We start from the raw sequence: 61403 nt of genomic DNA, 5'->3' as shown, positions 1-61403 counted from the left end.
GCCTACCCCTGTAGTAGATGATGCATTGAATGTGTTTTGAACCTTTATGAGCACTATTTAAAAATCAACACAGAGAGCCAGAACTATTGGTATAATTTTCAATACGTAGTTCAGGTTAGAAGGAATAAAGCCTCTGCTCCTTTGTTTCACCATCTCTTTCATGATGATATATGGCGATAATGAACAGCAACTATATTGTAAGGACAATATAGTTTAAAAGCTGACTAGGTTCCAGTACTCAGATTGACATTAACTTCTAGAAATTAGCAAATGTTGAACATTTTACACTGATACACTACTGCAACTACTTAGCTCTTTTAGTGTATCGAGAAACCCAGAATTTAGTAAATGAAAGCAAAGTGAGGAAAATAATATACAAGTATCCTATATCACAGTGGCAGAATCTAAGAATTTTAGAACCAGATGGGGACTGTCCCTGATCTCGTCTTTCCAGGGCGTGAAAAGGAGCCGCAAAGAACTGGTCCTTACTGCGCCCTGGAAAGAGTGCTGTAGCCGCCCTGGCTTTATGGTGCTCCTTTGGTGCTGTGTCATCTAAACGCAGCGCCATAGGAGTGCTGTGATGCCGTTTGGTGCAGCATGCAGCATCATGCTGCCATGGGGCGGAGTCAGGGCATGCGTTGTGTGGACGCCATGCCCAAACTCTGCCCCCAGGTTGGCCTTAATGGCTGGTCTCCATAGGCCCTCAGTCTCTCCCAGCACACTTATGGAAAGTGCCAGAAGCTGATCCTTTTGCCTGGCTACTTCCTCCATTCCCCCACCAACAGCTGCAATCTATCTCCAACATGCACTTGGGCTTCTTCCAGCTGCTCTTGAGCACAGAGAGGGTGCAGTCCCCACCCCAACATCAGGTTGCTCCTTCTAACCATCTGTGCTTAAAAATAGCTGAAGCATGGCCAAGTACACACTTGAGAGATGGCCCTGCACTCAGCAGCTTTCTAGCTCTTAGTGGGAAAATAAGGTAAATAGCCAGCTAAAACTAGTGAAAGGCCAGTGAGATGGAACTGTGTTCAGCAGGAGCACCTCCTGACTTTTGTGTATCAGGATTAGCTCTTGTAGAAGGAGAAACAAAAAATACATATGCAGGTGTGACCACCAACCACCCCATTACATATATATATATATATACACACACACACCATCAACAGAATGCTGACCTTAATGTCCAATCTTAAACATGCCTCCTATTGGTGCCCATGGGAATTCCACTTTGAAAAAAATGTGCATATGATTGCATCCATAAGCATGTAAAGGACTATACTGAAGTCTTTAAAGTTAGAAGGGAAAAAGTCGAGAAAAAGGGAAAACACTTCACCATTTATTACAGTTACTTTCTTCAGGATCATTTTACTCATCTTCTCTTGCAGCACACCCTACACATGAGAAACAGAAGGGTATAGAAAAACCCCACTGAATGTGGAATACATTTCATCTGAGTCTGTGTAGGCCAGCTTGCCCCCAGTAACTACAATGCTTACTTCTGCTCCAGCTTTGAGGTGAACAACAAGATGGAAAGCACCAGTTCCACCACAAGTCCGTTTTCCTGATCTCTGTTTGTGATATTCAAGCAGCTCTCTTCTATAGCCAGCTGTATGGAGCTGAGCAATACTTGAATTGGATACAGACAGTACAGCTTCTACATATTCATCCCTCTCAGAAGCTAGAACAGCTGTGATCAGATAACGGCCTTCATAAGGTGATGTGAAGATACCTGCACAAAATACACAACGTTACTTAAAAGTCCACTGTTGGTATAAGATCAATTCCTACTAGATCCCCCCCCCCCACACACACACACAATCATGCAAGTATTTGTGCAAAGAGATGGAATTAATCTGAAAAGTTTACATTGGCTTTTGATTTGAAAAGAAATGATGTTCTTCACATATTAGTCCTCTTACACCACAGATTAACTCATTCTCCCTTAGCTCCTGCACATGCTTATTATACATTTTTTATCCACTGAACTGACTGTGATTTCATTTCAGCTCCCAAATGTATACAAAGGAGTGCAATGTATACAAAGGAATGCAATTCTGTCTTCTGCTAGGGAGTTCCTCATCCTTCAATTTTGTCACTTTCATGGAAGCCTCTGGGAGTGAAGTAAGGACACTTCTCTCAGTGCTTGAACAATTTTAAGAAGATCAAGCAAGATAGGGCAACACCACCCTATGATGTCTGAGAGATCTGAAAATGTAATAAAGCAAGTCCATCAACGCACCAACTTGGGCCGAAAGGACAACCAAAAGGAGGCAAAGCAATTAATTTTTTTTTCATTTATGCAAGCTAGTAGGCCAGCCCAAAATGTGGAATTAAGATCTTGACTGTCATAGGAAGGATGAGGAATGTGTTTACCATTGGCCTGCAGCTCCTGCCACAGACTACCTAGGGATGCAGCCCAACAAGATGCAGAGAAATGCCCATTTCCTACTCCTATAGCTTATAGGCTATTTTATCTTTGAATTCTAGCTTAGATCAAGGCATTTCTGCACATGGATTGTTATTATTAAGCAAACAGAGGGGTGAAGATGACTATTCCATCTTGACTAAACTAAACCAGTCAAAGATTTGTAGGATGCCTTGATCATCATCTGTGAACCTGAGCTGGCACTACATATTCTTATTACAAAAATTGTCTATTAATATCACTAACCACAGCACAGGCAACTATGCAAAGTGCATGATTAAAATGGAATTGGAGGAAGTGGACAACTCTTCCTTCCAGGAATAGGGGCTATTTGCCAAATTATCCAAATATATTCCTAACTGTGACAAAAGTCTCTAGAGCACAGTTCATTGCTGCGTACATACTGGACAGGTTCATCTTAAGCACCAGTTCACATGTCCATTAGCTTGTGGCAGATGTGTTGTAGTAGGATGAGATAACTGTAAGAATACTGATGTCAGAAACTGAGATCAAAACAGATAGGTTTTTGATCCTCTGACCATAAGTTAGTTTCCAAAGTTAACAAATAACTAACTTTTAAGTCACAGCAACTTTCAGCCTGAAAATGAATAGTCATTTACATTGTTTAAATGCCATGTTTACACCTTTACACTGTTTAAAACAGCCAAAACAATTTACAGCAGTGGGTTAAAGACAATGTGCCTTAATTTATTTGTCTGCAACTACTAACTCATACCACAAGGTTGTATTAATAAGAGCACCTTGAACATTTTCTTTTGAAATTAGAAAGAGAAAGATGCAGTGACCACATGGAAAGAAAAGCAGGCTTCCTGTTCCATGAACACTACCATCCTCCTTTACATCTGGTTTCTGGAGACAGAAAAACTGACAAATTACATGGAGTTGTTTCTCCTGTTTCTCCTCCTCCTCCTTACAACAACTATGACAATATAAAAGTGGGTCCCAGGATGTAAAGGTGAATTCCAGAGCTGACAATACTGAGCATTGTTCTCTTAATTTATATAGCACTAAATAATTATCTGGTAAAATATACTGACCAGGAATTCTCTTGTCCTTTATGCACAATTTTCCTACCTGTGTCAGGGTTATAATAGTTTCCATCATTTACAAGCACTTTGTTAAAATGTACCACACCAACATCATTAGGAAAAGGCTTCTGAGTGAGACCAGCTGAGAATGAAACTGGTGAAGTGACAGCTGCTCCTGAAATACACAAGTCATCATAATTCAAATAAAAGTGCTCTATACACACACAAAAACGCCTCTTACTTTTTAAATGAACACTTTAGGTGGGAATAAGCACACTCTTGCAATCAGTTGTTTGCAGCAATATTACCAATGTTACACTGAACAAAAGTTATCATCTATTTGCACTTGTCATCTATGAAATGGATTGGAGTATTTTTCCTGTTTTACTGAGTAGTATGTAAAGTGGAAATGACTGAGTCAGATACAATAAGTATAATAATAATAATAATAATAATAATAATAATAATAAAATTTATTTATAAACTGCCCTGTGGTGAACCAATCTGGGTGGTTTACAACATTAAAATGACATACAGCATAAAAACAATATATTTCCCTCCCCCCTTAAAAAGTTATTAAACTGCATATCTAATTTAAAACCACAATAACTAGTTAAAACAACAATAAATTAAACAAAATAATACCAACCAATAAACCACTGCAATAAGAGACAGCTCAGCCAGATCAGTGAATCAGGGTGGATTGCCAGTTGCTTGAGACATTTCTGGCAAACTGATACATGATTAAGAATTTGCAATGTACGTCTAGATCAGAGATTTGCAACAAACAAAAGCAAAACCCAGTGGCAGGCAAGTCATTGGGGTGAATGTATGTTTTTAGATGAAGGACTGCTGAAAAGTTAAATTGATTTACCCAAAGCTACCTGTCACTGCAAAGGAATTTGAACATAACTTCTCAGATCTTAGAGTAAAGGCTAATAAAAATATTACAGCCACCGACAGATGTTGCTTTAAAGCACACCACGTGATGGTGGGGGGGTTCACTTTTCAGACCATTTGTTGAGAACATCTTATTTTTGAGGTATCATTGTCTTTGTTCTATTGCAAAAGTATATGAAAGGGAAAAAACAATGGACTAAGTCCAGACTAAATTAGTTGCATTTTGTTACCATTTCAATTATTGTAAACTGTCATAACTCAAGACCCATTTATTGTTTCAATGGAACTAAGTGGGACTAGCTCAGCCTTGATCAAACCTATAACGTTTATATAATATGTAACTTTGTGCTCCATATAAGTGACACTAAAAGAGGACATCAAGGCACGAATGGAGATGGCCTCCATTAGTTTACAAGGGCGGGTTACAAACCGCCAAAAAATACGTATTGAATACGTATTAGGGTTAGGAAGGGGCGGTGCTTCCGCACCCCCCTAACCCTAATACGTAGTCAATGCGTACAAGATGGCGGCGCCCTTTCTACATGGGCGCCGCCATCTTTGCGTATCGGACGCACAGCGTCCAGACGCGTCGCGCCGCTGCTGACGTAGCGAGCGCGCCCCTGGCGCCTCGCTACGTCGCAAACGCGACGCAAAAAGAAGCTCCATTTTGGAGCTTCTTTTTTCGGTCCGCGCGGGAGTCGGGCCGTCTGAAGGCTCCGGCTCCCCCGCGGACCTTCTGGCGGCGGCGGCAGAGCGCCGCAAAGCGGCGGTCTGTACCCCGCCAAGAACTTCAATTAAAGCTCTTGGTCTTGGACTGTATCATTCCAGCACAGCCAAACCAAAAGTGCTTGGCCAGTCTGCAGATTATAACTACTTGGTGGAAGTCACTCCAAAGTGTTCAATTTCATAACCATCTCCCTACCCTGTTAGTTTCTTATCCATACATCAGTTGATTACAGAGCCAGCTGAACATTTTTGTCCTATGTGCAATTTCTCATTTAGGTCTAGGTCAGGAAGGCAAAGTCGTACATGGGGTGCTTCCCTGCATGCAGATGTGCATTTAGTTATACATTCAGTTATGCGACATGGTCACTCAGAACATGGTTGCATAACACAATCAATGCATTGCTCCACATGCAGATATTTATGCTATGCAATCCTGAAGTAGGATTTTGACCTCAGTTTTTCACTGCATCTCTTTATTTCTGGATATCTGTGCTGGCATATAACAAAGACCTTGCCATATATAAGTGCATAAGCACCAAGTGAACAGTTGTTCCACTCCAGCTCAAGATCATATGTGGGTAGTTTTGTTTCCTGACTTTCTGCTGAAGCACTGGATGAACAGCCCAGCCTAGAGTAATTCTGAGGAGTGGTGCACCTAAATCTAGCTTTTCTTCCAAAGCCACCTGTCACAGAGGAGAATCCTTCACCAAATGATCAATCAATCAATTGGTTAGTTTATTTGTCTACCACTTTCCTATATACCAAACTAATCAAGCAGTCACAATAAAGCACAACAAAAGAAGATAACTTAATATCCATATTAAAGTGGGAGAAAGGATTGCTGCTTTTCTAAAAGTAGCTAATACTCCTCTGAATGTTTTCTGATTATTTATTGTTGTGTGCTTTTAAGTCGCTTCCAGTTTATAGCGACTCTAAGGCAAACCTATCACACTGTTTGCATGGCAAAAGGATTTGCCTTTGCTTTGCCTTTGCCTTCCTCTGAGGCTGAGAGGCTGAGGCTGATTTGCCCAAGGTCACCCAATGGGTTTCTATGGCCAAATGGGGCCACTGGTCTCCAAAACTGTACTCCAACGATCAAATCACTGCATTGTGCTGGCTCTTTATCTTGTCGTAACACCAGTTTTTTTACATTCAAAATCTGTCTTTCACTTAACTAAACCAATTCATCTTAAACAACTTCCTTTCGCTCTTTAATCTAATCTAATCTAATTTAATTTAATAAAATAAAACATTAACCATTATTATATATTTGATATTCTTACAGATGTATTCTTATGTTTTAACTATACAACTGCACAATAAAATTCAGTCTACGGGAGTCTACAGGAGGTTAAGGCATTGTCATTTTTAGTTGCAGGCTGTTCCCCCCCCCCCCCCCCCCATTTTTTCCTACTGTATTTCTTGCATGAGAAAACTCATGGAAGGAAAAAGATGAGGAGCTGCACAATGCTTTTCCACCATGAAGGGTAGAAGTCTTCTTTATGGAACTTCTCTAAGAATTAGTAAATTTCAGTAGAAGTCTAAGGAGGCTGTCCTGGTCCTAAACCAGTGTTTGTCATCACTAATGACATGGATGAGGGAAAATAAGTTGAAACTTAATCCAGACAGATCAGGTAATAGGGATCCAGCCTGTGTTAGATGGGGTCACACTCCCCCTGAAGACACAGGTTCACAGTTTGGGTACTCCTGGGGCTCAGCTTTGAACCTTGAGGCCCAGGTCTCTGCTGTGACCAGGAGTGCTTTTGCACATTTAAAACTTGTGTGCCAACTGCACCCATTCCTTGAGATGCCGGATCTTGGTTCAGTGGTACATGCTTTGGTTACATCCCATTTGGACTGCTGTAATGCCCTCTACTTGGAGCTGCCTTTGAAGAATGTTTGGAAACTTCAGCTGGTCCAAAGAGCTGCAGCCCGGATGCTAATGGGAGCAAGTTATAGAGGTCATACAATGCCCTTGTTCAAACAGTGCCTCTGGCTGCCAGTTTGTTTCCGAACACAATTCAAAGTGCTAGTTATGACTTATAAAGCCCTATTTGGCTCAGGTCCAGGCTATTTGGCAGACCGTATCTCCCTATATAAGCCAGCCTGGGCTTTGAGATCCTAAGGGGAGGCCCTTCTCTCCATTCTGCCACCATCACAAGCATGGTTTGTGGGAACACAAGAGAGGGACTTTTCCATGGCTGCCCCTAAACTTTGGAACTCCCTGCCCAGGGAGATCAGCACGGTTCCCTCCTTGATGGCCTTCTGCCAACAAGTGAAGACCTTCCTCTTCAGACAGGCTTTCTAAACAGAAAGCTTTTAAAGAATGGCCTGAGGTGCTATCCTGTTTTAATATACTTTAAACATTTTTTGTCTTTTTAAAGTATTTGATATTTTAGCATGTAATTTGTTTTAATTATTGTAGTAATTTAATTCTATTTTAATGGACTATTTTTGTACATTTTAATTGTACTGGTTTTAATGTTGTAAGCTGCCCTGATGATGATGATGATGATGATGATGATGATAATAATAATAATAATAATAATAATGTCAACGACAACAACAACAACAATAACAGAACTTCTCTCTATTGATTTCTTATTAATTCTTATTAAATTAGGTAAGATAGCTTCACAATTTTGCAGCCTGATAATGAATCTGTTATTACAATCATAATTTTATTTGATCCCTTTACTGGATGATGAATTTACAAGCAACCTTTTATGAGCAATCTGAAATTAATCTAAGCATTAGTGGCGCTGTGTGCTCTCTGCATATTTTACACTAGCAGTCACCTGTGGAGAAAGAGGTCTGGAATATGTCAACAATTAATTACTTTTAACAGTTTCTGATGTAACTAACAGCTCTGTATTTTATTTAGGTAGTTCCCTATACACTTACCCTTGTATGGGGATAATAAACTGAAACAGATGTAGCTCTCTCTGGATGCCATGATACAAAATCTGGTCAGATCTGTACCCACTGAAGATATGGGTGGGTAATAGCTGCTGTTTCCTCCTGGCTGAAGAAGTACAGCCAAATGATATCTAGTTACCATGTGTCCTCCTTTGGCAATCCAATGGTAATGGGGATGCAGTATGCTGCTGGAAAACTCCCTTCCACATGAGGCAAAAATGGCAGAGGAATTGTTTGGGCATCTCTGCCTGTGCAACGCAGGATCCCAGTCTTAGCACAATTTCTAGGTATAACAGATACAGTATCTGCAATAGCATTTATAGTGCAAACTGCTTCAATAAATACCAGCAAGCATCTTATGGGAACTGAGAACATAGCACAGAACAACAACTATATTACCTTTTGCTGCTGTAGTTGGAGATTGTGGTTTTGGCTTTACTTTTGGATAACCTACAAAATGAATGTGTATAAAGAAGATAACAACATTACAGTCTGCTAGTGCTTCATCACCTCCAACACCCCGACCAAATGTGATTCATTCCAGCACCAATACCCACTGCTGCAGCCCTCAGATAATTTTGGAGTGGTCCTTTTAAAGCCAGTGGCATCATTCAAGTCTAAGTGGTTTGAATACTGATATCTAAAATCAAGAATTTAGAGAGCTATGCTTGGAGTGTTCTCATTTGTCTCTTTTTAAAGTGGTATAATAGAGAAGAAAGGAAGGGATTGGTTTGTGGCATCTGCACAGTGTCAGAGGCAATCTGTAATCTTGTAGATAAGAACTGCTGCTATCTTCAGACCTCTGCTAAAAAGTCCAAAGAAAATATTGGAGAGTGAGCTGTTAGAAGACACTTGTAATCTGGTGGCATGGGCACTGGACTCTCCAGAGCTGGAGATTTTTCTTAGGAAGCCAAATAGTAACACCAGATATCACAATCAGTGAAAGCTATTTATATTCAGTGTTAACCACTACAAAGTCATCCCATTACTTATCGCACCATATTGAGAATGGCTATATACATAATTTCATTAGTGGTAAGAAAACCTCAATCTGACATATTATCAGAATTCAAACCATCAAGAAGTTTTCAATATCAGGGCAGAACTCCTGTAGTGTAATGCAGTTTGGGCAATATGCAGAATTTGTTTCTCTTATAGATTTATAACCAGTTACGGGGAGAGAACGCTAACCATAGAGTTCATGCAATGTTAGTTCAAGAGCAACAGAATTGCAACAGAAGTTGCACTTGTACTCTGTATTGCACTTGGTGCCACTTCTGGCAAGTCACTACAACAATTATTAAGAACAAACCCACATGGATAAATGCTGGCAAAATGCACCAAAACACGGCCATTGATAAATAAGAGGGAGATATCCGCTCTCTTGGGCCTGCTGAAGTATGCATTAAGAATAATATTTAACCTCTCTTTTTTTAAAAAAACACCATATGAAGCAATCTATCTTTATCCCCTTCTATCAGGCCCATGTAGAAATAAGGGCTTTATGTAGTCATGGAGTGTGGAAAATCAGTTGTAACAGAATACAGTTGGGAAGATTGCTCGAGATGGGAATGTCTGGCTATCTGAAATCTTGAACTGGAGCACTTCTACTAGAACAAGGATGGGCAAATTGCATCACTAGGACCACATACAGTAGTCCCACCTCCTGTCAACTTTTTTATGGCCTTTAACCATCCTCCCCTGACTGCCTTCTTTCTTTATAGAAAAAGGGAATTACCCGCACTTGGAGCAGTTCAGGAGTGGCAATTTATTTCTAAAATAGATCACAAGGCATCCCCTGCACTCATTAATATCTATTCTTTTTTCAAAGCAATAAGGTTTTTTGGGGCTGAGGTTGTACTTTTATCAATCTATGCAGCCCCAGAGAATCCTGGAGCAGAAAACTGACTTGCCACAATTGTCCAACCATGTACTAGAAGGTGAGGATATATTTCAACTTTATGTTGCAACAAATCCAAAACCATAATGACAAATGTATTATTACATCTCTTTTTCAAATCCTGTACTACAGTTTTAGTCACAGGCTGCTGTGACCTGCTCTGCATCTGTTCTCAATGTAGTTGGTATCCAGACACAACATGCTGGTTTGGACCAAGTGCCACTTTTCTTTTACACATAAAATAAGATCACCAGATTCCTAAATGTTAAAAGTTAGATGCTAATTTTGTCAACAACTGGAAAGAGATCCCTTAGATGAAACTTTGACTTTGCTCACCTGGTGCTCCAGCATACCCTTCAGAAACAGGCATGCTTCTGTGGCCATCTTTGCCATTTATGGTTTTGGGCCGCCCTCTTCCTGACATTACAATAGTGCCAGGAGGACCTGCCTCTCCAGTCACCATAAATATCCCACTTTTCCCAGGTAAGGAAGGTAAGTCTGATTTTGATCCTGGTAACGGTTGCCATCTGGAATCTGGTGGCTGAACAGGCACTCCGTGTAAAGGTGGCTGCAAAGGTATTCTTATTTCTGGAATCTGAAGTGGAGTTCTTGGGTGTGATGGTTGCATAGGCTCTCCTGGATGTGGCTGTAGTGGAGTCATTGGTTGTGAGGATACTGGGGGTATCTCTGGCTGAGATGGCCGTAATGGTTTTCTTGGATCTGATGGTGGCAGGGGAATTTTTATTGTTGGTTTCCTCGGTGCTAATACTGATGGCTTTTCAGCTAAAAGCAAAGGAAAGAAAATTTTCTAGTTATCAGCATTTACCAATTTAACATGGAAGAATATACTTACAAAACAACTCAAAACTAAACAGCAAAGCGGAAGTGAAAATCTAATCATGTGCTTCTGTTTTCAAAACAGACAGATCATACCAAGCAACCCATTACAACTGCAAAACGTGCCTAACTCCTCAAAATACCACAGATCATTATTCGGTGGAGAAACCTTTGTTAGAACAGTATTTAAAAATATCTTTTGGTGCTAAGTACCATATAAAAAGTTCACTTAGTAAATTGTTAATAATTAACAAGTCTCACTGATTCAATCTACTACATATGGCTAACAATATGTCTTCTACATAACCCTAACTTTGGATCCAACCCTTTTAATTTAGTTATTTAAACATTTCAGTACTACTAAAATATTTTTGAGTCAGAAAGATCAAGTAAAATTCTAAATATGAAGGCAACACAGAGAACCATTCCATTTCCACAGAAGCTCTGGGAATTGCTTACTCCTGAAATATTAACAATAGTAAGCAAAACAGGTGCACACACAAATTAAAAATAAGCTCCAATATGAATGAATTAATATACAATTTTGTCATCCAGTTTTTGGCTGAGTTGCTGAATGCCACAAAAAAGTGCATAGGCCATAGTGTCTCATATGTATTTTAGGAGCAAAACCTATTCAAAGTGTGTTAACACTGAATGTGGCTTCTAACATGGCATTTTGCACACAAACACTCAAGCAAACATACTGAATTAATTTCTAAATAATGCTTTCCCCTCTAAAGGCAAATACAGTCAGCCCTCCATTTTTGCAGGGCTCCACCTCACGAAAATAGAGACTCGCCGATATTCAAGCCCCATAGGCTTGAATGGTCCGCATGCTTGTGAGGATGCACAGGGTGCACGCCATAGGAACACACCCCACTGAAATTAACGGAGGTCGCCCCTCCGTGAATATTCAAGACCACAGATCTCAAGTTTGTGAGAACGGTGGGGCGACTGTAAGTGTGGGTGTCATCCTTTCTCCATTTACATGTATTTTTTTAAAAGACAGATAAGTACAAATTTACATACATGTGCCTCCTTGCTCCGCATTTGTGTGTGTGTGTGTGTGTATGCCATGCCTTCAAGACAACTGTTGACTTATGGCAGTGCCATGGATTTCATACAATTTCCTTGGGCAAATACTCAGAGTTTGTTTTGCCAGGTTCTTCCTCTGAAACATAGCCTATAGGGCTGGGTATTCATTGGCAGTCTCCCATCCAAGTACTAACTAGGGCTGACCCTGCTTAGCTTCCAAGATCATATGGGATCTTGTGCCTTTAGGTTATTTAGCCCCCACCTATTTACTTCTCTTTACTTATGTTTTTACTAAAGTGTAATACAGCTTAAAACAATCAGTCATGCTAATCTTCTTTGCAGTATATCCCAATATCAATATATGTTTGACCAAAGCAATCTATTTTCACTTGTCATTCTGAATTCCTTGGGTACAAAACCTGTCTTGTGTCATTAGTGAATGGCCATTGAACAGTAATTGATGTTTTTCTCTCCAAAATATATGGAAGTGATGACTGAAGAATGAAGGAGTTTCCATGCAATGTTCCAAGAAAAGCAGCAATCAAAACATGCATGTGACATTCACAACTGATGTAAGACCTTACATATTTCATATCGGAGTATTTGTAAGTGAGAACAAAAGGTCACATTTTGCATCCCTCAGTGTATCTGCCAAAAAAGGAAAGTGAAGGTTGGTTGGGCTTGAAAAAACATCCCCCCAAAGCCTATGCTAAGAAGGAAGTATGTGCTAATGGTAGGTAGGAAGCTGAGTGAATAAGGAAGAGCAAACCAGGAAGCTAAAGGAGCTGATTTTTTTTTTTAATATATGGCCAAACCTTACATTTTCCATTGATTTAGTGCTTGGAACAATTATTGAAGAAAGTAAAGGAAGAAAGTGAAAAGAAGGTTAACAGTTGAACATTAACAAAACAAAACAAACATAATGACCACAGATAATTTACAGAACTTTCAAGTACTGTAGATGATGAAGACATAAAGTAGACTATGAAGACATTAAAATAGTTCAAGATTTTCCACCTTGGCTCAGACATTAATCAGAATGCCATCAAGAAAGCAGAAGGCTAGGACTTGGAAGGGCAGTTATGAAGGAACTAGACAAGATCCTGAAGTGTAAAGGTTTATAAAAGGTAAAGGTTTCCCCTTTGACAAGGCTATCAAGTCATGTCTGACTTGTGGCCCTTGGGCCTCAAACTGCTGACCTGCTGATCTTGTGATCGTCAAAGTCAGCGTCTTAACAGCTGAGCCACCACATTGTCCCTGCCATCTTATTTCAATTTCTATGTATGAATGTGACAGCTGGACAGTGAAGAAAGCTGACAGGAAGAAAATAAACTCATTTGAAATGTGGTGCTAGTGAAGAGTTCTATGGATATCATGGGCTGCTAAAAAGACAAATAAATGGGTCCTTGAGCAAATCAAGCCTGAACTTTCACTAGAAATCAAGATGACTACACTGAGGCTGTGTTACTTTCATTCACTAGAAAAAATGGTAATATCTGGTAAGGTAGAAGGCAGTAGGAAAAAGGAAGAGTGCATTCCAGATGGATAGACATAATTAAGGAAGCCACAAGTCTGAGTCTGCAATACCTGAGTAGAGCTGCTGATGAAAGAGTGACTTGGACTTGGGTCGCCATAAGTCAAAATCAACTTGACAACAGTTAATAAGAAGAAATGCTGAATATCCTAAGAGCCTTTATACCTACTAAAGTTTTGTCTAAACAGAGTTTCCATAGCTTTGAATGAAATGATCAGTCAGGGGCACACTTTGTATAAGCAGAATGGCAAAGCAGGTTGCTTGATTACCTCCTTAAAAGAATGATAGGATGGTATCGCTCTCCAGATGTTGATCAAATGCAATTCTCAGCACCTTTTACCATGGCTATATTAGCTACGCTCTTAAAAGTTTGTTTCATTTTATTTATATCACATTTTTATGCCAATATCAAGCCCCAGGCAACTCATAGCACAGATTAAAATGAAGAACTAAAAAACACACACCCTGCAACTGTCCCAGTCTGTCAGGGACAGCCCCAATTAATCCTCTGTCATCCCATTTTTTTCAACTGATTTTCAAATGTCCCACTTTCCCGTTTCTCCTTGGCTTACTTCAATTCCTGCAAACTGAATTCAAAGCCTCAAAGTAATTTGCACCCATTTAATTCCGCAGGGGAGAGAGGAGAGGAAGGGAAGTTGTCTTTCTGAAGACACTCAGGCAAAAACAAAGTGCTGCACCTCTTCTAGATTTTGGAGATTACTTCATGTGCCCTTCAAATCATGATTAGATCCAGGAAAAAAAGAGGTTTTGTAATACTTATCACATGCCACCATCTCCAGCCTGTACCTGCTGGGGCCCCAACCACAATTAGAGTGTCCCTTTCCATTGACAGAGGAAACCCATCAATGAGTTCTCAATAGTGCAAGTCCACAGGTAAGAAATGTTGCTGCTGGGGCAATCATATTATTGATAAGCATGTGGTGTCAGAGTCTCCCCTGCCTCCCTCACTATTCCCAAGCAACCTGATTAGTCCCTCCCCATTTCTTCTCTTTTTTAAAAAAGCAAAAACAAATTAAATTCTATGATTCTATGAATCTAATTACATTGCAGTAGCAGAGCTCTAGAACTGCACAAAAAATGAAAATGTTTAAAACATTAAAAAATGGAAGGAATGCTCAGTATGGCAAAGGGCAGAAGAGCAGGATTAAGGAGTCAGTCAGGAAAAGAGCAGAATGGCAGCAGTCACACAATTGTGAAGATGTGCAGTGATACAGTGAATAAAACAGGTATAATTCCATTTCTACTGACAAGCAAGACTGTGACAAGGTTATACAAACAGGTCCTTGCCTGCTAGTGAAAGGACAGCACTGAGAATAGCCCTCGGTGAAAGAGAGACCTCAGAGTCCTGGAGCAGCCAACAAGAAGACCCTCTCACATATCCTCACCAGATGTTCCTTGTGACAGTGGGAGGACTGAGAGAAAGCTCTCTCTTGAGGATCTTAACACTTAGGCACGATCATATAGGAAAATAAGGGCTTTCAGATAGTCTAGATTGACTATCTGGAAAACCCAGAGGAAAAGGTTAGTTTTTAAAATGTGGGACAAGGGGTGGAAAACTCAAATTGGATCCAGGTATTGTGTAAACAGCCTGTAACCAATTCAGGAGTTTGGGGCTGTGTGGTGTAAATGTCATGCAGTCAGCCTGGGGGCAATTCAGATTATAGAGCTAATGGAAACAAGCCTTGAGAAAGCCAGAGAAGTTGCATTCATAATATTCCTAAACTCTGTAATAATGAGTGTCAAGGCATTTTGAGCCTCCAGTGCTGAGTTGCTGTGTATCTTGGACTGCTGATTTGAAAGGCCTAGGGAATCATGTTAAAGGAGACATCATATGTTAGACAAAGCACATGTTAATAATCCAGACAACAAAATTCATCCCAGGTGTCACTCCGCTATAGTCAACTCAGTGAATTACAAGGGTACATTCAGAACCGTCTCCTTCTAGCTTTGTGTTGGATAGACTGGAATGCAGACACATGTTTCCACAGCCTGCAAAGCAGCTGGAAAGCCAACAGTACTTAGATCATTGTTGCATTTGAAAATAGAATGTCCCTAGGGCACCATCTTTTTCAGCAGTGCTCATAATGCTTTGTTTACTATTGCCAACTTAGAAGATGACACAGCAGGAGGCAACATGCCAAGTAACGTCATTCTTTTCTTCTTGGTCAGATGTCAGCCTAGGAAATGGGTTTTTCTACAGGCTTAGAGTTTAAAACTTTTGACCCACCATTTTCACTAACTTACCAGCATTTTTATTAAGCTAGAGATCTGTCAATTATGAATAAAGGGAAATAAAAGCTAAATCTTGTTTACTTGCTTGTGCAGAAAATATAATTCTCTTTAAAATAAGAAACACTCATTTTGGAAGAAAGGCAAGGTGGAAAATAAATAAATAAAATAAGAGTTGAGCAATGGTGGTGGATAAAATTGGCTAAGAGGTAGTGAATCACTGATTCCATTTGTACAAAATATTGAAGACTTATGACTTGGTATTGCAATTGTAAAATTACAACCCATCACCATAAATCAAAATGAAAAATCTCATTAAATCACTGCAATAAGGAAAAATGGATTAGGAACATAAGGCTATGAAATTTTGCAGTCATCTAGAGCCTTTAAAGAAACTTATGAAGGAGGAAAGGATATTGGAATCATCTTGAACCTAATTTTTCTAGTGTGCACATGAGATAGTTTTAACCCAAAACATTAATTTAATTCAAAACGTTAAAGGAAAACTATGACCATAGGAACTTACATGCAGACTCTTAGGCTGCATCCACACTGCAGAAATAATGCACCACTTTAATTCTATGGCTCAGTTTTATGAAATACTGGGATCTGTTGTGGCACCAGAACACTCTGACAGAGAAGGCTAAATAGGTCACAAAACTACAAATCCCTGAGATTTCCATAGCATTGATCCACGGCAGATAAAATGGTTTCAAACTGCATTACAGTCAGATGCGATCTCATTCTTTTTTGCAGGGGAAATGCTGAAATTTTCAGAGAAAAATGCTGATATTTAAAATATGAAGTTGCTATCTCTTAAAATTTAACATGCCCTTAACATCAGCCATGATATCAAAGGACTGGAAACTGGGTGATATAATGTCAGTTTTTAAAATGGAATATAGGGGAGGGTATTCAAGAAATTACAAGCCAGTCAGCTTAATGTGTATTCTGGGTTAACTGGTGGGAAGTATAATTAAATATAATATTATCAAATACACAGAAAGACAAGTCCTGCGAAAAAAGGATCTACTTTATTTCTGAAAATACAAGTCCTATTTCCTAATTTTTAGGCATTTTTCAATATACCGTATATTTTTATTGAGCAAAATTTGTAATAAATGGAAAATTCAAAATCAGGTGTGATCCTCATTTAGTGTTGGTCTCCTCATTTGTGGGGGCTCTCTATACATTAGCAGCGGAGCAGAGGAGAAAATTCTGTATGATTGGATTTCACTCTTCTTAGGTAACCTCTGTATGAAAGAATCATGTGATTTAGGAGATTACTTCCATTCCTTACATAGGGTCATTATAGTATCCTGCACATAGGTTCTTTGGTCACTTTATGAAGATGGCATGATTGGAAGCTAGCAACACAGGAACGAAACAGACCGCTCAAAAATACTGGATGGGGGCTGCTGCGGCAACCACATGCTACGGCCCCAATCCAGCTATTTGCTGGCGCAAAAAGAAGCAGCAGAAAGCTGCTCCTTTTTGAGCTGGCAAAAAGGCAGCTTTTCCACTGCCACCACAGCTTTCCAATGCTCCTGCAGCATGCAATATCTAAACACCACGCCACTGGAGTGCCGTAAAGCTGCCACCATGTAAATGGCTGGATGGCTTTACAACAGCTTCCTGATGGATTGGGGGCATGCATTTTGCGTACGCTATGCCCCCAAGCCATCAGGAAGCTGGCTTTTTCTGCCGGTCTGTTCAGGCTCATAGACATCATTATTGTGTTGTGTATCCCTGACAGTTATTATTCCTAGCATTTTATTCATTTAAGATGGCTGCCTTGTACTTCTGGATTATAAACACTTGAACTGAAGCATGGACAGGGCAAGATTGTTTTGTCCCAGAAAAGACATGCTCATTATTCATAGGCTTTGCCATTCTAATATTGTTGGAAGGTATCCATAATGTATCATATCCTCTTGCTATGCCTAAGCATAGCTAGTATCCTATTACCTTTAATGGAAGTGCTGAGTAAGTCAGGAGTCAGGACCAAATAAGGATTTGGCTTGTGGTTTAGTCTACACAATAACATTAATTAATCCATCAACATACATTTGGACTGAGTCATTTAAAATGTTCTTGGCTCCATGCTGTTTAAAGTAAAAATTGAAGCTAAAGCTAGAATACACTTGGCTGCAAATCAGCACACCTTTGCCCTGTTTAAATGTTAACAGGGGCATATTACATAACAGGGTTTTGTTTTATTGTTCTTGTGATGTCCCACCACAGTTCTGCAAATATATAAATAGAATACTATTTAGGCTGGAGTGGTCCAAACCAAGGTGACATCATTTAAGTTAGTGCTTCTCAGTCTCTGGTTCTCCAGGTATTTTGGACTGAAGTTCTCAGAATCCTTGAGCAGCTGGCTGAGCCTTCTGAGAGCTGAAGTCAATAATACCTGGAGAGTCAAAGAAGGAGAAGCACTCATTTAAGGGATAAAATATCCCTGTTCAAGCAGATTTTCAGACCTTTGGTTGAACACATGCATAAAATTAAAATTAATATATATAAGACAGAAGTTGAAGGCTGTTAAAACACAGACACTGTGTGAGATATTGCAACAAGGCCAGAGTTAACCATGATAGCAATGAAATATATTTTGCAGCCAGGGAAAGTCCTACAGTGACAAGTGAAGGGAAGACAAGAGGCTACAGGCAAGATGGATAAAAGAAAGCCTTCTTTGGAATCAAAGGTTAGGATCTCTGCTTAGGTTGAAAAATAATTCTTACGTTGTTTTAAAACTCGCAGAACGTTCATACAGACCTTTCCAACAGCAGGGGCAGGTGGCTTTCTAGAAACTAATGGACTGCAACTTTCATGAATCCATGATTTGGCTAGGGCTGATGAGACTTCATGTTCCAACAACAACAGCTGAAGGCCTAAGGTTGCCGAGCCCTGTCATACACATTGCGCAGGTGATACGCTCGATGTCGTCTTTAGTACAGACTGGGATAATCCGTGGGCAGAGGTATGTAATACCTCTGCTCTGTCATGGACGGACCATTTCCTGGTCGAGGTCCGACTTAAGGCAACTACCCAAATCCCCCCCCCCCCCGGGGTGGATGACCTATTAGGATGGTCCACCCTCGAAGGCAGATGGAACCCAAAAGGTTCCAAGAAGCCCTAGAGGGGTTTATGGTTGGATCTGACGGCGATTCTGTTGATGCCCTGACCGACATCTGGGATAATGACCTCTCCAGAGATATACACAGTATCACTCCTAAGCGTCCTTTCCAGGCCGCTTCTAATAAGAAACCATGGTACACTGAAGATCTGCAGGAAATGAAGCAGGCCGCGCAATGACTAGAGCGCAGCTGGCGGAAACACCAGCGCTTATCCGACAAGACACTTCATCAAGCCCTTTTGAAGTCTTATGGAGTGGCAATAGGTGCAGAAAAGAATTCCTTCTATGCTGCACGTATTGCGTCTGCAGAGTCACGTCCAGCAGAGCTGTTCAGGGTGGTGAGGGAGCTAATCTAGCTTCCTCCCACTCTGAACCCTATTTTAGAACCAACTAAGGCCTGCTGTGATGATTTTAACAACTTTTTCGCAGATAAAATCTCTAGGATAAGGACTGATCTTGACACTGGCATTTCAACAGAAACAATAGAAGAGGTGTCCAGAGCTTCCGCGGACGCTATTAAACTGGATCACTTTGAGTTTGTGCATACCGATGAAGTGGACAAGCTTCTTGAAAGTGTTAAAAAGTCGACGTGCTCTCTCGATCCCTATCCGTCTTGGCTGACCGCCCCGGGTGGTGATGCTGTAACATCATTATTACAACGTATAATTAATGCATCCTTCAGGGAGGGAAAATTTCCATCGAGTTTAAAACTAGCTACGGTTAAACCGTTGCTCAAGAAACCCTCCCTGGAACCCCTGGTAAGAAATAACTATAGACCGGTCTCATTATTGCCATTTTTAGGTAGGGTGATCGAGAGAGCGGTCACCTTCCAACTCCAAGCAGTTTTGGATGAAACCGATTATCTGGACCCATTTCAAACTGGCTTCAGGCCGGGATACAGAGTTGAGACTGTCATGGTCGCCTTGGTTGATGATCTCCGTCTGGGCATCGACAGGGGAAGTGTGACCTTGTTGGTGCTTTTGGACATCTCAGTGGCTTTCGATACCATTGACCACGGTATCCTTCTGGAATGCCTGAGGCAGTTGGACATCGAGGGCACTGAGCTCCAGTGGTTCCGTTCCTACCTCTCGGGTAGGTTCCAGATGGTGCAGTTGAGGGACACTTGCTCCTCTAAGAGGGAACTGACATCTAGTGTCCCTCAGGGAGCTATTTTGTCCCCCATTTTGTTTAACATTTACATGAAACCGCTGGGAGAGAACATCTGGAGACATGGGGCGCGGTGTTATCAGTACACTGATGACACCCAAATATGTTTCTCTGTGTCTCCGACTGATGCAGTGACTAAGGATGGTGTCTCTCCTCTGAATGCCTGCCTGGAGTCGGTAATGTGCTGGATGAGGGAAAACAAACTCAGTCTGAATCCAGAGAAAACGGAAGTGCTTGTGATAGGTTCCCCAGGCTCGGGGAAGGAAATTTATCCACCTGTCCTGAACGGGGTCACACTTCCCCTGAAGGGTGAAGTTCACAATTTAGGAGTACTTCTGGACCCGTCCCTGCAGTTGACATCTCAGGTAGATGCGACGGTCAGAAGTGCTTGCTCTCAACTTCGGTTGATACGTCAACTGCAACCCTACCTGGGCCAAAGGGACCTTGAAACTGTGGTACATGCTCTGGTAACCTCTCGCTTAGATTTCTGTAATGCGCTCTACATGGGGCTACCCTTGTACCAATCCCAGAAGCTTCAGTTAGTACAAAACATGGCAGCCAGACTGGTCACCGGTGCATCCAGGTTTGACCACATAACACCTTTTCTGAAAAATCTTCACTGGCTGCCCATTCGCTTCCGAGCACAATACAAGGTGTTGGTTTATAAAGCCCTACATGGCTTGGGACCAAGTTACTTGAGGGACCGCATCTCCCCATATGATCCGCCCCGCACACTTAGAACATCCAGGAAGAATCTCTTGGAAACACCATCTTCCAAATATGTCTCCACATCCCAGATGGCTTTTTCAATACCAGCCCTGCGGAGCTGGAATAGTCTTCCCGAGGAGCTCCATCTTATGACCCCCCCCCCCCGGAAACATTTAAAAAGAGACTTAAAACCTTTCTCTTTCGTCAAGCCTTTCCCCCGAAGAACAAAGTTTTACATCCTTGTTGCCACCGACCCTCTGCCTTACCCTGGATACGTATGTTGTATGACTGTGTATTATAGAGTTTGTATTTTGAAAATTATTTATACTTTTATAAGATTTTTTGTAATGGTTTTTAATAGTCTGTAACCCCACTTCGAACCAATGGGAGAGGCGGGGAAACATAAATAAAATATATTATTATTATTATACAGGTTTACCATATATATTCAACTATAAGTCGACCTCGTGTATAAGTTGAGGTCAACTTTTGAGGGCAAAAGTATGGATTTTGGTATGCCCCATGGATAAGTTGAGGGTCAAACTTCCTGAGGGCTGTGGACAAGTTGCAGGGCGATTTCTCACCCTGCCCAGCCTCTCCGTAATGGGGCTTTATCTCGCGGAGGGAGCCGGGCTGGGAAGAGGCTTTCAGGCAAGAAAAGCCCAGCCAGGAAGAGATTTTGGGACGGGCGATTGTCCTTCCTAGTCTCTCCCCAGCCAGGCTGTCCCTTGTGGAGGCAGCCCGGCTGGGGAGAGGCTCAGGTCAATTACTATGGACCTGTGTATAAGTCGACCCAGGTTGTGAAGTTGAAGGCTTTCAATGGCTGGCATCCATATTTTTTTGTGGGTTTTTCGGGCTATGTGGCCATGTTCTAGAAGAGTTTATTCCTGACATTTTGCCAGCATCTGTGGCTGGCATCTTTAGAGAATGTTGTCATAGAAGAGAGCTGGATATATATATACTGTGTGTCACTGGGTAGGGAGGAAATTCCATGTTAATCTGTGTATTTTTCTGTTGTTTATGGCAGAGCCACAGGGTGAGAGGATATGCAAAGTATTAGCAGACACTAAATTAAAATGTCCTGCCATTGGACAATGCAGGCATCCTCTTGGATATTTCTGGGTCCTCCAGAGCACCCAGGCAATAATGTCATCATGGTGAGTCAGTCTTTAGATACATAGTTAGGCATACTTCTGTTGCCCCAACTCCATATTGGCGAGTAAATGGCCAAGTTTGGGGAAGGGTCAGGAAAACAATGGGTCTGTGAAGGGGAAAACCTTTCTCCCTGTTGTGAGAACTATTTTGAAAACTGCACAGTTTTTGAAGGTATTCTTATTGCAGGAAGGAAACTGAATAAACTAGTATGAACTGAATGAATACTGAACAAAATAGTATAAACAAAAATGCTTGTTCAACCCACAGGAATGAATTTAAATTCACAGCATTACACCCCTAGTCAGAACACAGGGGAACAGGACCATCCTCCGAGAAGCTATATAGTGGAATTCATGTCTAGTTTTCAGACAAATCTAAAATTTAGGTCAAGATCATGCATAAAGCTTGCAGACAATAAAGTGCAGATAGCATATTTACAGAGAAGCTGGAAGGGAGGACAGAGGTGGCAGTATGTGGAAGCTTTCTCAATATGCATCCATGGCAATGGAAAATACCTTGGAATGTGGTGGAGTCTCCTTCTTTGGAGGTTTTTAAACAAAAGATGGATGGCCATCTGTCAGGGGTGCTTTGATTGTGTATTACTGAATGGAATGGGGCTGGACTGGATGGTCTTTGTGGTATCTTCCAACTCTGTGATTTTATGATTGGCCTTTGGGGTTTGGAAAAGGTGAAACTGTGTCTAGGCAACATGCAGTTGCAATTCCACTGCGAAGAAAACCTCTTCTCAAGGAGATATTTGATACCACTTTACACAACACTAGAAAAAGTAGATCAGCTAACTGAAAATCTGGTTATGCTAAAATAAATCCTCATCGATTCCAACTTTAAATTCTAGTACTGTACTTCGCAACACATAAAGCACTGTGATAAAAGTAACATATGTTTAAGCAGTGATTCCATATTGTATAGAGCAAAACTGTAATAGAATTGGCTCAAACTGGAATTATTTAAATACTTAAGTAAAATAAAAGTTTAATAACACCATTTAATAAGTTTAAATATACTAAAAAGAAAATAAGAGACTATTTAACAAACCAAGAAAAAATAGTAAGGGAAATCATGAAAAAACCTATTCTCCCAGTCAAACTGGTATTTTAAAATCCGTTTAATTTCACACCATTGTCACTATAAATTTTAGATCTAAAAAATTGACATATAAAAAGGCAGAGTAACTTACATGTAGAAGTATGAGTTTTCATGAAGTCCTGAAGGTGAACAGCAAATTTGTGGATCTGGCCATGGAACTGTTGGGTAGAATTCTTGAGAAGGAAAATATCCTTAGAATGGACTCCTATGGTTTTGTTCATCTGATTGACACAGTTCCAAAGACTGGAGATATGTTTATTTAATCCTTCCTTTATCCTTTGAAGGCTGCTAGATACTGCATCTAATTTCTTGCAGGTTTTCTCAACGTGCAACACTCTTCCCTCCAAGTTTGAGATGCCTGGGAATTTATCCTTACATTTGTTCAAGTTATAAAATCCTCTCTCATTTAACTGTTCCATCTTCTCCTTCAAATCATTGCAACAATTATCACTTGGATAAGTCGTTTGATTGCCTACTGTTTTCTGTATTTCATCTATCTTTCTGAATACACCAAGCTGTGTCTTTTCACAGGTAGAATTAATACCTAGAAGCTGCTCTCTGCAGCTGTTCAAACCACCTTGAAAGTTTTTTACATCTTTATCAATGGCATTCAGACCATAACGGACTATTCGTAAGTCCTTCTGAAGTTTCTGAATGTCACGTTGGCTACCTTTAATCAAATTAAACTTTTCATTTAAAGAGCTATTTAAAGATTTTAAAAGACCCAGATTATTTTCTGTTTTCAAAAACAGTGAATCATATTTACTGTTGCAGTTTTTGATGTCTTCATGGACGCCTTCCATATTTTGTGGTACAGACTGGCATTTCTGCCAGCATAGTTTTTCAACATCTTGTAGTTTGTTCTTTATAATACTAACCTCTAATGTAAGCTGCTCATTTCTAGATCCTGAACTGCTGTGTAAGTATGGCCCTGGATCAGTATGTATTTCATATGGATCTGTGACATTAGCAATATCTAGAACAGTAGCACTGAATCTATTTTCCAGTGCTTCAAGTTTTTTGTCAAATAAGTCTCTGACTTCATCTACTTCAGTTGCTATAACACCACGAAGAGTTTCCTCAATATAAAAACAGTGTTCTTCAGCATTTCTTTCTGTAATATTAAGCCTTGCTTCTACTTCCTCCCATTTTGCATCAAAGCTGCCTTCTGAATATGGACTGGAAATATGCTTGATTTCATTATCTATCCTAGCATTTAAAATGTTGTTTGCTTCTGCAATTCTGTCAATCTTTTCATCCAAATGTTTTATCTGTTGTATAATTTCATCTCTTTTAGCATCCTTGCAACACAGTGACTGGTTTGATGGAGCTTGAATAAGACTCTGGAAATGTTTTATTTCTTTTCTCAGATCCTTTTCTTTTTCTCCAATAAGTTGTCTTAGTTCTGAGCAGCTGGCTTCATGATCATCACAGTGTTGCTGAAGATCCATCAGTTTATACTCACAAGAATTTTTTTAGATCTGCCATTTTCTTTTCAAATCCTTCTAACATTTCTTGTCTCAGGGCTTCAAACTTAGCATCTATATATGCTTGATACAACTGGCTGCTAGGCATGGTTATAGTTGGGCCTTGGGCAGCTTCTTGGTGCTGCTTCAGTTGCCCTTCATAAACATTTACCTTCCCATTCAGCTCTTCCAGCTTTTCATTTTTGGCCTTCAAGTCATCTTTTTCTTCAGATAATTCATATTTCTCATTTCCTTTTCCAAATTCCCTTTGGTCTTTATTTCTAGACAGATCATTATTCTCTGTTTCACCCTCACCCATACTGTCAGGCCCTGGATGGTCACGAAGGTTGTTCAACCACGAGACAAGCATCCGACTTGCATCTTCTTGCACTGTAAGCTTCAGGTCTTCATTCACACCTGTTAAGGAGGACTGAAGTTCTAGGACCGTCTGTGTAAGGCGAAACAATTCATCCTCAAGGTACTGAATTTTTTTATCCTGTGCATCCTGTTGTTCTAGTTTTGGATTAGAGTCTGTGGAAAGAAAAGGAGGAAAAAGAGCATTTGATTTATTTTCCTAACAACTCATTCCCCAAGAGAATAAGTTAATTCACATGTATACATTTAACTGATTTTTAGTTTTAAACTTTGATTCCTAGTTTGAATTTTAAAACATGTCAGAAACATATTGAAATAAAGCTGAATTCCAGATCTCTACAAGGAAGATCCCTACAAAGGATCTTATCTGCTTATTACTATATTTCCTACCTATGGATTGCAGCCCAGGGAGTGAGGAGATTCCCCACCCTATGATATAAATAGACACATATGCTACAATTCAGTATTGTATATCAAACTTTCATAAAATGAAATCTGTTGACATTATTAAGAGATATTGAGCTAAATTCTCTTTTAGTCCTCGCTAGAGTAGAATAGAGTAGAGTAGAGTAGTAATACAGATGTGACCGTTGGTCAGTGAAGAAAGTGGATAAGAAGAAAATCAACTCATTTCTGATGTGGTGCTGGAGAACAGTGCTGAGGATACTGTGGACAGCCAAAAAAACCACTAATGGGTCCTTGAACAGATCAAGCCCAAACTTCCACTAGAAGCCAAGACAATCAAACTGAGACTGTTGTACTTTGGCCACATCATGAGGATGCATGAATCATTAGTAAAGACAATAATGCTAGGAAAGGTAGAAGATAGTAGAAAGAGAGGATGATTACATGCCAGATAGATAAACTCAATGAAGGAGGTCATGGGCCTGAATTTACAGGACCTAAGCAAGACAGTGGAGGATAGGGGGGTCTTAGACAAATCACTGAAGTTGGAGTTGACTCAAGGGCAGCTAACAACAACAACAACAACAACAACAACAACAACAACAACAACAACAGAGTAGACCCATTGAATCTATCACATTTATTTATATGCTTATTCACCATGCAAAAACTGATTTAATGGGCCAATTCTAGTGGGAACTAACCAATAGGATGCCATCTATAATTTCAATCAGAGATCTATACGTGTTCAGTTAATGGCTAATTATTTTCCTTAAAAGCTTGTTTGTTTTGTTGTGTGCCTTTAAGTAATTTCTGACTTATGGTGATCCTAAGGCACACTTATCATGGGGTTTTCTTGACAAATTTTGTTCAGAGGAGGTTTGCCATTGTCTTCCCCTGAGGCTGAGAGCATGTGACTTGTCCAAGGTCACCCAGAAAGTTTCATGGCTGAGCTGGGAATTGAACCCTGATCTCCAGAATTGTAGTCCAAAACTCAAAGCACTATACCACACTGGCTCCTTTACTCTACAGAAAATATAAATTCCATAGCCTTCCTGATCTCCACTTCTGCAAAGCCATCTTTTCATGTTCCATTCCAGTTAGGGGATATATCATATTGAATTTACAAATGTGCCTTATGTTATGCTTCAGCCCTCAATCAATATATTCTCAAGTAGTGCATAATTAAACAAGAGGTCTACATGTCTGTCATTTTTATTTTATTTTTTAAAAAACTAAAACCCTTCTAAGAAAAAAAATGGGACAATTAGGACAATCATTAACTATGGGAAAGGATCTTTACAACTTGCCTCCCCTGCAAGTAAATTGCCTCCTTTATAAGATGCTTGTTACATTATCAGGTACATTAAAAAGCGTGCTAGCACCAAACTAGAAATATGGAGCTCAAGATTCAGGGAAAAAATTGCTGTTTTCAGACCACGCCACACTAGTAATCAGCCAGTCTGTCATTCAGAGCATGGTTAAGCACAAAGAATTAGTACCAAAAAGGCTTATTGCAGAAGCACCCACACAACTCCCCAGTAAAGTTAGTATTTAAACATTCATAGTACTTAGATGGGCACTATTTAGCCAATGGATCATTTTCAGCTCCCCCTGTCAAAGATATACCATCTCTATGTTGACCTACTGCTGCTGAATTCTGAACATTTTCTGAACAAGGAAGGCAGGATTGCTTGTAACACGACATCAAACAAAGCAAGAGGGAAAACAGATCTTGTCCACTGAAATGGAGAGAAATGGCTTTGCTAATTAAAATGTATTGCCAGCAGGGTGACTAAATGTCCTCCTTTTCCAGGACCTGTCCTCCATTTCAACCTTCTGTCCAGGAGGAATTCCAAAATGTCCTCCCTTTTGAGTATGACTAAGGCTTTTTGCTTTTAATTTGTAATGTCCTTCCTACATTTTTCTGGAATATCCTACATATTGCGGTGCCATATCCACTTTTGTTAGGACATCTGGTTATCCTAGTTGTCACAGTAATTGTGATAGTTTCTGCATCAATTACTGAGCTGAAGTTATGAACTAGAGTTTGTGGGAGAGTAAGATCTAGGAGTTTCAAATTTACAATGATTGCATTTTAAAACAGGGCAGGAAAACATGTAGCTGTCCTGATGTTGTACTTTCTCAGGAAAAATCCTGCAGAAAGAAATTTAGTGTAGCTCCATTCATTTTAAGAACTGTTCACTAACACACTGTTTTTAACTATATATAAAATGAAATAGCAATAATGACCAACCTCACGGATGTGTTGAGAATGAAGAGTGAGTATAGGCATTATAAAGCACTCTGAATGCTGAAAAGTATAAAAATACAGCAAATAAAATAAAATAATATAAAATAAGTTCAATGCATGGCCATGAATAACAAAATCCAAAGAAAAAGTTACCCAAACTGGTCTTGATATCATGTGGTGATAAGTCTGCTGGGTAAATAACTGGTTTTGACTTTTGTGGTACAGCTTCTTTGCAATCTACACCCATGTATCCAGGGCAACATCTCCATTCTAATTCAGTCACTGTCTTGTACTTTATTGTATATTTAGGTCTGAAACTTGTACGATATCTGCAATAAATAAAAGTGAAAAATGATGTCAACTTTAGAATAATCAAATAAAGCAAACAAAATGCAAATGGAATAGGAAGTACTATCGCTGGAATAAGAAGTATGATTGCTGTAGTTAAGAAAGATCAGTAAGCCATTCCTGAAGTATAACTGTGATGAATTTATTCTTCCACAATTTAGAATGGTGTTCAGAGAAGAATTACGGTACATAAGTGAAAAATGCAATTACAGTGGGTCCTTGATATCCACTGGGGTTTGTTCGCAGGACTCGCTGTGGATACCAAAATCCATGGATACTCAAGTTCCTTTAAATACAATGGCATAGTGAAATTGTATTCCTTATATAAAACAGCAAAATCAAGCTTTGCTTGTTTGAATTTATATCTTTTTGGAATATTTTCAAGCTGGGGATAGTTGAATCTGTGGATACGGAGTGCCAACTGTATTTATTTTGTCACCTGTATTCACTAAGAAACTGTATATGAAAGCAACTCCCCTTCCACAGCACACACTTTATTGTACAAAAGAGATTATGCTGACAGAAAAACAAACAACCAAGCAACTCCCATTAGCTATAGAAAAATAGATGTATTTTACTTTTATATGATTGGAATAGAAATGTGATTAGATCCAATTCAATCTAGATGCATTGGGACTCTCAATTTCTATTTTTACCAAGGATAGACTCGCCACAATTATATGTATTCTGCTATGGTTAGCATTGCACAACTGGAAAGAAAACAGGTTAATATAAAATAGAATGCATTTAAATTATGATTCCACTTTAGTTGGTATGATTCTATCTATGGAATCCTGGGACTTGCTGTTTAGGGAGGAGTACTGAGATTTCTCTGTTAGAGAAGTGTAATGCCACCCTAAACTGCAAATTTTATGATTCTGTATGGAGCAGCCATGGCTATTACAGTGCTATTAAAATGTTACCACTGTGTAGTGTGAAAGAGACCATAGTTAAACTGATCTAAGAAACTTATAACATGATAATATAGTGATAAATAAAATGATCAAATTGATCCAATCCAATTGCTCCACAAAACAAAATTGCAATCTTATAGCAAAACTGAAAGTAAAGTCCATTGAAAACAGTAAGACTTGCTTTTAAATACATGATTGTACTATAGATAAGTGGAACACACTCCCTTGGAGAGTGGTGGAGTCTCACCTCCTTGGAAGTCTTTAAGAAGAGGCTGGATGGCCATCTGTTGGGGATGCTTTGATTGAGACTTCCTGCATGGCAGGGGGTTGGATTGGATGGCCCTAGTGGTCTCTTCCAACTCTATGATTCTATGATTCTAAGATTTATAATTGCTTTGATTTTCAAACTTTCTTAATATGAGAATCAAGCAGTATCTGCCATTATATTGGGGATGCCAATGTGGTCCAAGTAAAGGCAACTGATCCTATCTGAGCTTAGAAGCTAAGCAGGACCAGCTCTAGTCAGTAATTGGATGAGAGACTGCAAATGAATACCAAGTGGCTATATTTTAGATGAAGGAATTGGCAAAACCACCTCTGAGTATTTCTTGCCTAACAAAACCCTATGAAATTTAAGGGGTTGGCCTAAGTTGACAGGCAACTTGAAGGCACATATATACCCACAGGGAATGTCAAACTTAGTCAACCAACAGGGGAGAACTATAGCTCCAGTGAAGCCAATCTAAAGCATTAAGTCAACATTTCCTTTTCCACTTAAGTTACATATTTACTGGATACACAGTGTAGACCAATTGCAAATTTCCCGCTAAAACAGTAGAATATATGCAGCTTTGGGTCATTCAGTGAGGTAAAAGAAGTTTGAGAACCAAAGACAGCAAAAGCTAACTACTGAGCATCATGGCAGAACCAAGATTAAAAACACAATTGTCTTGTATCCCATTTTATATGTCTATTCACTGCATCAAATGACTCTGGGAAATTTAGTAGGTACATGATGCATGTATATACATGTACTCTGCTAAAAGGAAATACATAAATACTTCCTTTAGTTTCAAATGAAAAGTATACAGCAGCTAAAGAATACAAACATGACAAAACATAACAAATGAGTATATGGGGATCTCTTTTCCATGACAACTTTATTGTAACAGGGATCAGATGCCCAAACAGCAAATACAGCAGGAACGGAATGTTTCTTTAAAATGCAACAAAAGCCTCTGGCAAGCCTGCTAGTGAAAAACAGACATCCTAAGCTGGGCAGGGCTCCGACTGCAGTTGTTGCTCTGCTGCTGATCTCTCCCCTCCTTCGTTACTTAGGACCTGCTCTGTTAATAAGGCTCTACAGTTCTGGGATTGTTATGTCTGCTTTAGCTGGTTTCGTTATTTTAGATAAAAACCAAAACCAACAGTGTCCTGTTGTACACAGTATTATACTTTTTATTTTAATTATTCCTGAAATGTCTGCCAAAACCATTCATTTTAGCCAAGTATTTAAAAGGCAAAAACAATATCCAGAGCAAACCTATCCATGTTCACTCCCACTCGTCCTACTGTATTTCTCATAATTGTTAGGTGAAGATCAAGAGTATATGTTTATATTAACATAAACATATTAAAAATTCATCTAACAGAATAGAGAAGACAGAAATTCTAACATCCTGGCCACCCAAGGTGTTCTCTGGTTCCCTTGTTCTCTTGTCTGTAATATAAACCTACTTATTACAGTAGTACATAAGTAGTTTAGGTAGGATGGCTGTAGTCAGTGGCAAATGGAATACCAAGTATATAAAGAAATCTGAAGTAATTAGAGAGACACCCCTACCATGATAATATTTAACTCTGAAGCTGATCTGGTAACCCTGACCCATATACATGTTTCTGCATCTTGACTTCAGTATCTGAACTGAAGGCAACTGGTAAAGGTATGAAAAACAAAAGTTTACGCATCTTGGAAAAACGTTCCCCGATTGTGTTACAATGGGCCTGAGCGGAGCTACACACGGAGCGTGATGGAACCCGGTGGGGCCCAGATGCTTAGTTACCGCACAGGGAATGCTGCCGCCGCCGCTGCGCATTCCATCGGTTCCGGGGACGTCCATTTCTGGGAACGTTTCGAAAAACTGTCCCCAGAAAATGGCGTCCCCTGGAACCCGACTGGTGAATGCAATGCGGGCGTTCCCTGTGCAGTAAACTAGCGTTCTGGGCCCCATTGGGTTCCCATCACGCTCCATGCGCGGCCCCGCTTGTGCCTGTTGTAACGCATCGGGGAACTTTTATCCCTGGTGCGGTAAACTTCAAAGTCTTTCTAAAATCCATCTTACAACAATTAAAAAATTCTGTGAACAATTTTTATTATCAAAGGTATACTTTGACTATTGGAAATTTCAGTTATCAATAGCATTTTGAGATTATTTCAAATCCATTGCATTTCAAGAATGGATATTTGATGTTATTGGTCAGTTAAATAATTCATAGATATCAGAGTGAAATATCTGCTTAAGATCTTTGTACTACAAGCCATTTAACTGGTTTTCTTATCAGTGTGTGTGTGCGTTTTTGCTTTCAAGTTGCATGTGGAAGTATGTAATCCAAAATACTGTTTGTGTCACATTTTGAAACTATCCATCCAATTTTCTAACAGTGTCACAATTTCCAAATGTTAAAAAAAATGTATGAATTACAAATTCTAAGCCAAGTCCCTCGTGTCCATTAATTTTAAAAAATCTGTAATCCACTATCCTCATAAACCAATCACACTCTGTAGTTATTTAAGGACTACTCATTATTCCAACTGGTAGAGTTCATTCCCAATGTTCATAACAGTGGGAATTAGGGATGAACTATAAATCAAGTAAATAAAACTAAAGAGGTACATCTAGTTCTTATAACTGTGCAACTCCTATGGAACTGAAAATCCTCTCCTCTCTCTCTTGTGTATAACACTGATTTAATGAGTCACCTCTAAAATTCTGAGGCCTGATCTTTGTGAATCATTGCCTCAGAATGACGACTATGACATCAGAATTGAAGTACTCAATACGACTGTGTTGAGCATACAGTGAAGGGAAATCTGATTTAGTCTTAAACATAATCTGAATCAGTCCTTGCTACTCTTTCGACATGGATTATACTGATCTGAAAAAAGACATTTATGAACAGTTCTTGGAGTTAATCCTAGTTGGTAGACATAAGTGCATTCCAAGTTTTATGAACTATAAGGGAGCATACTGAGACATTTTGGGGAAGCTAGTGTCTGTCCATAGTACGCTTCTCTGTGGTCTGTCATCCATCACATTGCCCCACAGACTGTCCAGGGTTCACATTCTTCCTGTGACATCTTTTGCTTTCTCCATTTTGCTGGCAGCCATAATTTTTATAGCCATCTTTGACACATTATATGCAAGTTGATACTAAGCCAGAGAAACAGCAATGCACATACATATGTTGACGGCATGTGGTCTGTGGAGCAGAATGGAGTGTGAACAGCTTCATTTACCTCTACTCCATTGAGTTGGAAAGTTTCAGCAAGTGTGTGGGCATGTTTTCTTCAAACATTGTCTCTATGTAGGCATATACCTGCCTGGATGTCATGTTGCATAATATAGGTATTAGAGGGGGAGAAGCCACAGTTGGAAAGGTACAGAGCCGGAAGAGACAACGGCAGTACAAACAGAATAGTACCAAAGGGGAAGCTTTACTATTTCACTGCCCAAGGCCTGCAAAAATCTTGAGTCAGCTTTACGTGAGTGAGCTTTACTGAATGACAGAATAAGAAATTCTGTTCTTGTAATATATATCAAAGGTAGATCTAATTAGTCTGGCTCCATATTACTTTATTTAAAGTCTTATTTAAAGGATCAGATACTGTATATTTTTTATACTATAACTGTTAGAAACACTTAGTACCATTCCCTTATATTCATCTATGAAATCATTTGCTCCTCATGGAAATTAACTTATTCACTCTTATTAAGTAAGAGGGTACAATGAACACATAGCCATGTACAGTACTGCAATGTTGTAAATGTTCAGACTTCCCAAGGTTTCTTTCTAAATATTGCTTAAAGGAGGGTGAAAGCCCCAAATAATCTAGAAGACTGTAAATTATGTCTGTTGGGGATTACTTAAATGTTAATTTGCTTCACAAACATCAGTAAACTAATTAGTTCACAGAAGTGTTTGAGGATGAAATAAATACTACATGCATTTTGTATGTGTGTGTGTGTGTGTGTGTGCATGCATTGTGTGTGTGTGTACCGTAAGTTGCCTGGTGACTTTTGCCAACCCCATGAATTTCAGAGTATTCTTAGGCAAGGAACGCTTAGAGGTGGTTTTGCCAGTTCTTTCCTCTGAAATACTGTATAGTCTACAGCATCTGGTATTCATTAGTGATCTCCTATCTAAATGTTAACCAGGATTGGTCCTGCTTAGCTTCCAAGATCATACAGAATCTGGTGCCTTTGGTGCCCTGGTGGCGCAGTGCCACCAGGGTGGCGCAGTGGTTAAATGCCTGTACTGCAGCCATTCACTCAAAACCACAAGGTTGCGAGTTCAAGACCAGCAAAAGGGCCCAAGCTCGACTCAGGCTTGCATCCTTCCGAGGTCACTAAAATGAGTACCCAGACTGTTGGGGGGCAAATTAGCTTACTTGCTAATTAGCTTACTTGCTGTTCACCGCTATGATCTTTGGAACAGTGGTATATAAATAAAAAACAAAAAAAAATATTCAGGCCCCCATCTGCATTTTTGCCAGAAAGAACATATTTGCACTGAATGACTAAAACTGCCTTTCTGAAATTGAAGTGCATTTCACATGAAGTCTCACTTAAATCAATAAGACTAAGAACACTTGAAGTTATGTGTATGGGTCAAACCTAAATAGTTGATTCAGCATATTTGTTGCTAGCAAATGAATCTAAATCTCCTAACTCTGAACTGCAGTTCCTTTATTTATTTGCTCATATCCTTTTAAAATAGTCAGAACTATCAGCAAAGTGGAAAATCACTGTGTCACATTACCTCCAAAATCTAGAAAAACAGAACTAGAAATAAGAATTATCTGCATTTGTACTTTAAGAGTCCTCATATCACTTCTTCTTCCCTCAGCACCTATACAGTGATGTCCATTTTGCAAATACTGATATGAAAGAAAATGCTGCTTGAGGTCTTTCACACTGTGGCTTTTTTCATTTGTAACACTAAACTATAGTTCTGATAAGTTCTCATAAATTATTAAACAAGCCAGCAAAACAATCTCAGGTTTGTAGCCAGCTTGTTCAGTAAATAACATTATTTACAACTTCCCATTCCAAATTCATATATAACCACCCGCCAGGAAACAAGCAAAGTTCAACCAGATACTCTTGGCTATGCTGGAGTAAAAGAGGAGCAGGCTTTACTTGAGTAATGAGGCATTATTTGGAGATGCCTCCACTTCTGGAGGTAGCACTAAACCATGGTTTAGTGTTACAAGTAAATGTTTTTGGTATGTATAAGTTGAAGAGTCACAAAGCAGCTTGTTAGCAGAGAAATAAACCAAAACTTCTGACAGAATATTGTACTTTCTCTTTTCCCACAGATATGCTAAGTACCATTCTTGCTAACATGACAGTTCACCTTAAACTTCTAGAGCACCATTATCCCATATGGCTATTCTCTCCTTTTTCCAGTTACTCTGCAACACAAACAAGCAAGACGACCCTCTTCCTTCCCATGTCATGTTCTGTCCATTCTTGCAAACAATAGAAGAAGTTCCACTTCCTAGACTGACCTTGCATTAAAATATATTCCGGCAATTGTGTCTCCTCTCATTGAACTGAATTGTACCTTCAAAGGAACATTATTTAGCACAATAAGAATGAGGAAATGTGGAAAGTGAGTCATAGATATGCTACAAAAATAAAGCAAGATCTGGAATATGAATTGGGCACTATGTCCAGAGAGTACACATCATATACAACAGAAGAGGAGATCATGTGGCCTTACTCAACTTGTTGAACTCCACCTCAATTTAGTCACAGTCAGCATGGCCAATAAACATGCATAATGGGAGCTGCAGTTTAAGAACCTCTGGAGGGACACAGGATTCCTATCCTTGATATACAATTCCCACTTAATTAGTAATCCTGTTTTACTGTACTCATCAATGTCACTACCTATCCATGGTTTTACCAAATATTACCTTGTGTTATAATTATTCCCAAATCATTTACAGACGCAGCCAAATATTACATTTGTAGAGCATTTGTGTACCTCCCTTATCAGGGCAGGATGTATGTGGTCAGTCAGTTAAGCAATACCACAAAACTAATGATTCTTTAACCTACAGTGCTGTGTTATAATATTGGGCAATTCTTGGTGCCAGCATGAAAAATTAATAAAATGTTTACAAACTGAAGTGTTGATGTCTTTTTTAAAAAATCAAGCTTCCTCTATAGATTAAAGAGGTCAACTGTACACCTTACTTACTGATGAAAATATTAAAAATTGCACTGAAAAGCATTTTCTTCTTTTGCAATGTAAGAAAGGAAAATACAGAAGAAGCAGGCTTCTCAATAGGAAGCAGCTGAGCAAAAGATCTTCTATTTGGTGGCTATAATGAGTTAAAGATTTGGGCATTTGTCCAGAATGAATACAAGCAGCAGCTTGTTTAAATCTCTATCAAGTATTATCAAAGCCCAAACACAGAAGTATGAGCACTATTTGTATTGAGAGAGAATTTATGTGGATTTTTTGGAATTGTTATGAATGCATGCATGAAATACAAAATTGCTACGGAAATCATGTATAAGAAAGAGTGAATTGTTATGCAGTGTTTACACAGAGAGAGAGGTAACACAAGGTCAGAGACATACAGCCAAAGTTGTTCCTCCCACCCAGCAATCTGAGATCATGAAACAAACAAGCCAAGATGGTGAAGTGCGTGGCTTTTGTTTTTAATACAAGTCTCTCAAATTGCACGCCCCATGGAGTCAACCATCTGGAGCCTACACCAAAAGCCTCTCCCTGGATCAGACAGTAGTCCTTGTTCTATAGTCAACAATCTCCACTCTTAATTTATTTGAAAACATTTCTGACTACTTGAAAACATTAATGAAAGCTCAATGTTTTTTGCTTGAGTTGGATGAGCATACAACTGTATCCATCTTTACAGTGAATCTACTTAAATGTTTGTTCACATCTGCTTATCTATAAACATGATTATGGAAAGAAACAAAGTAAATTAAATATTCTAAGGATGAAGCACATGGAAAGTGACCAGTGCATGGAGACTGATCATGGGGAAAGCTATGGTTAGTAATCTGACAATCTAGTCATCTCCAACATGCTCTTTCCATTCTGCATGGATGAATCAGAACAGGACTTGGACTGAAGCTCAGGGTTCTTAGCTCAGACCTCCTGCTCAACATCAGACCAAAGAAGGAAACTTTCCTCCTTCATAGCCTCAACTTCTTGGTATCTTGCCACGTCCCAGGAAAATACTCCTGTTCCCAGCTTCTCCTAGTCCTTAAATGTAACCATTTAATCAGTGCTGATTTCTCACAGAGTGCATCTCTATTATCCAAGGCAAAAGCTTTTCAACTTTTCTAATGTCTCCTGTGGCAGATAGTGCCATGCCTTCATTTTCCTAGCATCAGATCAACTGGTCCCAGCCTACATCTCCTCTCCGCAGTTCCTTACCTTTCACAACCTCTGGCACCACCTCTGCCCTGACCTAAATCCAACTGCTAGTCCCATTTAGAGCACACCCAATAAATCCATTGGTTTTAAATAAGTACTGACTTAATGTTCATCAAGTAATTCAAGAAATAGTTGGGACTGGACTTAGACCATATTCTTAAAATAGTTTCTTACAGCCGGTAAGATCAGACAGAAAGAACAATGACTAACATCTTGTGAGACTTCAAAAAGCAACAGATTTATAGTGACATACATATTTGAATACATCATCTTTTAAGTGATACAAGAGCTCCCCCACACACATACACAATAGACTATCATATACCCACCCTCTGCAACTTATTATAATAATAACTACCAGATACCTGGCTTTCCTTTCAGACACCATATGCACAAAAACACCATTCCAAAATCTCTTTTAATCTATTTTTGTCCCTGATTCCAGTGTTATCTGGAAATGTGTAAATACTCTTTATACCTTGTGCAGTTAAAACCCTTAAAAATATTGATAAACTCAAACAGGGATCCAAGGAGTTCTTAAAAAGAGGGGGAAATGATTAAAGATCTTGCTTGTTTCTTCACAGGTAAATTCCACTGATATCATTAAAAGTCATTTTTGAAAAGAGTTTGTACTGCACTGTGATATAAGTCAAGAAATTATAGTCAAAAAATTGACCCCCAAAGACCTGAATCAATTTATCCACGGATCAATGTAAGTTCTATACGTAACTCTTATTTAAAAAGAAACCATCCCTTGGTGAAAGGAAAGAGCATAATCTGTACTGAAAGCACTGACCATCCTCTACTTTCTCATTAATCCAGCCTTTAGTGTGAGCACAGTTATGCTTGCTAGAATTTTCTAATTTATTTGGCATTGTTTTCCTTTGCTTCATCCTTTAGATTTTTGTTACGTGCCCCTAGGTTTTACCCTCGACTTATCCATGGGTCATATCAAAATCCATAATTTTGGCCACAAAACCTGCTTTTGACTTATATGTGAGGTCGATTTATAATCTAGTATATATGGTATCTGATTTTCCCACCTGTTGCTATACTTTATTGTTCTCTGTTTCTATTTATTCTAACATAGGTATAAGCCAACTACTTCTCTCTGAGAAAAAATAATGGAACTATTTTGCATTCTTACACTGGAATCTTTTTGTTACACACACACAGTTAATATACAAATTATATTTACATATGACTGTTTCTGTGTGCTTTATTTCATCTCTGTCCATTGTGTCTTGTCTTTATTCTGCATTTACTGTATTGTGGCTTAAGTTGCATTTCTTTATAGCAACAGCGTATTTAAGGAACAGCTGACTGGAGAGCACTAATTTAACAAAACTGCAATTTAGGATTTTGAACAGCTGTCATTGAAGGTCTCTCTCTGAACTCTGTTGAGAACACCATCATGAAAACAAATCCAGTATGTAATCTTCCCAGACAAATGATCCTGAAAAGAATACTTTTACAAAAATAACTTGGAATTTCCTTTCAAAACTACCTTTTATGGACCTAGAATTCTTTACTGATGGCAAACACCAATTCAGACCATCTCATATGAACATCAAAACATTATCTTAACAGTTGGATGAATTACAAAATTAAGGGATTAAGGGAGAAGTGCTTTGAATGATTTGAAACATCCTCTGAGATACCTTTGCAGAGATCAGACTATTTATGGTAAGGGTTTGCGTAGTCACAAGCCACAAACTGGACCAAGACTGTCTCTTCCTTTTGGAAGATTGGGAATGCATGCTTTTTGGATTTGATGCCTGATGACCAAACTGTTATACAGAATAGCCAATGGATATGGCATTACTATTTCCTTGAGCTCTCTTCTTCACTGACAGATTTCATATTCAGAAGACCTGAAGCAGGATGCATACTACAATTACACTATCAGGGCCTTTTCCTGTCTTGCAGCGTTGTGAGTGCCTGCCCTATAATTGTGGAGTTCCCCTCCACAGTGACTCCATCAAAACCAGAAATAGAATACAGCTTGAGCGAAAGATAACCCCCTTGAAGAATTGGTTACAATCTAATGACTGGAATAAGACATTGAGGGATGTGGCTTTTAAACACCTGCCATCTTTTTTAACTGTTTACCATCACTTTCCCAGCGGCAGCAAGGTCTATACCCCCAAAAGAGTATGCCATTGCAGACATGTCCTTCTCCTTGGCTTCCAAAAGGTATCTGGCTAGTTACTGTGAGAACAGAATGCGGAATTAAAGCAGCCTTTGGTTTGATCTTTCTGGGCCTTATGTTTTTAAAGAGCAGAAGCATGGGTCAACCCAGCACTTTTGTTTATTTTGCATGCATATTTTAGTTAGCTATTCTTTATTTATTTTACTATGCTTAAAAATTAGACAGATCATAAAGGTGCTTTCTTAAGAGTAAATGTGTGTAAGATTGTATTACATATTGTAACTTCTTAGAACATCTTCAATTCCTATCAAAACTGAAACCACAGATGACATATTAGTGGAAGTGACAATCTTTTTACATGACTATGAAGAAATACTAAATGTAGATGTGAAAATATCACAGTACTTGCATTCTTCCAGATGCAGTCATACTTTGGCCAAGTTTGTACAAGTTTTTAAAGGTATTTAATTTCAATTTGACAGTAAGACCAAAGTTTCCATTCTTAACACTTATTCCAGGATACTTTAACCAAAGCCAATAGACTTTTCTGGCAGGTTTTCATATGCCCCTCTTTCAGCTCCTCATCCCCCACTTAAGAACTTAACATCTAGCAAGACCAGCTTGAGAGTAAGGGTTCCACGTTATACAATGACAGGTAGAAGGCCTCCCACAGCAAAACGAATAATAGGAAAAGTACATTAGCAGTTTAACACCTGTAAATAATTATTATACAGATGGACTGTAAATATTTAAAGAATATTCAAGATCTTCATATATCAGGAACAGAGAAAAAGAACCAAAGGGAAATATGCCACTGATGCAGAAACCCTCTGGAAATAATATCTAATACAATATAAACTTTATTAACTATGATTTTAGAGCAATTGGGTCATAGCTGGGCACAGACTCCTCAGAAATTCAGGGTGGGAACTGCACATATGGTTGGACGCATGGGATTTTTAATCCTCTTTACCACTGATGGGCAAGGCAAGAACAACTAATTTCCCTCCCCACTGTCCTGTCACTTTCCACTAGTTGCTTGAAAAGTATGTCTCAAAATCCCCAGTAAAAGTAAAAGATTAGTAGGGAACCATGAGTTCCCACTTTTTCTTTTCCTCTAGGGTTGCATACACCCACACCCACCTGTTTTCAATGCCAGCAGCTATCATGGGTTTAGAACATGCCATCCAGTTTAAAGTTTGGAAGGGAATTATATTTTTCACAGCCTTCAAAGAACATTATAGCAATGTGTGTCTGAGTTCATTTAGGAGGCTATGTCAGTGCTCCTAGCTCCTGATGCAGAAACAGGTAAGAACTGACGGGTAAGAACATCTGAGCTGCTTGCTGAGATGGTAAAAGTATGTCATTTGTCCAGACCTTCAAATGCTTCCTAGTTTGAGAGACAAATAGTGAGGTGTTTTCCTTTGGACTTGGCAACATTTCTCAAGGGAGGTTGACTGGCCAGGGTGCCTTATTTGAGTATCTACTTATCCTATTCAATAAAAATCATTGACTCCATTTTAAGACAAAACCCTTTTTTCACTGGGATTATGGAGCAACACACGTTATAAGCATGTTGGCTCAGAATTACTGGTACATTTGGGCTTCTTCCCAGTCATTTCAAAGAAGAGGACCTGCATTGATTTATAGCAAAGTTTATGGCTGCTCTGCATGACTAGAGCCTGAAGGTGAATGTAGGCCAAGGAATGTAATTGCACTCAACAGCAGGTGTTCACAAAGCTTGCACAAAAATCCAGGTGCTAATTACTCTAACTCTGACAGAAATTTTATAAAAGGATATTTAACTGATGCCTGCTCCAAATTAGTGATACAAGGATGAAGTTTTAGCAATTTCCTTTTTTTGTCTGAATATTGTACAGTAATGTGTTGCCTGGTCTGTTGACAGAAGAGTCAACATGGCTCTAATTAGTTGCAGCTGGAATGTGTTTGCAGTTTTAAAAAGAGTTTCTACTGTAGCTTACAAATCAGATGTCAGAAAATGGTACACAGCCTAATGAAGTACCCACATGGTGAAGATTTTGAGTTTGAAAAATCCAACAGTCTGGCTAAATTGTGTGACAAACCAAAGGCTTTTTTGCCTAAAATAACTCATTGCTAGAAAGATGAACACATTCTTCCCCACCCACCAACCCATTCTCCTCTTCAACTTCTTCTGTTACTTACACTGGGGTGTGTGGGCAGGGCATCTGATTCCAGGCACAACTGTACTGTACTTGAACGTAACTCTCAGTGCCATCCATTACAGAGCAGCTCACATTCTTGTTCACAATATAGGCACACCAATTTCTGAAGAGGAATAGGAGACAATAACAAGACAGAAACACTGTCTGGGTCAAATGTGCAATAACAAATGCTTTATTCAGGAGAGGTCAAAGCAGACTTGTAATTAACTGGTTCCCACCTTTATAAGCACAGCACATGAAGGGGGTACATGGTCAGATTTCAAAACTGTACAGCAGTTAGGAAACACAGGAAATCTACTCTCTTGAAAGCTCTTGTGGAAACTCAAGTACAGTGTGCCCTTGGTATTTGCTGGGATTTGGTTCCAGGACAGCTAGTGGATACCAAAATCCATGGATGCTCAAGTCCTTTTAAATACAATGGCATAGTAAAATGGTGTCCCTGATATAAAATGGCAAAATCAAGGTTCTGGACCCCCCTGCGAAAACAGAGGCTCGTGCATATTCAAGCCACATAGGTTTGAATGGGGTGTGCCCCTGTTCACGCGCCCCGGGCATATGCACCATTGGAAATAGCGGAGGTGGCCCCTCTGCGTATATTTAAGGGTGCAGATCTCAAATCCGCCAGTTAGGAGGGGCAACTGTACTACAAATGCAACACAATGCTCCAATGCTCTTCCTATTTAGAGAGAGCATGGGCATTTTTCAACCCTGCATTCCCCACAGGGGCCACACCGCTACCTCCAGTTCAACCAGAGGTGACATTATTTCACTTCCAGTTTTGGTTTGTTTGCTTGTTTGCTTACATTGCTAAGAAACTTGTGGTCTTCATAGATCTTACCAGCAACACCACTGCATTTTGTGGTGGGTTTTAGTATTGTTGTGCTTTTTAGGCAAAAAACTTTGTTTGTTTTTAAAATAATCTGGGAGCCTTTGAGGGCTGCAAAATGACTCCCTCCCCAGGGATGCATGTTGCACATGGGTCACACTTTCCCCACCCATGATCTAGTGCTTCACGATGGGATAAAAAATATCCCTCATTCTTTCTATCTAATAAACATAAAACTGAAACCAGCATCTTTTTGCTGCTTCTAGAAGAAAAGGAGGAAGGGGCATAAGATACCAAGCACATAAACTATGTGACAGAGGCAAACTGGATAACAAACCCAGAGACAGAATCCTCAAAGTAGTTATACAATGCGCTCGCACCATGCGTGGATGCATTTTATGCGGCTTCCAGCCGCTCTGATAGCCTTGGCTGAAGAGCGGGGTATAAATTATTATTATTATTATTATTATTATTATTATTATGCAGAAGCTGCTTGGGGAGGAAAACAATGGTGTGTGTGTGTGCCCGTGGTGCACGCGCCCCTTTATTTCCTATGGGGCTTGAGCATAGGCGGATTTTCCCTTACGCGGGGGGATTTGGAACGGATCGTCTGCGAAAGGAGAGGGCCCACTGTATCTCAATATGTAGTCAGTGTTCAATACGTTCATGAATTCATGAACACTGTGTCCTAAATTCTGTGGATTAGTTCTAATTAGAGGAGATCCACTGAATCAACTGTTGAATGGTAAATCACCACATAGGTGAATCTCAGTGATTAAATGAGTTTACTCAAGTTAGGACTAACATTAGAATTTAGGACTGTGTATTTTTGCTGAGTACTTCACCGATCCACCAAATAAGGAACATGCAGGCACAGCCTTGACATCTGCCTTATCTGCATTGTTGCGGTTGTTGTGTGCCTTCAAGTTGTTTCTCACTTATGGTGACCCTAAAGTGAACCTATCATGGGCTTTTCTTGGCAAGATTTGTTCAGAGGAGGTTCTGCCATTGCCAAAATCTGAAGTAAATTTAGGTGGTGCATACATGTAATGGGGACTGGTGATGTGGAATGATGGCTGGGGAAGGGGGAGGTAACACGAAGATGTTTCTTTAAGCAGTGGACAAGTTAAAGGTGTAACAATACATTTAACAACAGGTGGCATGAGATGCGGTGTGTGTGCGCACTAAGTGATGAGTTGCCTGTGTCAGCCATTATAATACTGCACAGAGGCTGCAGAATTTAAAAGATGCAAACCCTGACCTCTGCCTTCAGCCATGGGACTAAGGAACAACGGGAGTTGCCCCTTCTGCTTGCCAAGAAGAACATCACACCAAGGGGATGACCAGCCTTGGCCCCTTCAGGGACAAAAAAAAGCAGCTGCAAGTAACTTGTTTCCACTTCCTCTGCCAGAAGGAACAATCCCACTACAACAGGTACTGTGATTTAAGATCTAAAGAGAAGCATATTTTTGCTTAACGGTTAGTCAAAGGTTTTGTTTGGTGAGGGGGGTATCCTTGTTGTTGCTATCTGTTGTAAAACTTGGGTGATCATTCTCAGTCAAAGGCAGGAATAAATTTAATTAGTCTTCATAATCTCCAAAACAATTAGTATTCTACAGACTAACAAATACAGAAAGGACTTTCCTACCCTTTCGGGTCAGATAAGCAGATTTCTATAGTATACTGCCATTAAACTCAGTTTACACCACAGGCACCCCAGCCCCAAATCTATTTCCCAGACCACTGAATATCCTCCAGACATCTGAGCGAATGTCAGTATTAGTGCCAAAACTCCCCTTCTCAAGTTTAAATGCGATGTAGGTGGTAATTTTCAAAGGGAATTGCAGCTGGGGACTGCAACTATTAACCTCTTCTTCTCCACACAGTGTAACGCTACTCATCTCCTTTGCATAACAGTTATATTCAGGAGGGGAAATCCCACTAGTTCTAACCGTAGTGGGATTCCCTCACCGATATGAAATGAAAGCAATTATCTTGCATAATAGAAAGAGCAGTAAGAGGGCCAACAGAGCAGCAACAGCGACAGATGTTGAGGAAGAATGAGAGAAAAGGTGTGCCTATGCTCTCCTAGGAGCTTATCACACGGAGAGCAAACTGGTAAAATCCCATGCAGAAACTGGATTTTAAAATCTGGGTGTTGTCTGTCAGATGCGTTGGTATGAAAGAGAAATAACGCAAAAATAATCCAAATAGAAAGCTCCTTTGTACTTTCGGAATTTAGCAAAAGTAAAAAGGAGCTGATTTTGACTACTTTACGTTTGGATTATTTTCATGTTATTTCTCATTCATGCAAACTTTGTCTGAAAAACATCCTGCAAATGTGAGTTTTTTCAACTTTCTGTTCGGATTAAGCCCGAACAAATGTGGGTTGTTTTCAGTTTAAAATTAGTTTCTGCATGGGATTCGTCCCGTGTGATAAACTTCCTAGAAGGTTAAACAACCTGAGAAAGAGGTCCTTCTCCAGGTATTCCAAGTATCTGTTAGGTGTGTGTGGTACAGCTCCTTCTAATCTTTGTGTGTCTCTTTGCTTTACAAGTATTGTGGCACACAGAGAGGTGGTTGTTATTTTAGGTATTTTCACTTTCTTTGCATATATGTGCATTGGGATTAGGAGGAAATGATACAAATCCTCACAACACAGACATGCAACCTCAGAAACTGCAGAATAGAAAAAGGGTAAGAAGGGCCACCTTCCTACCCCTCTGCTTCTTCCCCTTTCTCCTTCCAAATTCCCTCTGTTTCTTCTGTGCTACCTAGTCTTTGCTCCATCCTTCCCCTTTTCTGATCCAAACTCCTCAAACCTAGGTGTTCCTTCCTTCCAGCTTCTACCTCCTTCCTAATCTTCTCTTTCTTTGGCCTGTTACAGACAGCCAAAATAAAGCTGCTTCGAGTCACTTTGGAAGTATGGTATTTTAATGATGCATGAGTCCTAAAAGTCTGGAAGCTTCACCAAAGCTGCACTCCAGTCCTTAGGACTGGAGCGTGGCTTTGGTGCGGCCTTTGGACTCTTAGGACGCATGTATCATTGAAATACCATACCTCCAAAGTGACTCGAAGCAGCTTTATTTTGGCTGTCTGTAACAGGCCATTGTTTCCTTTGCTGTACCATCTCTGTCCTGCACCCTTGCCTTCTTTCACCACTCATTTAACATCTTGACTCTCACCTCAAGAATTGTGCCTTCCATTTTATTTTGAATGTAACCTATGGGGGTAATGATGACTGATGAATGGGAGCAACTGACTAATTAAATTTTGGAATAATCTCAGAGGACACTGAGGAATTATGTGGAGGTGATTCCATGATCCAGTCTTTGCTTGATTGGCATCAGTGGTCAGTCAAATTTTTGAAACTCCATTTTGCTGCAAAAGTTGACAATTGTAAGGGTGCACAAACGGTGTCATTAAAAAACACTAGCTATTCCTTCCATGTGCATTTTTGAACACTTGTGTGTGGTCATTGCTGATTTCTTTTAACTGAAGCAAAACTATTTATTGAGCTTCCACACTGATTTATGATGAAATAGGGCTGAGAGCCAGCTGGTGTAGTAGTTTGAGTGCTGGACTAGGATTCTGGAGACCAGGTTTCGATTCCCAGCTCGCCCTTTATACACACTGGGTGACCTTGGGCAAGTCACATGCTCTCAGCCTCAGGGGAAGGCAATGGTAAACCACCTCTGAACAAATCTTGCCAAAAAAAACACCCTCAACGGACAACCCTTAGGGTTGCCATAACTCAAAGGCAAACAACAACTAGTAATGGGCTTTACCTTGAACAAAATTGGTATATTTTCTAGTTACATCTGTTGACTGCATGCAGTCATCCCCTTAAGTATGTGGAGAATGCTCCAATTCACACATTCGGCTGGGTTGACTATTAAATGATGGCACATTCATCACAATGCATCCTTTTGAACTCTTCCCAAATTCTTTGGGTGGGTGACACAACTCCAGTAGCACATACTCCCAGCGAACAAGGGGCAGCTGTTGGCCCCTCTGACATGTGATGGGACCCCCAAATGCCTCTAGCCATGCTCTGGTGCCACAACAAAGTACAATTCCCAGAATTCCACAGCATTGAGCCATGACAGTTAAAGTGGTATCAAAATGGATTATTTCTACAGTGTGAATGCAACCTGTGTCTCCAACAAGGAAGGAAAGGCTAAGCTTCCCCACCACAGAGAGACGAGTCCTCTCTGAAAATTTTCTTTTAAAATTATGTGTTGGGTTCCTTTTGTGTTTTTATATACTGCGGTGGGCATCCGGTTGTCCTGTTACTCTGGGTGCAAGATGGATAATTTATGATTAATGGGCAATATCAAAAATAATACAAATGAAAAAATAAGTATTGCCCCAAAGTCAAAGAAAGTGCAAAGGTAGGCTTAATGCTGGACATAAAGAAAACAAAAATAAAAACCATGAAAGAATTACATAAATTCATCCTAGAAAATGAGGAAATAGAAATGAGGAAAGAGAAGTCAGAAAGGGCCTGAAGGCACACAACAACAAAGCAAAAAGAGAGGAAGACCGCACGCCAACTAGACAGAGTCAATTAGAGAGGTCAGGGGTCTGAAATTATAGGACCTGAGCACAGCAGGGGAGGACAGGGGGGTCTTGGAGCAGAGTGACCAGATGTCCTCCTTTTCCAGGACCTGTCCTACTACATTTCAACCTCTGGTCCAGGTGGAATTTTTAAATGTCCTCCATTTGAACCATGACTAAGGCTGCATCTGGGAGTTGTAGTTTTGGGAGACATTAGGCCATCTCTGTCAAAGAGCTCTGGGGCCACAAAAACCTACAAATCTCAGGGTTATCCCATGCCAGTTAAAGTAGTGTCAGATTGGATTATTTCTGCAGCGTGGATGCAACCACTTATATTTATATATTTAAAGCTTTTGTTGGTCATGTCCCACATTTCCCCTGGCATGTCCTACATTTTTGCTGGAGCCGGGTCCTCCATTGCAGTTATGGGGACATCTGGCCATCCTGTTCTTGGAGATGTCTCATCCATAGGGTTGCCATGAGTTGGGGGCAACTGGAGAGCAGCTAACAACAACAACCACCACTAATGGTGTCACTAGGGGGATGTCTGGGGTGTGAACTATACCAGGTGACATCCTAAGCGGGGGATGACACCACTGTCCCTCAAACATCTGCCTTTGGGCAGAAACAGGCCATATGTCCCTTTAAAATGCTGAAAAGATGGGGTGAATGGGGCTAGACTTAGTGGGAAGAGACAGGAGTGGCCCCTGTTTTTAATGTTACTTTTAAAACATCACATGTTTATCTTTAAAAACATCACATGTTCAGGGAAGTCAAAGGGAAAGCAGTGAGAGGGTGAAAGAGAGATGAAAAGGAAGGAAAGGAAATGGAAAGGTATTTAGGAAGAAGAGAAATGGGGATGAGAAAAACTGAACGGATAAGTGAGGTAGGATGAACAGGAGAGTAGGCAGTGTGGTAAGGTAATACAGAATTAAAAAAGCTTAGTGATAGAGTTAATAAGTTTAAATACATAGGTAACGAATATGTAAAACTGATAAGGGGAAACGTATGGATTGTTATGTTATGGTACCGGGTAACGTATGGGACTGTTATGGGGTAATGTATGGGAGGGTAGCTGCGATAGCTCCGAACAGTATTTTATTTGTATGTTCTGTAGAAGATCTCTCTGTGTTTTATGTGTGAAGTCGAAGGCTTTCATGGCCGGTATTCATAGTTCATTGTGGACCTTTTGGGCTACAACATCTCTGAAGATGCCAGCCACAGATGCTGGTGAAACGTCAGGAATAAACTCTTCTAGAACATGGCCACAAAACAACTATGTTTTATGTTAATAAAATTTAATAATAATATATATATATTTTTTTTAAAATCACATTTTACTACCAACTTTTCACTCTGACCCCCTGGAAACTATGCCCGCCTGCCTACTATCTAAACGCATCTGGTCTTGTCATTTACAGGTAGCCTTGGGCAGGTGTTGTTTTATGCCTCACAACTGTTACAGTGGCATTGAGTGGCAGATGGGCATTAAGAGTGAGGAGCCAGCTGAGGGCAAAGCAGCCTCCCTGAAAGGGGGCCAGGGAAGGTGAAGCTGGGCTGACCCCCAGAGTGACCCCCCCTAGGAAGAGAGGGAGGGGGGGCCCTGAGCTGCTGGAGGCCATGGCTCTGGGGAGAAAGCAAGCAGGGGCTCACCTGCTCCTGGCTCCTGGGCGTCCAGAGCGGGGCTGGTGCGGGGCTGAGTCCTGGCTGAGGCAGCCTCCCCCCAGGGAGAGCAGGAGGGCCAGAGCCCAGCCCAGGGCCTTCCAGCAGGGCCCCTCCATGGCTGGCCAAGCGAGCAGAGCCCCTTGCCCTCCTCCTCCTCCTCCTCCTCCTCCTCCTCTGCGCCTTCTCTCCAGCCCAGCTCTCCTCCTGACGCCAGAAGAAGAGCCAGAAGCACAACTCTCCTTCTCCTTCCAAAGTTCCCTCCCTCCCTCCTCTCCCCACGCCCACCGCCCAAGCCTCCCCCCGCCTGGCCTTGCCTTCTCCCCCCCCCCTTTCCCTCAGGGCTGGGGCCACAGGGCCAGACCCAGGGCAGGGCCAGAGGCACCCCCTCCTCTTCTTGCCCTGCAACGTTTCAGCCTCCTCTCAGGAGGGACTCCCAATCAGAGGTCCTCCTTGCTGAGCAGGAAGGACTAAGAGGCATGGATGGACATTGATGTTCCCAAAGGGCTTTCCTTTAGAGCAGGGCTAAGAAGCATTACATTCCCAAAGGTCCTCCCTTTTGTGTAGGACTAAGAAGCATGGGTTGACATTTATGTCCCAAACTGTCCTCCATTTTGAGCAGGACTACAAAGCACGGATTGGTAGTGCTATTCCCAAAGGTCCTCCATTTTGAGCAGGACTAAGAAGCATGGATTGACATTTAGATTCCCAAAAGTCCTCCATTTTTGCATCATATTCCCAAAGGTCCTCTCTTTTGAGCATGGCTCAAGAGGCATACATTGATATTTATATCCCCAAAGGTCCTCCTTTTTGTGTAGGACTAAGAAGCATGGATTGACATTTATGTTCCAAACTGTCCTCCATGTTGAGCAGGAATACAAACCATGGATTGACATTTAGATTCCCAAAGGTCCTCCCTTTTGAGCAAGACTAAGAAGCATGAATTGACATATATAGGAGTGTTTTTTAGCTCAGGGTGACTAGACACACCCACAGTTTCCAGGATACATCCTACTACATTTCAGCCTTCTGTCCAGAAGGGAATCCCAAAGGTCCTCCATTTTGAGTAGGACTAAGAAGCATGAGTTCATATTTGTAAGTGTGTTTTTAGCTCAGGGTGACCAAGAGTCCTCCTTTTCCAGGACACGTCCTACTACATTTCAACCTTCTGTCCAGGAAGGATTCCAAAATGTTCTCCATTTTGAGCATGGCTAAGAAACATTAATTTATATTTATATGAGTGTTTTGCCTTTGTTCAGTCACGTCCTATCCTACATTTTTTCTTGAATGTCCTACATTTTGCGGTGCCTTGTCCTCCTTGGTGGCTGTGACCATCTGGTCACCCTGTCCTACCCACAGAGGACAAGGCACTGCAAAATGGAAGGGATTCCAGAAAAATGGAGGGCATGCCTACAGAAAAGTTCGAAACATCAATTAATGCTTCTTAGTCATGCTCAAAAAGAGGACATTTTGGAATCCTTCCTGGACTGAAGGTTGAAAGGTAGGACAGGTCCTGGAAAAGAAGGACACCTGATCACCCTGTACTTAAGAGCCCCAGGGGAGAGGTTTGGCAGAGGAAGGGGCTCATTGGAGTTTCATCTTCCCTCTCTTCCCAAAATGGAGGACATTTTGGGTTTATCCCAGACTTCTGCCAACATAAGGTTAAAATGTTGGACATGTCCAGGAAAAGGAAAACATCTGGTCACCCTGGGCTAAGAGCCCCAGCAGAGAGGTTTGGCAGGAGAAAGGGCTCAGTGGAGCCTCATCTTCTCTCCGGGACATAAGGTTGAAATGTAGGACATGTCTGGGAAAAGGGAGATGTCAGGTCACCCTAAGGAGGGAGGCAAGATGTCCAAATGACTTCATGGTGGCATTCCTTTGGGAACTGACCCCAACACTCCTTGCGCCCTACGTGCGAATGACAGTCTTATGTGTATGGCCAGCTTTGCACACACTTGTGTCTTGTGCCAGAGACCTAGTTCAACTGGTGGGAAGAAGGGATGTGAAGAAATGAAGGCATTGCCTCCCGCTATTAAGAAGTCTGTCCCCCAAATAGAATTTCTTTTTGGACCCCAAATTTATTGCATGGCAGTAGCGTAACCCTTGAGCATTTGGAAATGCAATGTAGGCACCCAAAGAAAAGGGGGAGGCAAAGCTAACCAAAGGAATAGGAACACAACACATGGAAGAATTCTTCTAGGTCTGGATGATTTTTCAGTCTCCGTTTTTCACTGCAGTGCTAGGAATTTGGAGAGTAAAGGGGGAAAAAATCAAGGAGGGGGCAAAATTCTTTGAGGAGGCAATGCTCTTATTTTAACACCCTCCAGTAGCTACAACCCGGGACACGTGCACCATTTTTGAGCGATCCATGAGTGAGAAAATCTGCTTTCCCCCTCCTCACATCCACACTATTTCCCCCCCACCAACCCCCCTTTCTTTCCATTCAACTGAGAACTGGATGAGCCGTCCTCTTTTTCCAGGAACACTATTAGGCAAGAGGAGGAAGCGCATCCAAAAAACAGAGTTTAATAAATGAAGCCTGCATTATTTTATGAAGTCAGGCCTCACGAACAGAAGGGGAGACACATCACCCTCCTAATCTACAGCAGAACTGGATTTGTCACAACACTCCCACCCTGTACCTATGGCAATAAAATCTTACTTGTTAGTTAGGACATCAGGGGGTGCACATACACTGTAGAAATAATGCAGTTTGAGACTTTAATAGTCATGGCCCCATCCTACAGAATCCTGAGATTTGCAGAATTGTGAGGCATCAGCTTTCTCTGGCAGAAAAGGCTAAGGACCTTTTAAAACTACAGATCTTAAGAATTCATTGGATGGAACTACTGCACTTAAAGTGGTGTCAAACTGCATTACATCTACAGTGTACATGCACCCAGAGAGGACCAAACTATCCCTGTATGAAAGTACTCACCCCAGAAATAGTGGTTGGTTGGATGCAAGTTCCTGTGAACTGTAGTGTGATTATGATGGGGGAAGAAGCTGCATATGTTTCAGTATAAAACACAGGATTATTATACAGTACTTGAACTGATTCTTCCTTCTTCTAACTATTAAAAAACCCCTATTTCTGTCATTTGACAGTAGATGGGTAGGCATGCTTAAATATAACTGAAGAAACTTCAAATAAAAGCAGACATGGTTCGTGTCTTAGGAGTATGAAGAAATATTCCTTCAAGTGTGAGAAGGAAAGACAACAATAACATGATAATATTTTCACTTCCCCTTTTTACGTTTTAATATACTGCAGTATATTTTCAGTACCAGCAGTTTGTGGTTATGAATAGATTTTATGAGGAGCATAACTCAAACTGCATCTTTAAATTCACATTTTTAAATGTTTTAAAAATAAAATGTGTTTATTATTATTTTTAAAGGAAGTTAAAAGACTCCACTATGAACAAAGAAAAGCAGCTTCCACCTACAAACAGACTAAGTGTGCAGTCTGATATTTCTGCACTTGGAGATATGTCCCACTGAATTTGGTGATGCTTGTTCCCAGGTAAATAGCTACATGACTGTAATTAAACTTATAGAAGTACTGTAGAGGCAGAGGAGAAGGCACAGAAAAGAAAAATGGTAATAACAACAGATCTTGTATGATCAAAGGCAATACATGGTAAGGCTAATAACACCCTTTGGGTGGTATTAAATTTAAGCACACTCTGCACATGCAAAGTGACATGTACTAATAGTATACTAGAGCAAATCACATTAAGTCTGGCTAATATAATTTAAGCATTTCATGGCATAGTGGTTTAATTGATGGACTACTACTCTGGAGACCAAAGTTTGATTCCTAGCTCAGCCATGAAACCCACTGGGTGACCTTGAACAAGTCACACTCTCTCAGCCTCAGAGGAAGGCAATGGAAAACCTGCTCTGAACAAACCATGTCAAGAAAACCCCTTGATAGGATCACCTTAGGATTGCCATAAGTCAGAAACGACTTGAGGGCACACAAATACACAACACAAAAGTAACCATATGTTTTCTCTGGCAGTGTTTCTATTTCTTTAGCAAGTACATGCATGTGCTAGGTTGACAGAAGAACACACAGATTTGAATAAAATTTGAGCATGGTTTTATATATATTCACACACACACAACTACTGGGAAAGACCATGAGCAGGTGACTTATCAATCTGCTCAATCTGCTGCCCAGTTACCAACTCAACAGAAGATAAGCAACTGCTAGATCCTAGTTCTTTCTTATCATCATCCTTAAAAAGCTGGGCTTGGATTGGACAGCCCTTAAAATATAGGTCACCTTCAAACAGAGCACTGCCCTTGGTAACATAGGACCTGTCACTGTTTGAGTGAGAGAGTTTCAATTTCATTTGGGATACAGCTGAGAGGAAATTAAACCTGCCTTTCACCCCAAACAGGATTGGGAAAAATGCTATCTGTAAACAAGTTTCTACTTGATATAACTGTGATGTCATGTACTTTTGATGTAAAATGTTGTTTAACTTAATGCATACATTGAGATAATTTATGTGTATTCGAGATAGCAAGGTAAGGAGGAAATAGAAAGCTGAGAATGAATGATGAGTGGTGGAATGTCTGAGTGCAGGTCTACACTTGTCAACATACTCTGGGGTGTCCCTGAAGTATTCTAGCTCCAAATCCCCCCCCCACTGAATTTGCCCCTTACCTGCTCTATTTTGCTGCCGTGTTTCAGCTCTTGCAATGAGTGACTCTTGCCCACAGCACTGGTGCCAAGCATCCCACAGGGACTGTGAGTGAAAAGGCAGCCACTACTGTCACTATGAAGAGAGCCAAATACTGCAGCAAAAGATGAGTAATTTAACTGCAGGTCAGGGGATGAAAGCTCTGAATTGAGTGTGGGTGTTGTGAAGACAGTCCATACCTGAGTCAGAGGGCTCATTCACACTATGAAGTAACCCGGTGTGGAAACCGGGTCATTCCCAAGGCATTTATACTTGCACTGAGTGTACTCAGTGCAGTTTGCAGAGGGGCTGCCTCGAAACCCACTTGGTATATTCAATACCATTTTTTTTCCTGCATCTTTGAAAAGATGTGGATCACCACAAATGAGAATGTGCTGTTGATTTGATTCAGTGCATTCTGAACCGATTCTTACAAAATAGGGAGGGGTTATGTAAAGAGGGGAGGAACATGCACATCCTACCTGGGCTTGCCAATGAAGACACTGGCTCCATAAATCTAGCCAGTATTTCCACCACTACCTCCATTTAACATCAGAAGGCTTAGCACCAGAAGGCTTATTTATACATTTATACACTTTTTGTGTTCAGATTTGAACTGCCCGTGACAACAGAAGCAGAGTCACATCACCAACAGTGAAAGCAGAAGTGGAATGATGAAGATGTGCATCACTTCAGTGACATTTTTAAAAAATGAGAACGACTGAATGCGTTCGAAATGGAGGCTGTATTTTAAATCAATACGATGGAAGTGTGAATAGCAGTAGAGTTAAAATGCCACGGAGAGATTTGATTGTGGTAAACGTATTGGGAACTTTGATTCAGTATCGCATCGCCACGGAGATTCGGAACTCCTTGCTACAAAAACATAAGTGTGAATGCACCCACAGTTTTAACCTTGAGTTGTGTAAACAGGAGGCACCAAGATGCAGGGATGGGGATATAATTTGGGGATAAATCACTCATGTAGGCGAGGCCAAAAAGGGTTTAGATAAGGTTGGTAAATGACAGTTGTGGTGACAATTGGTATAGTCAGTTAGGGAAGTTAGTTAAAGAAGTGAGTGAATGAGGAATAGGGTTAAGAGAGTCAAACAACCCTTTACTATATAATTAAATAGTTGCCATAATTGCTGTGAGAGAAAGAATGACATTTTGCATTTTGCCAGGGATTTTCTCTTGTTCTTTGCAGATGTTGGGCGGTACATCAACCTCTAAGTATCAAATACATTCCTCAGATGCTTATATCATGCAGGAGGAACTTCTGGCTTAGATTGTGCTAAATCAATGTAGTGAACACTTTACTTCTAAAATGCTACAGTGGTCTGCAGCAAATTTTAACTAAAACTTGAAAAAGTAAAACAAATAGACCTGGAGTAGATAAGAAAGGATGTATCAGGAGTTCTTGCATTTACATAACCTTAAAATAAATGTGGGTTAGACATTCCCACACCCAGTAGGAAGAAAAGAAACTGATTTGTTAAGTACTGTCCAGGAGAAACATCAACCTATAGGGAACTTTAGGATATTTGTGTGTAGTTTCATCCAGTGATGGAAGACTCTACATTATGCTATTATTATTATTATTATTATTATTATTATTATTATTATTATTATTATTATTATTATTATTATTATTATTTTCCCTCTGTGACTGATATCAGCTCTGGAAGTGGGATGATTTGCTCTGTTGCTTGTTCTCCTTTGTTGTGGTCTTGTTCTTGCCTTTTGCAGTTGATTGAAGAATAAGAGTATGTTCTGGGATCCAATCCCATATTTCATAGGAGAAACTACAGGTTCTTTGGGTGCAGCTTTTTTTTATAGCACCCATTCTTTTTAGTTTAAGAACTCCTTTCTTGCAAGACTAATTTTTCCACTTGGTGATTGAATGTACTTCCGAGATTGATTTATGCTTCAAAGTCCAACCCTGCTCCATACTTTGGTTACACACCAGAAGAAGATAAAATGTTCATTCTCCCTTATTCAGCTGCTGGGCAGATCTGGGGTGGTGCTCCATTCCTACTGTTAGTTACATAAATTACATAGTTGTATATGATTTTGCAGGACAAAATTGCTCTGAACCTCCTTGCCCAAAATCCTAGACAGAAGATGAATTATTGAGGTATGATTTATCAAACACAGAGGATAGTGCTGTGTATTTAATGAATGAGAAGGCAGGTAACCGGGCTTTAACATAGTCAGTTGCTACTTCTAGATGATGCTGAGTAGGACAAACATTTTCTTGTATTGGTGGATTTAGAGGCTTGAAAGTAACAATATCCCTTCCCCCTCATGATTTGACTGGAACTATCAAAAAGACAATAAGCTGATTATATAAATAATACTGATAATAATACTGACTTGATTGAGGCTTCATGTGATACAGTAGAGACCCAGTGATCCCTTCTTACTGCCGCTGAGTGATGGCTGGCCTGGATATGATGGGAACTCTTTCATGAATTAATAAACTGAGGACTCTGTGCTATCCAAAATAGGTGCATTCATTGATCTATGGCTAGTGGAGAGAGAAGGAAATTGCTACTTTTGGGAACATCTTATTGTGAAGGAAAAGCTGCTTTCCACGTCTGACACAGAGACCACAGAGGCTTAAATATACCCATATGGCAAAAATACAGAAGCACACCACATGTGTAATGCCTTTTGGTTTGCTTGCTTTCATTTCTGTACAACTGAATAATTGAACAGATTTCCTGCTTTAACTGGAATGATATTCTTCCAGCAGGGATCTACAGAAGACACTTACACATTTGTTCTAATTTACAGTGACAGACTTGGATTCGAAGTGATCCTGCTTCTCCCTTGCTATGGAAGGGCTGCTGAAGGGCCCCAAATTGGAGCTCCAGTTTCATGTGTGATAAGGCCCAGAGGCATAGTTCCACTTCTCTTCATAGTACAAGAAAATCTTTGATTAGAGTTTGGAATAGGTATAAGAGAAGACTCTTACCAAAAATGGGGTGGTGGATTTCTCTCCCATGAGGCTTTTTTCAGAAGAGAAATGATCAAAGATAAGAGATGGTATAGATATGAAGATATTCTGGAATTAAAAGATGACAATTGGGTAGTTAAACCAAGAGAGAAATTAAACGAAGAGGGCTGGAATGTTAGGTGGTTCGCTCACAGGCAACTACAGGAAAGATTTAAAATTGATCCAAAAATATATGGTTTTCAATCAAGAGGAGAAAATTCAAATTTAGAAGAAATTCTAATGAAAGTAAATAATAAGTTGATTGGGAAAATGTATAGTATATTATTGGAATATGATACCGAAGAAATAGTAGTAAAGGATCAAATGGTTAAATGGACAAAACATATTGGTCACCCTATCCTAATGTCACAATGGGAAAAGGTTTGGAGAAATGGATTTGTTTTCACCGCCTCTCAAAATTTGAGAGAAAACTTCTACAAAATGTTTTACCAATGGTACCTTACGCCAGAGAAAATAGCAAAAATTTACAAAGTTAAAAACAATATGTGTTGGAAATGTAAGAAGGAAATAGGCACATTTTATCACTGCTGGTGGACATGTAAATGGGCAAAACGTTACTGGGCGATGATAAATGATTCTATTGAAGAAATGTTAAAGATTAAACTGCAAGCAAAGCCAGAACTTTATCTATTGGGGATATTTGGTGATGAGGTTGGAGCTAAATATAAATTTTTTTTATTTTATATGATCTCTTTTGCTCGTGTATGTTTTGCGCAAAAATTGAAATGTAAAGATATCCCACTGAAAGAAGACTGGATGTTAAAGTTATACGAGGGAATAGAGATGGATAAACTTACGCAAGCATTAAGAGATGAATCGAAATGATATTCCTCAGAAGAATGGGATGCAGTGATTGAAATTCTGGAATTAAAGTGGGGGGAAATGGCGACTCTTAATTTACATTAATATGATTAGAGACTGGATCTATGAATTTAGTTATAAATGTAAGAAAGTCATGACAGAGAATATTGATAGGAAGGAAGTCGGTTTTATGTTTGTGAGTGTGAATGCAGGAAGAGAAGAACAAAGTAAAAAGAAATAGAGATGATTTAGCTTAGAGAAGATTTGTGAAGAATGAATGTGATATTGTATATGTAGGTATGTATAGACATATAGAGATACTTGTCTATGTATTGTTTTGTATTGGCGATGTATGATATGACGAAGAATGTAGAATGTAATGTGTTTGTTTTTAATAATACAATATTTAATTTTAAAAAAAGAAATATTTGCAAGGGCAACCACTGATGCTTTTTCCATGGAGCTTACTGGTTTGTAGCATGTTCTGCTACAGCTGATTTTTCTGGCTGGCCCAGTCTGCAGTGTCTCTCATGTTCCTTACATTCCTCATAGAAATGTAAACTTTTAGCTCTGCTCAAAATGGAGGACATGACCAAATAAAAACCTGAAAACACTCAGAAAAATGTTAACTCGTGTTTCTTTGTCCTGCTCAAAATGCAAGACTTTGAAATTTAAGGTACTGTACAGCGCGCCTGCGCCATACGCGGGCACGCCATACGCGGCCTTGAGCATACGTGCTCAAGCCGCAGGGCGCACGTGGGGCGGAAGGGGCGGTGCATCCCATTCAAGTGAATGGGCGCGTGCGCCCGTTGCACCCCGCACGCTCCTGTGCCACCGCGCCGCCGCACATGAGCCCCATTGTTTCCAATGGGGCTCAAGCATAGGCGGAATTCGCCTTACGCGGCGGGATCCGGAACGGATCCCCCGCGTAAGGCAAGGACGGACTGTACTTGGACAGAAAAAAATGAAATGCATAGATATAGGATGGGGACACCTGGCTTAACAAGAGTACATGTGAAAGGGATCTAGGATTCCAAGTAGACCACAAGCTGAACAGGAGTCAATAGTGTGATGAGGCCAATGAGATTTTAGGCTGCATCAATAGAAGTATAGGCGGGTTACAGACCGCCTGTTTGGGGTGGGCTGCACCCGCCCCTTTCCCCGGGGTATCGGGGCCTCAGCGTCCAGAGCGGCAGCCGTTGAGGGCCCGATCCGCCGCTTTCCAGGCTGTGGGGAAGTGGCAAAAGGCCCCTTCCCCGCAGCCTGGAAAGGGGTGTCCTTGGGGCTTGAAGCTCCAAGGACACCCCGCAGCGGCGGGGAGGAGGAGAAAGGGGCCACTTGGCCCCTTTCTCCTTTGGTCCGCTGGGCGCAGCCGTGTGAAGGCTGCGCCCAGCGGACCAAACCAGGAAGGAGCTCTGAAATGGAGCTCCTTCCTGCTCCACGCTAAGGACGCACTAAGCGCCTTGGCACAGAGCGAGGACGTCACGTCTGCGTCGGCCCGTATAGAGGCGGCGCGGTCGTGACGTCCTCATGGCGGCGGCCATGTGGAACAGCTGCCGCCATTTTGTGCGCACAGAGCGCGCACTAGGGTTAGGGGTGCAGAAGCACCGCCCCTTTTTAACCCTAGTACGCGCTCTGCGCGTACTTTCCTGCCCGTTTGTAATGGGCCAAAGTGTCTAGAATGATCAAGGAATCTAATGGGACCACTATATTCTGCTTCGGTCAGGTCTCACCTGGAATACTGTGTCCAATTCTGGGCACCACAATTCAGAAAGGTTGTTGGGAAACTGGAGCGTGTCCAGAGGAGGGCAACTAAAATAGTGATGGGTCTGGAAACCATGCCCTACAAGGAGAGACTCAGGGAGCTGGGGATGTTTAGCCTGGAGAAGGTTAAGAAGTGATATGATAACCTTGTTTAAATATTTGAAGGGATGTCATATTAAGGAGGGAGCAAGCTTGTTTTCTGCTGCTCCAGAGAACAGGACCCGGAACAGTGGATGCAAGCTACAGGAAAAGAGATTCCAGCTCAACATTAGGAGGAACGTCCTGACAGTAACGGCTGTTTGACAGTGAAAAATGCTTTCTCAGAGGGTGGTGGAGTCTCCTTCTTTAGAGGTCTTTAAACAGAAGCCGGACGGCCATCTGTCAGGGATGCTTTGATTGAGAGTTCCTGCATGGCAGAGGGTTGGACTGGATGACCCTGTGGAAGACCATCCTAGTATTCTATTTTTTAAAATATTTAAACTTTATTGAAAAATGACAAAAAAACATACATTCATCAAATACAATCAAGTTAAAACCATAAAGACATCACGAAAAGAGAGAAAAAGAAAATCTATATATCCATAAAGCTTACATACTACCACTCAACACTACTCGCTTATAACCTACCATCATTATAAATCTACTTATTCCTTTCCAAGTTTTCTTATTTCAGACATTCACTCTTCCATATCTTCCTTCCTACCTACCAGCTTTGTCTCTAATTTGTCAATATGTGGCTATCTTATCTTTGAAATACAAAGATTTAATTTCTTTATCCAAATCTAACTTGATGATTTTATCTATATTATCTTTCAGATCCACCTTAAAGTAGAAGGACTTGGAGTTTATATTGAATAAAATTTAATAACTGCTGTTTTACCCCATTCTGCATCAAAGAACTTGATTACCTTCCTCCATTGGTACAGCACTTTTGTGTCAAGATCATTTCTCAAAGTTACAACTTGTAACTTGAGGTGTTAAACTAAACTAGACTGGAGTCTTAATCCGAATCTGGATTTTCAGTAGCTCCCATTTTTGCTTCCTTATACCTCCTTTTGGCCCTTTCCCCCTTTGCCTTTTATCCTTTATATTTAGCATTTTTCTATCTTCGTTTAAATTCTGTTTCTCAAGATGTCAGCAAAGAAATTTACATTTCAGTTACCAAATACTACTCAGCAAAGACTTTCAAGCGAATCAGTGGCTAAAACAGCTGAACCAAATGAAACAATGATGGAAGAAATTAGAAGAATGCTACAAGAAACAAACGCTGAAATCCAGAGATCTAGAGAAGAAATAAAATTAGAATTCAAGAAGGAACTGAGAGGGGTATCATCTAGATTGGATAAAATTGATGGTGATATAAATCTAATTAATGGGAAAGTTGAGAAATTGGAAGAAGATGTGAAGAAAATAGAACAGAAGGTGGAAACTCTGAGTAAGGACCAACAGGAGGATCATGAGGCAATCTTAAGACTACAGATGAAACAAAGAGAAAATTCCTTGAGACTACGTGGTCTCCCTGAATGAAAAAGTGAAATTTTGGCTAAATTTATTAATGAATCAGAAACTCTTTTCCATTGGGAAATAAATCGAATTCACAGGGTAGAGTCCCACATAGCAAAAACCAAGAATCTCTCAAGAGACGTGGTAATTCATTTTGTCCGAAAACAAATCAAAGTGTTAATTCTTCAACAAAGTTATAAATCAAAACTACTAACTGAGGGCAAAGAGATCAGAGTCATGAGAGAGATTCCTGGGGGCATTTTGAAGAAAAGGAAGGAGTACAGTTTCCTGATAGAACAGTTGAAATCTTGGGGAATCACTTATAGATGGGAAGAAATTGAAGGCGTGTCAATAAATTGGAAGAAAAGAAAAGTAAGACTGAATTCGATCGAAATGTCAAGACATTTTTTAATTGAATTGAATAATAACCTGGAGAAGACGAATAAGGATGAAGCAGGTGGAGAGAGTGGAGAGGCGAGGGAGGAGGACAGATCAAGAGGGGGGAACAGATATAAGAAAAAGAAAAGTCAGAGAAGAACTATTAAGAATTAATATTACTTTTAGTTAAATTGAATTGTGTGACTTTGTGGCTATCTCTTCTTCTACTAAGGTGAGATCGAGTTGGACCAACTTAATATAAACTACATAGTCTCAATAAAATTATATTGAGAGAAGTACTGCTGAACCTTTCTTATTTGAGTCAATCAAAGGTAATAGAATGAAGATATTTTCATGGATTAAACTCACCACAGAAAAGGAAAAGAGTGTTCCTGCTATTAGAAAAAAATAATTTGGGCATTGTTTGTTTGCAGGAATCACACATAAAACTGAAAGATACTAGACTAATCAAAAATAGTAAATTAGGTAAGGAATTTATTAGTTCAATAAATAAAAGTAAAAAAGGAGTGATCACCTACGTACGAGATTATCTAGAACCTAAAGAGATCTTTAAAGATGAAAATGGGCATTATTTAGGCATAGAGGTAGACTGGAATGGGAAAAAGATTCTAATTGTAAACATTTATGGCCCACAAGAAAATAAGAGTGCCTTTTATAATAAAGTGCAGAGGAAAATCTCAGAATTTGAATATGAACACATGATAATAGCAGGAGACTTCAACGGTGTTATAGAACCCAAGCTAGATAGAATCTCATAAAATAAAAAAAATAGAGAAAATCAAGGTAAACTGCTCAGGAGTTTCTTTCAATTACTAGACAATTTTTCATTGACGGAAGTCTGGAGACAACTTTATAACGAGAAGAAAGTTTATACATTTTTTTCTGAGAGACATGAATCCCTATCAAGGATTGATTTATTTTTGACATCAAAATGGTTGATTAAATAAATCAGAGGAATGGAAGTATTAAATAGAGAAATCTCTGATCACAATCCCTTATTATTAAATTTGAAGGAACCAGTTAAAAAGCTTAAATGGAAATTAAATGACGACCTTCTTACAAATAAAGATGTAATAAATAAAGGGAAGGAAATTATTAAATTCTTCTTTAAAGAGAATGCGAACAAAGGAACCAAATTATCAATGGTGTGGGATGAAGGGAAGGCAGTGTTAAGAGGTTTTTTTACACAACAAAATATAATATATCAGAGACAAAAAAGATTGACTCTTCTAAGTACTACATTGAGAGATAAAGAAGAAGAGTTAAAGAAACATCCCCAAAGCAAAAAAGTGCAGCAAGAAATTAAAATGCTACAAAAGCAGTTAGAAATAGAAGCTACTACTGAACTAGAAAAGAAATTGAAAGCAACAAAACAGAAGAATTTTGAGCAGGCAAATAAATCAGGAAAATGGTTAGCCCATAAATTAAGAAAGGAACAAGAGAAAAAAATAATAAATAAAATTTAAAAAGGGAAACAGGTGGTTACAGAACAAAAAGAT

General features: G+C 40.1%; 1 protein-coding gene across 1 annotated transcript; it reads right to left on the bottom strand.

The window, feature by feature from the left end:
- Positions 1–1323: 1323 nt before the first annotated feature.
- LOC121917291 (EMILIN-2-like) lies at positions 1324–47944 on the bottom strand. Its single transcript, XM_042443107.1, is given in 9 exon segments — positions 1324–1729; positions 3521–3649; positions 8419–8469; positions 10256–10702; positions 22943–24326; positions 24328–24848; positions 27505–27680; positions 40651–40773; positions 47710–47944. Coding segments are annotated over 9 exon segments (3297 nt in total). The 5' UTR covers positions 47838–47944; the 3' UTR covers positions 1324–1391.
- Between the last annotated feature and the right edge of the window lie 13459 nt (positions 47945–61403).

This window comes from Sceloporus undulatus, unplaced genomic scaffold (assembly GCF_019175285.1).
Source record: "Sceloporus undulatus isolate JIND9_A2432 ecotype Alabama unplaced genomic scaffold, SceUnd_v1.1 scaffold_14, whole genome shotgun sequence".
NCBI lineage: Eukaryota > Metazoa > Chordata > Lepidosauria > Squamata > Phrynosomatidae > Sceloporus > Sceloporus undulatus.
This window is presented reverse-complemented; position numbering and strand designations above follow the sequence as displayed.